The 72,089-nt window shown below is 34.5% G+C and overlaps 4 protein-coding genes and 1 long non-coding RNA gene across 8 annotated transcripts in view; 3 read left to right on the top strand and 2 right to left on the bottom strand.

Annotated features, from left to right (window-relative positions):
* LOC144571736 (uncharacterized) overlaps positions 1–1,108 on the bottom strand; it is a 2,182-nt gene extending 1,074 nt beyond the window's left edge. The window contains exons 1-3 of one of the 3 annotated variants that reach the window (XR_013517566.1): positions 785–1,108; positions 239–327; positions 1–11 (exon numbers count right to left, since the gene is read on the bottom strand). The exon at positions 1–11 is cut by the window's left edge and continues 77 nt beyond it. This is a non-coding gene — a long non-coding RNA (uncharacterized LOC144571736). The other 2 variants (XR_013517565.1, XR_013517564.1) reach the window with 2 other exon arrangements.
* Positions 1,109–14,954: 13,846 nt separating this feature from the next.
* Positions 14,955–20,096, bottom strand: LOC144571318 (bifunctional aspartate aminotransferase and glutamate/aspartate-prephenate aminotransferase-like). 2 transcript variants are annotated; one of them, XR_013517486.1, is made up of 10 exons: positions 19,812–20,091; positions 19,303–19,537; positions 18,977–19,070; positions 18,727–18,830; positions 17,788–18,036; positions 17,555–17,668; positions 17,250–17,333; positions 16,646–16,816; positions 15,745–15,877; positions 14,955–15,387 (listed from the first exon to the last, which is right to left on the bottom strand). XR_013517486.1 is itself a non-coding variant. In XM_078320569.1 (10 exons), exons 1-10 carry the CDS (start codon positions 19,916–19,918, stop codon positions 15,247–15,249), a joined length of 1,413 nt encoding a protein of 470 aa, XP_078176695.1. In that variant the 5' UTR covers positions 19,919–20,096; the 3' UTR covers positions 14,955–15,246. The 2 variants fall into 2 exon arrangements, 1 of the variants encoding a protein (XP_078176695.1); XM_078320569.1 differs by having other exon boundaries at positions 15,745–15,858; positions 19,812–20,096.
* Positions 20,097–26,417: 6,321 nt separating this feature from the next.
* On the top strand, positions 26,418–28,443 carry LOC144571560 (protein yippee-like). The gene is made up of 5 exons (XM_078320895.1): positions 26,418–26,783; positions 27,382–27,425; positions 27,778–27,886; positions 27,991–28,046; positions 28,162–28,443. Exons 1-5 carry the CDS (start codon positions 26,688–26,690, stop codon positions 28,244–28,246), a joined length of 390 nt encoding a protein of 129 aa, XP_078177021.1. The 5' UTR covers positions 26,418–26,687; the 3' UTR covers positions 28,247–28,443.
* A 29,219-nt stretch (positions 28,444–57,662) lies between these two features.
* Positions 57,663–58,265, top strand: LOC144571816 (E3 ubiquitin-protein ligase ATL41-like). Its single transcript, XM_078321194.1, has one exon. The coding sequence runs from the start codon at positions 57,663–57,665 to the stop codon at positions 58,152–58,154; it is 492 nt and encodes a 163-aa protein (XP_078177320.1). The 3' UTR covers positions 58,155–58,265.
* Positions 58,266–70,561: 12,296 nt separating this feature from the next.
* On the top strand, positions 70,562–71,050 carry LOC144571962 (E3 ubiquitin-protein ligase ATL41-like). Its single transcript, XM_078321358.1, has one exon. The coding sequence runs from the start codon at positions 70,562–70,564 to the stop codon at positions 71,048–71,050; it is 489 nt and encodes a 162-aa protein (XP_078177484.1).
* The last annotated feature ends 1,039 nt before the right edge of the window (positions 71,051–72,089 follow it).

Raw genomic sequence — 72,089 nt, 5'->3', positions numbered from 1 at the left:
GTGTGCATTATCTATGTAGTTGATTAAAAACATAGTCAAGTTGCAAGAGTTATGCATGCAAAAATAACAGAAGTTCTACCTACGAAAATTATAAAAGGATGTATTTGGCAAGGCAACTGCCCAACCAGGGAGTACTGGTACACCATACCAGGCACAAAGATGAAGCTGATGTAAACAATTAAAAAGGAGAGGTCTTTCTACACATTGCCAAGAGAATAGAAAGAGTGAAGGGAAATACCTGTAAAGAATTCCAAGGGCTACTGTAAATCGCTCATTCAATCGACAAGCACATACAAACCTGTTTTTGTGTCAGCTAATTGCAATTTCCTGCAACAAATTATTGGTGTGAACACATTAAGGTAGTGATTTTCTACCTAATTAAAAAAAACACTTCTTGTTGCTGAAACAAACACTTCTTGTTGTTCATCACAGTAACCAGAAGAGGAGTGACCACATGACATAACACCTTGTTTGGCTGATCAGAAGAGTCAGCATAACTGGTGAAAATTAATTACAAGTTCTAACTAAGTTTTACATTGTTTCAAATTAGCAACAACAAAAAATAAGTTGGGTTCACACAAGGATTCATTTGCCTGCTAGAGGTCAAGACATTTAAGTCTAGTATCTAAGGGTCCAGACTAAACCTGATCACATTTAAAATTTTGAAGCAAAGGCCAAAACAACCATACAAATACTTATTTTTCAAAATTATATGAAAAAAATGGAACTAAAATGAAGTATTGTAGAAGATAAAAGAAATAGAGTTAATTTGTTAAGGGATAACCAGATCGTCGAGTGTGTAGATCCACTTGGAGCGGTGCGTCGGTGTCTGAAAATCCCCCATGTACGAATACAATTTGGGGATTTGGGCGAGCGAGATTTGCTCGAGATCGAGAGAGAGCAGGAGGATCGATTGTCCATAGAGAGAGAGGGGAAACCCTAGATCGGGTTGTGAGTCAGTTTTACCGAAAATGGGAGGGCAAGATGGGGCACGGAAAAGCCAACACTGCGAAAATTTGTTGAAATTTCACCGTAAAAGAGGAGGGAAAGAGAGGCGGGGAAAAGCCAGGCGAAAAATTTGTGAGATTTTGGTGAAATTTTGGGAGGGAGACAGAGAGCTAAGGAGGGAAGTGAAAAAAAAAGCTCTCCAAAAAAGGAGAGATAGAAAGGACTATCATATACTCACACGTAATGTAATATGTGTGTTTATATCCAACCGTCTGATCATTATTATGCACAGGTATTAAAGGATCTTGTGCATCATATGGAACCAGATCTAAACAGAAATATTATGTTACCTTAGAGAACATGGACTCTCTACCCACAACCTCTTAAATGAAGACATCAGAACTGTTCGTTGCTTATCGGATGGTCAGCAGAGCTTGATATTTACTAATTACCTAATAATTATACAACAGTGCATACGAAAAAAATTCTAAAAAAATATATCTATTTTTTTACACCTTATATGGCCAAATAATACTTATACATCTTATATTTAGAAACTTTGATCATTATATGTCCCTTCAAATGTAGAAAACATTTTCGGACCGTTTATTTTCAAGTAAAAAATCAACGGTCGATCTGCAACGAAATAATTTTAAATCTGTTTTAAAATGATCAAGGGAGAACATAGAACGTAACCAACATAAAAGTTCGGACATTTTATTATGTATGAGCTTCGATCCGACACGAAATGTTTATGGCCATACGATGCTTCAATATTCGGTCAACTAGATGGATGAGTAAATAAAAACAAAATTTGATCAAATTTGGGTGCAAGACAATAAATACAGTTCTATTTAATTTAAACGGTTTCGATCGATCAACGGATGAAATATTCTCATGCATTTTCATTAACTCACGAAACAAGAGTTTATTTGTTCATATTCATGCATAGAAGATGTGAGTCATATATGCAACATGCATGTAATGCTATAATATTTAATGTGTCAAAATTATTTAATTAAGCAATAAACGTGTTATTATATTAATTATTACAGAAATTTAATTAATATAATTTACATAAATTTTTTCCATATTATTTGTTGTATATGATTTACTTAATTTGTACATATATAAATTAAAAATTATTTTGTTTCATTTTTTATTTCATTTTGAGTTTATAAAATAACACACAACTTAATTTATTTAACAATAAAATTTTATTATTTTGTCATTCTTCTTATTATTTTCAATATATAAATGAAAACAAATTAATTTACAAATTTAACGTTGAATATTTTTCTTTTTGTTTCTTTTATTTTGCCACACACGTAAGGTGTTTGATGATATGCTTGAGCAAACCTCTCAAAAAAATTTCTCCTTGTCGCATGCTCAGACCCTACCTGCTCTCTTTCTCTCGCTCAACCCTCCCCGGCCCTCCTCTCCGTCAGCTCAAAATGTTGTGCTCTCTCTCTCTCAAACTCTCCTCTCCACTATGACAGAGAGCTCCATCCGCTCTCACAAATGTCATCTCGCTATCTCAGTCGCTGCTCTCTACATCTCGCTCGACAGAGAACTCCACCCCAACTTAATTTGTCATTTCCCTCTCTCTATCCGCCTCTTGTGGTAAGATTTCAAACTGTTTTCATCTTCTATTTTCGTTTCTTTAGACATTTATTGTAGTTCGTAAGTCTGTTTATTTGATTTTATGCACAAAAGCTGTTTGATGTAATGCCTATGCCACAAAATAATCACTTGTTATATAGCCTGATGTTATATTTTTTTTAACTTGAGCCAATTTCTCTCACTGCATCTGTTGGTGAGGCGCTAGCGGCTTTAAAGGGGTGTCCGGAAAGTGACTTGTGTGTAGTCGCCGAAAAGAAGGCGGTTGTCAGAAAGATCGGGGTGGCTGATGTGATATGTTATCGATGCTCCAGTGAGGATAATTTATATGGCAGATTATGTTTTTAGTGTTATCCATGTTATCTAAAGTGCATAATTTTCTAAATCTATATAAAATTTATATGGCAGATTACAATTTCATGAAATTAGTCTGGTGCTAAAAGATGTAACTTGTCGTTTGTTATACCTGAATTTTTGCTTATTTAGGAATGAATGCCATCAAATACTTTTCTTTGCAAAGTTTGTTACTATAACAATGAGTGATGAGTTATGGTTGGTTAGAATAAAAGTAAACTTTGTTCATCAATTTGTATATTATTTTTTTATTTTACAAAGGACAGAGAAGCCCATTATATTACTAAAACTAAAGTTAACTTACATAGTTTTCTCCTAATGATATGTCACACCAACATATACCAATACCCTGACAATTGGATAACCAGCTCTACACATGAGCTGCAAATAGTTGTATCTTTTTTTTTTGGTCAAATGTTGATGTAATTGTACAATGTGACCTAAGGATTAAGTGAAACCCTATACCATTGTACTAGTCAAATTGCAGTTCTTGTTGTGATTCATACTCACGTTCACAAACATTTCATTTATATCTTTTTCATGAAAAAATAAATACTAAAACAGAAGAAACTTTGGACTGTTGATTTCAGATGTCAAAATTACCAAATTTAGAGAAACTTTGGAGGCCTCAACTGTTCAAGTTTCAATCATTCGGGTTTTAGTACATTCGAGCCTATTGCCTCCAGAGGTATGTTTTGAATACAATTTTATCAAAAGTACACATTATAACATTATTTCATAAAACACCCTTGATCTGTTTCATTTGCTAAAAATTACCCTTAACTTGAGGGTTCAGCACTTGTGTGGATAATTTAATGAAATATTGCCACTCATGAAATTTCAATATACCCAAATGCTATGTTTGGTAAGTACATTCAAATGTCAGATCCATATTCTAATTTGAGAGCTGAAACAGAATTATCTACTTTTTTTTTATGTTTTATTTGCAAATGTACTTTTGAGCACATAGTCTTAGAAAAAATGCTTGATATAGTTTTATTTCTGACCTTGATTCTATGCTAATTTTTCTCATTTATTAAAACACTCATTTGTTATAAAAAATATTATGCAGGCGGACAAACAACACATTTCAGTAACTTGACAACAAAAGTGTAGACAATATTTGTGATTTGTGGTATTTTAGAAGGATTGTAATATTTAATATATAGCCACTGTAATTGTTTCTTTTATTTCGGAACAAATTGTTCTATTTAAATGGGACTATGAAAATCATGTTCAATTTTTATGATAAATTAAATTGTCAAAAGGAGATATCAAATAAACATAAATGAATCTGTCTCCAGGAACTAAACAGTTGCAAGGGTAGTCCCATGCAATTGCATGAGAACAGCCAGTCCAGCCTTTTGCATGCGCATGGGGGTTAGGTAGTTGCATGAACCTTCAAGAAAATATAATATAATTAGGGGGGTTAACTAGTTGCAAGGGCATAGGGTTAAGTAGTTGCATGGACCTTTAATAAAATATAATATCTATCATGTGGTTAAGTAGTTGCAAGGCAATAATTTTGAGCTGTTGCATGGACCTCTAATAAATTAGAATATCTTACCTTCAAAACATAGTTGCAAGGGGAGGTATAAAACAGTTGCATGGTTACACATCATACATTTGCATGCGATACATGTTGCATGGGACTATCCTTGCAACAAGCTCGAGTCCTGGTCAAACGTCATTTCTGTTGCAAGGACCATCTCTACCTTGCAACAAACAGGTGCTTCCCTTGCTATAAGTTACGATTCTAGTAGTGTGAAGTTTGAAATCCAAATTAAAGGTCAACCATTTTTTTATGCTTGAAAGCCTTTAATCGAGCAGTCAACCGTTTTAAAACAATGTTAAAGTTATATTAAAATCAATGGTTCTTCCTAACGAACACACACATTAATTATTTATAAATACTAAGATAGCTCATAGCAAACGGGCAACAAACCAAAACAAGAAGATAACTCATAGCTAGTCCTTTTAGCAACAGCTAGCAAAGCCCCATTCCACCATGACAAGTGTTATGTATATGGGCCTGATTCTAGGAGTATGCGGGGGGTGGCAGGGGGCGGCAGCCCCCTGCGAGCGGTGTCTGAGGCTACGAAGCAGTCCAAAGAATTTTATTTTCAGAGAAGTCAATTGCATGAAAATCCTTTAACCGACGGTCCAGATTAGTCAAATTACCCATTAAGATGTGCGATTCAGATTAATCCGTTTTTCGCACCCTTTCAGTGGGTTTTTGTCACACCCCAAATCCACGGGTCTGACAGCCTGCCGCGTGTATTTATCAAGTGTCACATATACACGCAAGGCAGTGGATCTTTTATATGCATTACCAATATTCTCATTTGCTGCGTCCGTGTAATAAACCTGAAAATAATCGGGAGAGGGGGTGAGAATAAATTCTCAGTGCGAAATTTGCCACAGTTTAGATTATTGGACTTGCAATCAGACTCTATATTCAAAAATGAAACCCAAACAATAACAGTTCAAACAGATATATATAATCATAAATAACAGAATGTCAATGCTCGACAACAATTTAATCAACCTGAAACACAGTTTACGGAATTTCCAAGATGAATTTCAAACACAACATATATTTTGGCTTAACTCAATTCAATAGGGCTTGTAGCAATTACAGATGTTTTTTCGAGCTGAACCATTATCAAACCCACATCTGTAGGGTTACTGACACCTACAGATGGCCAACCGCTGGACCCTTTATCTGACACCCATCTGCAATCGCTTGGCTTAACAGTTTATTAAGGTCTGGTTTGAATCATATAAAGAAAATCCTCTCTGGAATCATTCCAATAGTCGTAATATTCAATTGACCTTTCAAATGCATTAACACGTAGGAGAATGCCACCGAGCCACAGACGTTACACAGGTCACCCACGACCTCAAATCACATATCATAACACATCTCATATCATCACATAATCACCCTCCCTCGTCTCAACCGGTACTGGGAATATCGAGGGCCGTTCACCTAAGGCCATTAGGATCCTGGGAATCCAAGTCAGCATACAGCCCGACTTGGCAAATTCATTGGATCCAAGTGCTTAACTTCGTAAATCCATTCACATACATATCAAATCAAATCAAATCAAATCAAATCAAATCGTGGTGACTTTCAATCAAATCAGATCATAATAGATCGACACAACCTACAACCATACCAGCATGCAAATCACTCAAGTCACATCAATTCGAGTTTAATTTGATTGGGCTATGCAAATGCTATACACAATTCAATGATGCAATCAATGATATTCAACATGACAAACGAAAACACAGTTTAATTCCTGAAAATAAAGTATCAAACAAGTCCAAGAATCCCGCACCTTAGTATGACGAGCGTACCGCTTAATTTAAAGATCAGGCGTCTCGAATTGCCTCGCGAAATCTTGCTCGACTGAGCCTACACCTATATTATACGTTTACTTGGTTTAGTTCGGTTACATTATCAAAACTTAAATTCCAAAAGCCGTCTTTTAATTCGTCAATTCTTTTATACCTTTCGGCTCATTTATAATCATTTAATTCAAGTCCAATTCCAAATTTACATATACACATCATGTCATATTCATTTCAATATTACAAGGCTTATGAAATTACAAGTCCAATTCACCTTATTTATCCAATTAAACATTCAAAGACCCAATTTACTCAATTACTTCACTTTGGCCCATTTACGTATCAATTATTTTATTCCAATTCAATTTAATTAAAGGCCCATAATTTAGCAAATGTTTACGCCTCTAATTAACAATTCACAATTATTCCAAGTCCATTTATAACATTTCTAATGCATAGGCCGGCCATAGCCTCAAACAATTTACATCTTACAAGTTGGCCCCTTATTTTTATACAAAAATTCCCAAGGCTTGTATTTTGCACAAAACAGCCCTCAATTTAATTTATTTACATTTTTGGTCCCTGTCAAGTCAAGGACTGGTACACACACAAAATCGGCACAATACCAGTGGTATCACTGGGCTAGTACCGACTGGTACCAGCAGCACATACACAACAACAACATGGAGGTACTAGTCGCAATTTACCAGTACAACATCAACACAGAACCAGCAAAACAGAACAGAAAGCAAGACAACAAAGCGAACCAGCAAAACAGAAACAAGTCACAGGTCAGATCAGAATAGACACACCAGAAATCAACAACACGGCTCAAGCCTCAAGTCAACACCATTTGTCGGGAAAATCAACAACCCGAGCAAAGGTGAAATTAACTACAATTCCCTTTAATTAATACAAATCACAATGGTCCTATCTTTTACAATTCCGACCATTAATAAAAATCATTTTACAATATAGTCCCTTATACTTAATTTATTCGAACAAATCGATCGAGTCGGGAAAATCAACAACCCGTACTCGAAAACTAGCAAATTCACATCCTACGACATTAATCGGTTCATCCAGACACCAATCAAGAAGTTTAGAATTTATTTTGGAAATTACCCGAAAGAGGGAATGTCGAAAGAAAGTGGCCGGTTCCGAGGGTTTCGCCGTGCCTTGTGGCCACCAAAATTGAATCAACCACCACCGATTTAGCATCTCCAAACACCACATTAGCACCAAGAGACACCCGATTAGCACCCGCAAGCAACAAGGACGGACCCCCAATTTCTAGGGTTTCGGGTCCTCACGAGTGTAGAGGCAATCGGTGCAAAAGAGAGATATTAATTGGACGAGGAGGTCCACGGGTTGGAGAGGGAAGAGAGGAAAGGTTTGGTGGTGATGGCGGGGGTCAGCGAGAGAGGAGGAGGGGTGGTGCGGAGGGGCAGTGGAGGCAGAAACCGAGAGAGAGAGGGGTTTCTGGCGGGTCGGGCCGAGAAGGAAAGAGAGAGAGATGGGGCGGCGGGCGGCAGGCTGGCCGTGGCAGCGGCGGAAGGGGAGGGGGCGGAGACCCCCTTGGTTTGGCGTAGAAGAGAAGACAGAGGGGGGGGGGGGGCTGGGTCTCACGGGTAGGGAGGGAGAGGAGAGAAAGAGAGAAGGAGAGGAGTGGGGGTGTTAAATGGGCTGCTTTAAGATCCGTGTTGCAGCAAAATCAAATGGTCTAAATAATTCATAATATAAACATTGTTTCTTTTAATTGGTTTTAATTCCGTTTCTTTCATAAATTCAAATCGAAAGTTCATAATTTTTTGTAACTATATTTGTACATATAATTTGTGTATTTATCTCTCAATTTAAGATTCGAATAATTCGTTCTCAATTTATATAATTTTTATATATTCCATTAACTCTCTAAAATTCCTAAATGAACTAGTTTTATAAATTCTAAAATTCAATTGTACGAATAATTTCGTATAATTATGCTCTTATTTGGAATTCAATTTATTTATTTATTTACACGAATCTAATTAAATAAATTTCTTCTTTCCTAAAACTTAAAAAGAATTGTAACGGATTTTCTAAGTTTCTAATTTTCCGAATAATAATAATTTTATTCCTAGTGCTATATTTTATTTTATTTCTAAATCTCTAATTTTTATTATACATAATTTCATACATTATTTATATTACGAAATTTTAGTTTCGTTTTAGTCGGTCAGAAAATTCCCGAACGATCGTTAAGTTAATTAAACTTTTTATTTAAGCCAAATGATCAATTTAGAAATTTAATCAAGTTTTAAAATTTCGGAATGTAACAGTCTTGTATTTTATATATGCATTAAATCTCTCTGTAATTTGTTGTAACTGACTTTGAGAAATAGTGGATTTTGTTTGGCGAGCGGCCGTGGGTTTTCTTCCCCTAGAGGGTTTCCCACGTAAAATCTGTGTGTTCTGATTGTGATTCTCTCTCAATTTTCTTTCTTTCTGTGTTGTGTGATTGCTCTCAGGTACTCGTATTCTCAACAACAAGGTCCATTTTTATAAGTCCCTCACCAAGCCTGGCTCCGTCCATTCCGGGCGATAACCAATTCGCCGGTAGTGACCTCAGTGCGGCTTCCGTGTTCATGATCAGCATGGTGTTCTTCATAGGTATAATCCTCAATTTTGTACCCCGGCAATACTTAGCAGCAAAATATAACCAGCGATTGCAGCGTCAGGCCATTGTTGCTGCTTCTGCCAAGCCAAAGCTCGGTCTTCGTCCAGAGGAAATATCTCTGCTTCCAAAATTTGTATATCACCCAAGCACAGATAGTGGTTTTGAAGATGAGCCAAATAGTTTGGCATTAGAATGTGCCGTATGCATAAATGAGCTTATAGACGGTGAGTTGATTCGAGTATTGCCGACTTGCAAGCACTTCTTCCATGTAGATTGCATCGACAGGTGGTTGTCTGCACATTCGTCATGCCCCATGTGTCGGGCTCGGGTCCATCCAAAGCTGGAGAAGGTGAACTCGGGCATGGTTTCAGCTTCGATGCTATTGCCTCAATTGACATCATGCACTGCAGCAGATGAGCAACAGGATCTTGGCTCGTTTCATTTGAAGTCTCCACCGGAGACATCAGCTGATCAGCTCGGCATGAAGTGCAATTTTTGTCAACTCCAAGAGATACAGAATTTCATGAGATAAGGATTGATGTACAACCTATGGATGGTGAACCAGTTTGTGAATGTACGGGCTATCCATAAAATGTATAGCTTTGTATGTAGATGATAGTTTAGTGGTGGTGAATTAAAACTAGATACTACAAAAATGTTGCAAGTACTGTCAATTGAGAATTTTTTGGTAGTATCGTTAGTTGCTATATTAAATTGATCTCTTGGAGTTATAGACTGCGTAGCTTTCTATGCTGTTGCATTAATAACAAAAGGCCAATGCAGCTGTTAGATTCACATCAAGATTCGTGTGCACTTGATCTTCACGAATGTTAAAGCTGTTAGCACAAATATTGATGTGGATCTACGATAGTAAATCTACTGTCGTGTGTGTAGTTAGGTGCTGAGGTAGATATGGTTTGTATGCTTTAAATTTGGTATTGTTCTCAAATGGTTGACTTTTGGGTCAAGTTTTTTTTTGTCTAGCGGGCATCTTTTAATTAAATTAAATCACGTTTTATATCCGGATTAACTATTGTTATAAACATTTTTTTTCTCAATATCAATTTTAACGTGCATTTAAGGTATTAACCTGAGTTTTTTTTTTTTTTGCCTTAAGGTATTAAGCTAAGTTTCAAATGCTGGGACAATAATATCATTGTCCGCAGCGAAAGAGGTCGACCACTAATATAAATAGGTCAAAGTTTGACTTTTAAGTTTTCTTATTAACACTTAACAGTTTATATTTCTTTGAGAAACTTGAGCTATATATCCTTCCAAAATATCTCCACCTAATGTCCAAACCAGCATTTTTGTTGATGAAATCGTCTGTTCTGCTTTGTCAGAAACCCTTCATACTTGAAGTAATTAATCGCTATAGTATATATATGATTGGCATTTATTCAAAATTTCAAACTTGGGTTTTGAATATTTGTAGATAAAATAATTTCCACCAATGAGATACATAATTATAGAAAAAAAAAATGGACAATTTTTGGTTGAGGTATACCCGAAATACATCCCCCCCCCCCCCCCCCCCCCCCCCCACACACACACACACACACACACACACACACGAGATACAAGAATTCAGTTCAACAGGTAATTAACTTGAAAAAGTATCCTGAATGCTAATGCAAGTGGTCTTATTAACGGCTGCCACAAATTAGAAAACCTTATTCAATTCAATAGGCAACCAAAGAAAGTCAATATATATACATTGCATTTAAATAATTAATATCCAGTACAATTCAAGTCAATAACTAATTAATTGTATCACTCTGTAAAATATATAAATAATAGATATTTTTTATGCAGAAACAAAGTCAATCAATCGAATATACGATCCTAATTAAGAGCATGTATATGCAAATAGATTTTAATTAAATAAAAACTTTTTTTTATTGCATAGAGCTTATTCATACTAAAGTTTAGAAATGAAAAAAATATATATATTTGCAGACTTCTAATTAATATTTGTAGATGCCAAGTCTCCTGCTTTGCTTCATTCCTTTGTACGTACGTAGTAGCCTAATAAGAGCGACTTTAATTTACTCGAGTGTGCGTTCAAAGAAGTTCTGAAGTAATAGTTTGTTTTAAAATTTTAATGTAAAAGTTAAATTAGTATTCCTTTATGCTGGTAGAAATCTTTTTTTTAATTTTAATTAAATAGAAGGGAATTTTCAGATATCTTAATAAAATGTTTTTATGAAAAGGATCTTGTTATTATTTAGTTTGAAAATGTAGGACTCCAGATTGTGTTAATGCTTGTATTTATTTAGTCTGAAAAAAAATTCAGATTCAGAATCATTGTACTTTTTTGTTTTTTCTAAAATTAATGAACAAATGACTGAACACAGACATAATTTAAGAGTTCAATTAATGAATATGTTGGATTAATACTAAATCCTTTTAATAAACTATATAACATTAATTAATTCTTCAGTACTACAAGATGCTGAGAGAACTACTTTCAAGTCCAGTTTGACATTGAGTGGGGGAAGACTCCGAATATGGGTCAAATTAAAAGGCTGTATGAAGTCTGATAGTATATCATTAAATTTTAAACGGGGGAATTAGGGTATATTTTATTTACAATAAATTATATTACACATTCCAATAATTTTCTGTTGAAAAAGGAATATTCCATGTTGAATTCACCTGACAAAGTCGGAAACTCAAAAGTCAACCATGTGAAGAACTAAAACCACTCAACATGTGTGTTCATGCCTCACCACACTTACAGGACACACACACAAACACACACTATAAATACCCCATACAATGAGATAATCAGCAAAAACAGAGAAAACCTAATTCTCAACCATGTCAACCAACACATATGATGAGAGCCTCTCATCAAGCCTGGCCACCCCAATACCAGAATCGCACAAAAATCAGTCTGCGCACAATGTTGGTGTGACCGCAGGAATCATCGGCATAGTGTTTATCATTGGCATAATACTCTATCTTGTGTTTCGCCTCTACTTAGCTAAATTATATAACCGGCGACAGCGACATCTAGGAAGTGTCGCTCCTCTAACAACCAAGCCGCAAAAACAAGGCCTCGACCCGGAGGCCATCTCTATGCTTTCGAAATTCGTTTATCAACCACAGACAAATTGTGGCCATGCAAATAGGTCTAATGGTTCATCACTAGAATGTGCTATCTGCATCAGCGAGCTTGTAGAGGGGGAAATAGTAAGAGTTCTACCCATTTGTAAGCACTTTTTTCATGTTGAATGCATTGACACATGGCTGGGCACAAATTCGTCATGCCCCATGTGTCGAGCTCATCCCGAGCCAGAAAAGATGAAATTGTATGGTACATCATCTGAGGGAGGGGAGTCGGGTCTCGGGCCATGCCTTGAATCGCCTTTTTCAAAGTCTCCAAGAGATCGGGTATCGGCAACGCTTGGATTGCCTTTTGTGCTGACTCCAAGAGGGGCCTCAGCATGCCTCAGATCACCATTTATGTCGACTCCAAGAGGTACACATTCGCAAGAGATGCGGATTGATGCGACGTCAGATCTGGATGAGATCAGGATCGACGAGCAATAATTTTGTTAGAAACAATAGTTCTTTGATGAGGAATTCATGAAATTTTGGTATGACTGTAACATTTTTGAGTTGTAGTAATTGTTACTGTTATTGTTATTATTATTATTATTATTGAATTTTTGAAAGCAGATATTTTTTAAACATGCCCTGACCGCCTCACTAGCCTTATGGGGCACCCCAGGGAATGGCGCCTCACAGGGTATTTTGGACCGCCCGAAGCCCAAGCGGTCAGGGCATGTTTAAAAAAAAATTGGGTGCAGAGACATATTTAAAATTTATATTTGTTTTAGGGATATTAATAAAAATGGCCGTCATATGATAGATTGTTCGTGCAATATAACTATTTTTTATTTTTATTTTAATTATGTCACATAATTATTTTTTTAATATTATTTCTTAATTATAATTTATTTTATAATTATTTTTTATTCAGACTTGCCATATTTAATAATGTGACTACACGTGATGTAATCATTTGCATAAAGTCAGAGTAAAGACATAAATGAATGGAAATTAAAAGTCAAAGTAACATATACTAAACAAAATTTGCTCGTGTAATTTTGAGAGATAGAGAGAGAGTTAGAGATAGAGAGATTGTAATTTGTTTCACACTCTCGTATGAGTTTTGATTTTTTTTATTAAAAAAGTTTTAAAATGCTAGAATTCTCTCTAATTATACACCAACTTCTTTTTTTGAACAAAAATAGAAGTCAACTATATAAAATTCTAAAAAAAACATGAAAGTTATTTTTTTGTAATCGTAGGATTTTACTATAATTATATAATAAAAATATATTTTATTATCGGTTTTAGAAAAAAGGAAAAAGGGAGAAGAATCTTAGTGACCCTCCATTCTATACATGTATCACTGCCTTTAAGTAAAGTAATTATCTTTCATTATTTTAAAAAATTTAGAAAAATACTGATTTTGAAAAATTCTAAAAAAATAGTAAAAAAATTTCAAAAAATGTAAAATTTGGTCTCCAAGCACATTTCAATACGAAGAACATGTTGAGAAGTTCGGATTAACTATTTAAACTTTGAAACTAGAGATATGAACGCAAATTAAAACGTCCACTTTAATTTGCAAAGCATGGTAGTCTTACTCTCTCTCTCCCTCTCTCTCTCTCTCTATATATATATATGAGAAGGAATTGATTACCACAAAGTTACCACAACCATTTTTTACATTTTCAAAGTCCAATTCGTCGATCCAATCCATTCAACATGATCTCTATATTAAAATGTGCTTTCAGATCAAATTTTTCATTTTTTGAATTTTTTTACTATTTATTAAGTTTTTTTTTTTACTATATATATATAATTTGGTCGGCCTTAGCAATAAAAATAGGATGGCAATGGTGGAAATAGGAAATTAGTAATGCCAGCTAATTAATAATTAATACATGGAGAGTAGCCCCAATGAAGTAAAGGTCATTTTTTTTTTCATTTTTCTTATTTGGTTATAGTTTTATTTCTTTCGAAGATGAAACAAAGTCAAGCGTGCATGTCGTCCGTTATTCTGATATCTCCAGTTGGCCTTTTTGTTTGTGCGAGCACCCCTCCATTTACTTATTGGAGACAAATTCTTTGCTTATCTTAGCTGGCAACAAAATTAACCACTCTCAAGTAGCAGAATAAAAAATATGTATATATTCTAAAACAGAACTTTTTTTTTTCCTTTAATTTGCATACAAATTTGATCGTTTTACGTAATTGACAAAAAACATGAAAACTTTTTCAAAGTAAACAGGATTATCATATTATTTTTGAAGAGTATGAATTTTGCATTGTATTAACAAGAAAAAGAGTTTATTACAAGATGGAAGAAAAAAGAAAAAAAATAAGTATATGCATATCAAGAAAATTACAAAAAATGAAAATAATTAGGCAATTAATTTTTCAATATTTATTATCTCCTAATTTGAGGAGTGATAAACATAATTTCTTTCTCCTTTTAATTATCTTTTGTCTTTTTTTTTTCTTTCCATTTCATTTTCTCTATAAATCGAGAGCAATAACTAGCATTTAATGCAGTAGCAAAAATACATGATCTCTTATATGAAAAGTCATGAGTTTGAAATCCATAACATTCTATGGTTTTTCAAAAACAAATAATTTTATTAGGTTTGCCAAACCTAATAAAGAAGACATGTAATTATATTTTTGGAGTGTTAATGATTTTTTTTTATTAATCATAAAAGACTTGGTATACCGCAAGAGGGTATAATCTGTCTTGAGTCCGGCCTTTTGTCTTAATAAATTGAGAACATTTTTCCCCTCCTTTTTTACGCTAAATAAAATAAGATATGGTGACAGTAAAACCAATTTTTGTTTAGATCATTTTTGGATCTGTGAACAAGGTTTTTTGACATAAACTTGCGACTTCGTGTGTCAGTCATCTGGTATCATTCGCGTGTTAGTATTAGATACAAAGAAATCAATAAATTGAATCGATATAACTCAGAACGTTTCTTTTAATAAAAAAGCAAAATTACAATAACATAGGATACATTTCAAATAAAAAAATATTCATGTTACATTTAAGTAAGACCAAGCTGCAACTTTTTTCATGAGCAAACAATTACAAAATCCTGCTTTATTCAAGAACCAATATATGCTGTATAAATAACTCCAAACTTTAAGTACAACATAACACCTGAACATATGCCTTGTTATTACAACAACAACTAAGAACAAAGCCGCACTGGGGCTAAAAATTTGGCAAAATTCTAATTAATAACCTATTAGACAGCAACAGGGGGCTTGAGAAACGACATGGCTTCTTTTATATTATTGACCGCTGCTTCAAGTGTTGTCAGAGATGCAGCATAAGAGATTCTAACACATTTATCATCACCAAATGCATCTCCCGGTACAAGCGCAACCTAATACGATTGAAATATAATTTTCCACAAAAAAAAATATCAAAATTTCACATATTTTGAGAAATAGCTGCATAGGCGTCTATGTTAGGTAGTTCTATTAAGCACTCAGCTTGATAGTTCAGATCTCTGCTTAAAAGAATGCCCAAATTACCCTTCTGCTTTAGGTATCTTATATATGAACAAATGGGGTGGAAGAGTGTAGACAATTTAATAAACAATGAAAAGGCACATTTCCTGGATTTGTTGGGGCATACTAACTACCAGGAAATGTTCCCAAAAATAAGAAAAAGATCATTACAAATTGCATATAAAGAATTTATTTAAAAATAATTAGAAGTGCAATGTATTGGACCGAACCTGAGCCTTGTCAAGGAAGAAACGGCAAAGAGACTCAGAGTCTTTAATGGTGCCGAAACCTTCAACTTCAGACCCATAATGAGCACTGAAATCGATAAATAGGTAGAATGCCCCCTGCATTTGTAACAAAATACTATAAACATATAAAAAAAAAATGTACTCATTATCTACATAACCTCTGAATTAGACTAGTTATAATTGTCAAGGAAATAAATCATTTGGTTCCATAGCCTAGTACCATGTACATGCTTTACTAACTTTGATCTGTACCATTTAATAGCTGATAATCTACAGCTAATAGCTAATTGTAAATAGACAGAGGTGTTGTACATTATTTTTAAATTTTAATACAATCGTTAACGGACACCTAATCCGTTATTCTTCTTCTTCTTCAAAGTCTTTATTCCCAAACAAGTTGGGGTAGGCTAGAAATGAAACCCAACCGGAATCAGCAACACAGGGCTTCCCAGGAGGTCACCCATCATAGTACTACTCATGCCCAATTCATGAGGGTTTCATTTCCATAAAGAGGCTGTATTTTACCGTTGGTAATCCGTTAACCTTAAAAAAAAAACTTTGATCTGTACCAACAGTAAAAATCACCCTTTTTTTTCCTGACCTTTTGGCTTTAAATTGTTTTATCTTTGCTATTTTTATAATGTGTTACTGATAAAATAATGGAAATTATTTTTCCAGTTTAACTGCTGACGTTCTCGAAAGCTCCTAATTTCGGTCCAGAAAATGGCAATTGCAGATACTGCTCTTAATTTCAGTCCACCCCCGCCACACCCACCACCCACCAAAAGATTTAAAAAAAGAAAGAAAAAGAAACAGAACCAAAAGGGGAATCATTAAATCAGACCCTTGGCAAAAAACAGAAAATAATTACTTATATTAGTACCTGGGGTTCTGAAATCTTAACACCTGGTAATTCTCTGAAGCTCTTGACCAAGAAATCCCGGCGTTCACGGAAAGCCTTAACCATAGTTGCAACGGCTTCACCCCCGGCATAACCTAAGTTCAGACCTGCTAACCCTGCTTTCTGTGAGATGCTACTTGCGCCGGAAGTGTTCTGACATTTAAGAAAAAATGATTATATAATTAAAGTGTGAACTTGAACTTTATTATGTGACCCAGAAAAATAAAAGGTGCTTCATGTACCCCTAAATGCAAAGAATTATCATCTAATCCTATAAAGAGATGCACAAAAACACCTAATTTCTCCAAGAACACCCAACTATTCCTCTATTATTACTTTCTTAGAAAGAAATAGTAACAGGACGGATATTGCATACATATAGGGTAGATAGGGTGCCTGTAGGAGTGTACCTGGTATACCCGTTAGTTTCTAAGACATGATTTTGTTTTGAACTCGATCTATGTAGATTAGATTAGTAGAGTTACAAAAGGCTTCAACAAACTTTTCAAATAGATCAGGTCCATACCACTCGTTGGACCCAATTTGACAGCAGTAACAGAGAGAGAGAGAGAGAGAGAGGAGGTACCTGACTTTGAATTTTTGCACATGCAGAAAGAAAATGTTTCGGGCATGCAAGATATCCGAGCCTCCAACCCGTCATTGCAAATGCCTACAAAATAAAACAAATATGTCGTAATACTACACGACAAATCTGCCCCCAGATACATATTGACGATATCATGATATAAGAGATTCCTATTGGGTTAATATAAAATTTCATGCATCCTTATTTGCCATCCTTTTCTGTTATATCAGGTTACAAAACCAAATAAGTGTGTAAGCAATGAACCCATAGTTTGACATGTTAACTATCAAAATTTAAATACTAACCTTTGAAAATCCGTTGACAGTCAAAGTTCTGTCGTACATCCCTGGCAAAGATGCAAAGCTGGTGTGTTTAGCTGGTGAATATATAATGTGCTCGTATATCTCATCAGACAATACCTATTAAGTTCAAGATGATGTAACACTTATATTTGATTGTTTTCATGACAAACATTAAATGCACCATTAACTATATATTAGAATTTACCAGAAGAATAAAGAACCATCAAGGAACTTACCAGAAGTCTGGGGTATTTCCTGACAATATCAGCAATTTGTTCTAGAAGCTCTTTTGGGTATACTGAACCAGTAGGATTTGAAGGTGAGCAGAGAATAAGAAGCCTTGATTTTTCATTTATTTTTGAGGCGAGTAATTCAGGATTGAGCAAAAAGTTGTCAGATATGTCAGTGGGGAGGATAACGGGTTCAGCATCTGCTAACCGGGCCATTTCTGGATAGCTCACCCAAAATGGGGCAGGGATCAAAACCTACAAAAAGTTAAGAAAGAACAATTTTCAGATCAAACCCTAGAAGATTCAGCATTTTCATCTTTTGATGATTAAAATATAGATACTTGGTATTTTTTGCAAAAGGCATTCAATACCTATATAAATTCCTAAAGAAAACCAGTGAGGATTAACAGAAAAAAAAAATCATTTTATTTCTGTTTTGGTTAAGACTACAACAGTATTTTAGATCATTTATTTTTAATATATATGCAAAGCATAGATTCTTTACAGTATTAATTCCAATTGGTTCCTTTGTGTGTTTGCAATAGTCTGAACTATGATAATGCTGCAGGAAGATATACAAAATATGAACTTTAAAAGAGTCGCTAATGGATGTGACATTATTAGCAAAGACGTACATAAATAAGGTGCACCATTAAAAAGGGTCATATAGAGTAAAGGTCTATTTTGATGGGAAATAGTTGTGAGATGGAAATATGGTGTTTTTTCTCAACTGAAAGCATTCCCCTCTCTAAAGCTTATAGGGCATTCATGAAACTATGACAAATGCTACAATTGATTGAATATTAAATGTAACAGAAAATATTGTAATATTTCTTGAATACTGTATCAGGGAGTGGTACCAGTGGGTTGGTATTTAGCTCCTTGAAACACTTCGTGATTTATATCTACTTTTATAAGAAAAAAAAATGTAACAGAAATATTTACCTCATCACCAGGTGAGCAAACAGCTAATACCGCTTGCATAATACACTGTTTGGCACCATTACTAACCATTATCTGATCTGGCGTGTAGTCCAACCCATTTTCCTCTGATATTTCACATAATACATAATATGTTAATGCTGGAGGAATTAAAAACAAAGGTCACTACAACTACACCGAATTGTTTTTACTTGGAGCAAAATTTTATTAGTATAGGACTACTTTTACCCTAAAATAAAGTATAGAAACTAACCTTTGAGTTTATGGCAAATAGCCTTTCTCAGCTCGATTGTACCGGTGTTTGGAGTGTACCTTGTGTGACCTTCCCTTATTGCATTGATACCAGCCTGAGAAAACACACAAAAAGAGTTCTTAATAACAAATAAAAAACACAGCAAAGAAAACTGTCTTCTCCAAAAATAGATAGGAGGAAAATATCAAAAAGAAATTAAAAATTAAGGTTAGTTTTTGGAACTATTTCTGTACATGTCATAATCTAAGCTATTGCAAGTCAAATTACTTTCCCCAATTAGATTGAATAAATTACCCAAAATTGGACAAACAATTTACAGTAATTACCTCACTGATGGCAGCAGGTGTGTCAAAATCAGGCTCACCAGCTGCAAGTCGGATTACAGGAACTCCAGCTTGTACAAGTGCAGTTGCATGATCTGTAATTGCCATAGTCTTTGATGGTTTCAGAGATTTCACCCTTGGGTTGATCGAATCATCAACTGGTACAATCGGTTCGGTACCATTTTGTGAACTTGCCATGACTCTCATTGATACAAGGTTTATCCTCTTCTCCCAAGATCTGCGCCAAGCACAATTTTAATTTTGCATAGAAATTCTAACTTTTAAAAAACATTTAATTTTTCACAGAAATTAAACTTTCCTGCACAAACCACATTATGTAATTTTCACAAAACTTAAAGAAAAGATAGAAACTTTCCTTACTACTCTGACTTGTATACTTAATTGAATAAGGAATATCTTTAAAAAAAAATGAAATTTTGATCAAATCCGTACTGAATTTGGAAACTAAAATGCAAATAAACCAAATTTCACAATTGGATTGGCTATCTTACAGGGAGAACGAGACAGATTTAGGCGAGATGCAGTGAGAGAGAATGCGGGACGAAGCGGGTTTAGAGAGAATAGCGCGCGAAGGAGAGGTGAGCGTAGAGGCCTCCATCAGTAGATTCTGGAATCCGATAGATTCGGATTTTTGAAATTGGAGATGCACCAACGCTGTCTCTGACACTGTAAGGTTTATAGCCTTTTTGTGTAGTAGGTATTCTTTTTCTCCTTTTACCAACCGCGCCACCCTCCACACCTACCACTAGGCGAAGAAGGATGGGGAGCAGAGGCGGCTTGAATGGGGTCAAATTGGTCCTCGTTCATTTTTAATTTTTTTAATTATACTTTATTTTGTTTGTAATTTAGAATAAAATGGTATGGTGGCGTAAAATTGACCTCGTATGTCATATGTAAATTTAATACGATTCACCTCTATATTTATATTTGACTTTCATAACTTAAAAATCTGAGAAGAACAAGGACCGAATTTTGCACCCGCTACCATGTAGGCACGTACCCCTCGATTTTACGACTTTCTACGCTGCGACAACGAGATGGATTTTCGACATGTCAGAAATTTATATATTTGCCAATCGTAAATTTTTTTAGGTATTTAGTTTCTAAAAAAATCATTTGATTCATTCTATATGGATTCTAGAAAAAAAAAAAAACATTTGATTGATTCATTCTATTTCTTTTCTAAAAAACATTTATTCATTGTATCTTGTTCCTAAAAATTATTTGATTCATTCTCTCTCGTTCTTTAAAGATCATCTGTTTTCTATCAAAATTTAAAAATTAATTATTTCCCAGTAATGTTTAATAATAATAAAAATATTAATTGATGATTTTATCATTAATTTAAATCAGAAACGGAGGCAAATCTAATGAGAATCAATATTATGTTACACATAACATTTTACTTTAAAGTCTAAACTATAGAATAAAATCATATCTAAATATTATATTTTTAAAATAAATAATCAGATCACTTCATTCACTCAAGATGGATTTGCCACCAATTCAAATCTCCTTGGATGTTATATTCAAATCTCAATTTTCTCCTCCGACGTGCTGGGCGAAGGCCTGACACCTTCTCCGAAATTTTTATTAATAAGATAATAAATAAAAGAGAAATGTTCTAGTATCCAAGCCATCAAATCCGAGTTTGTTCCTGAATTGGTTTAACTGTCTGCTAATAATGGTAATTTATTAATTTATCATTAATTAACGCATCGCTATTTTAACACATTGCTGTTTTAATTTGATTGTTTTAAACATTAGCTTTGCATGCTTTTGTACTGTGTTTTAATTTCGTGGACAGTTTGTTAGGAGCAGTTGTAATCATCAATCCCCGAGCTAGTCCCCCAGCTTGTTAATGGTCCTCTAATCATTTGCTAACTACTTAAGTACTTTAACTAGTTAAACTAGTAATAAGTACTTTAAAGTACAAGTTATAATGATTAGTTTGGGGACTAGCTCGGGTATTGGTTCTAATTTTAATGATAAGCATACATTTTAATGATGAAAATTAACTGTTTTTGATATTTAATAACTAAAAAAAGAGTTTTCATTTTGAAGTTCCATTTTGTTTCTGTTTTATTTCGTTTTTTCTCTCTCTATTTTCTTCCTCTTCGTGCTTTCCATCGTTGATCGATGTTTCAAATCTTACAGTATAGTAAGTTTGAGCATTTTTTACTGAATACTTTTATTCCTTACTTTTGTTTATTAATTGATGTTTAAATTATGAAGTGAATAGATTTATATGGTTTGTACGTTAGCTTTGAATGCTTCTAATTTGTTATAGTTAATGGTTTAAAAAGGGGGAGTATTAGTTAACTTTTAATGGTATTTACATTAGCTTTCAATGCTTCTAATTTGTTATAGTAAATGGTCTAAATACGGAAATTATGAGTTAGCTTTCAATGTTATGTAGTTTAGCTTTTAATGTTTCTAAATTGTTATAGTTAATTATTTACACATGGTGGATAATGAGCTAGATTTACATTGTTTATGTGATAATTTTTTTTAATATGTTCTCGAAGCATTCAAAGTAGCAGTTTCATTGTTATTTAATAGAGGTTTGCTTGGTTACAAATTGTCATTATTGTGAAAAGTTGTAATTTTGACAACTTAAAATAATTGATGAATCTGATAAGAATGATTGTTTCAAGGTAATAGCTTTATTGTTATTTAATAGAGGTTTGCATGTTTAGAAATTATCATTGTTGGGAAAAGTTGTAATTTTGACAACTTAAAATAATTTATGAGTTTGGTAAGAATGATTGTTTCGAAGTACTATTTTTATTGTTATTTAATAAATGTTTGCATGCTTAGAAATTCAGAGTTGTAATCATTTTAGAATGTATGGAAAAAATTTGTGCTGGAGGATGCGCTCGGGGATTGGTACAAATTTAGAGCTGTTAGTTTGTGCTCGGGGACGCGTTCGGGGATTGGTTGAAATTTAGAGCTGTCAACATTCTATAATGTTTAAGAAAAATTTGTGCTCGGGGACGAATTCGGGGATTCGTCTTTTTTTTTAAAAAATTAAAATTTAACTCATTTACAATGAAAGTTAAACACTAGAACGTAGTTGATTAAATGCTTTCGTTTACATGTTTAAATTATACGATTGTTTCGCTGCAATTGGCGTTACTTTTGTTAACTTTTTGAACATAGTATTTTTCGCTTCATACAGCGAAAGGCTATACAATAAAGAAAGATTCGTACTGTTATTGCACTGTATAAAGTAAAACATGCTCGGTTTGTCACCGACATTCTAGAAGGCTGGGGGACGCACGTGGGTATTTTATTTGGGGTACAATTATGAGCTTTCTAAATAAAAAAAAACATCGACAATTGAGAAGAATTTTGCTGAAATTCAATATATAAGAAAAACGTGATGATATATGACGTTCAGAGAATGTTATAAATCATAATGTCCAGATTAACAAATTGTAATTAACCAACTAATTATGTAATAGTTCTGAACGTTATGAAATATCACGGCTGATGCTAGCTTAAAAAAAAGTCAGGACGTTACAGAGAGTAACATCCAGCCCAGCAGTCTTGAAAAAAGAAAAAAAAAAAAAAAAAAACTATGTACCAATTATATGCAAATATATATATATATATATATATATATATATATATATATATATAAAGCGTGAACAACTTTAGACAACTTTGGACAAAAATAAATGTATAGCAGTGCTAAGACAATGAATATACATTCACCAAGTACTAAATCACCAAATTAATTTCTTATACTTGTTACCATACCACCCCAAACAAAATTAAAGGTTGCGTTTGGATCAACCAAGAATAGAGCTAAATCTTGGATTAGCTCTACTATTCTCAATTCTTGTTGATCCAAATATAAATTAGCAATTTGGGTTAGCTCAAGAATAGCTCTATTCTACGAACCCATGAAAATATTGGGTTAGCAAGAATAGAGCTTGTGGAGTTAGTGATATTAATAAAATATTTGATTCATCTCAATTAGAGTTAGTTTAAATATTAAATTAATATTAAATAAAACATCTGATTAGTATTAAATATAATATTATATTATATTAGATTAGTATTAAATAAACTATTAGTTTAAATATTAAATTAAATATAATATTATTTTAAAATGTAGATTAGTATTAAATAAATATAATATTAAATAAAATGTTAGATTAAATGTAATATAATATTAGTTTAAATGTGAAATGTAATATAATATTAATTTAAATATTAAATTAGTATTAAATAACTATAATATAAAATTAGATTAATATTAAATAAAATATTATATTAAATATAATATAATATTAATTTAAATATTTAATGTAATATAATATTAGTTTAAATATTAGATTAGTATTAAATAAATATAATATCTCATAAAATTAAATTATTATTAAAGAAAATATTATAAAATATAATATAATATTAGTTTAAATATTAAATTTAGTATAATATTACTTTAAATATTAGATTAGTATTAAATAAAATATAAAATATAATATTACTTTAAATATTAATATAAATAAAATATAAAATATCATATTACTTTAAATTTGAATTTAATATAATATTAATTTAAATATTAAATGTAATATAATATTACTTTAAATTTTAGTTTATTATTAAATAAAATATTAGATTAAATATAATATAATATTAATTTAAATGATAAATGTAATATAATATTAGTTCAAATATTAGATTAGTATTAAATAAAATATTAAATTAGCAATAAATAAATATAATATAATATTTAAATAGATTAGTATTAAATAAAATATTCGATTAGTATTAAAAATATTAGTTTAAATGTAATATAATATTAGTCTAAATATTAAATGAAATAAAATATTAGTTTAGATATTAAATGTAATATAATATTAGTTTAAATATTAGATTAGATTAATCACTATTTTATTTATTCTCTCGATCGCTATTCTAAACATACAATCCAAACGATATTTTTACTAACCCGAATAGTCCAAAGTTAGTGCTATTTTCTGACCATTCGGATTAGCACCATTCTCAACCACTAATTCAAAAATCTCTATTTTTACACTAATTCTTGCTCGATCCAAAAGCACTCACAAATCAAGAATAAAATATAAGAATTATAAACATAAAGAATGTTCTCTGTCGTATCACCGATATTTTTAAAAATACCATTTTATTAAAATTAATAAACCAAAACACCAGTTTTGGCTGGAATTATTAAATTTCGCGTGGCCGCTGCGAGGGGAAGCGGCTAGCTAGAACCGGGCCGCTGCAAGGGGAAGCGGGCACTTTTTTGGGTCGCTTTGGGGCCCAGCGGCCACCTTGATTTTGCATTTTTTTTTTTTTTTTTTTTTTTGGAAAACAGAATTTTTTTTTATTAAAATATTAGAAATGTTGAATATATTTATTTGAAAATAGATGAAATACAATATAATTTGATTTATTAGAAAGACTGCAACAAATAACCCGGATCAATATTTTTCAGGCCGGATTTTTCGCGGCTGTAAGAAAAATTAATATATTTCTTTATGTGTTATTGGAAAATAATAAAAATACTTAGATTCTGAGTTATTGATCCCGGTTCAAAAGTCACTTCTAGGTAATCCAGAAAATATTGTGATCCTTCCAGTACATTTAATTTATAAAAAGTTGTATCTATTTTTGAAAAAAATCAAAATCTTTATTTTATTTAATTATTGTTTTTCAAAATAGATACAACTTTTTATAAATTAAATATACTAGAAAGGTCACAATATTTTCTGGATTACCTAGAAGTGACTTTTGAACCGGGATCAATAACTCATAATCTAATTATTTTTATTTTTTTCCAATAACACATAAAGAAATATATTAATTTTTCTTATAGCCGCAAAAAATCCGATCTGAAAAATATTGATCCGGGTTATTTGTTGCAGTCTTTCTAATAAATCAAATTATATTGTATTTCATCTATTTTCAAAGAAATATATTCAACATTTCTAATATTTTAATACAAAAAAAAAATTCTGTTTTCCAAAAAAGAAAAAAAAAAAGGTGCAGTTCATTCTTAAGGTTCAAATTTCATCTTGAATTAAAAATGTATTTCTCGATATTTTATTAATAAAAAAGGATGGGAGATTAGTTGACAATACATCAAAATACACCCTTTAAAATGTGATCTATACTATATTTATATGATGCACATGAAAATGATAGAATTTGATGCAAGTTTTACTGTTCATCAAATGTCTTAAAACCTAGAAATGTCACAATATTTTCTGTATTACCTAGAAGTGACTTTTGAACCGGGATCAATAACTCAGAATCTAATTATTTTTATTTTTTCGAATAACACATAAAGAAATATATTAATTTTTCTTACAGTCGCAAAAAATCTGATCTGAAAAATATTGATCCGGGTTATTTGTTGCAGTCTTTCTAATAAATCAAATTATATTGTATTTCATCTATTTTCAAAGAAATATATTCAACATTTTTAATATTTTAATACAAAAAAATTCTGTTTTCCAAAAAAAAAAAAAAAAAAAAAATGCAAAATCAAGGTGGCCACTGGGCCCAGAAGCGGCCCAAAAAAGTGCCCACTTCCCCTTGCAGCGGCCCGGTTCTAGCTGGCCGCTTTCCCTCGCAGCGGCCATGCGAAATTTAATAATTCCAGCCAAAACTGATGTTTTGGTTTATTAATTTTAATAAAATGGTATTTTTAAAAATATCGGGTCGTATCAATCATACATTCATATGAGAAGTTTGGCCAAGAATCTAATAATGACATATGATTCATTGAATCTAATATCGATCCGATCTGCTACTGATAAAAAAAAAATACTAAATCATGATTTGATATTTTGACCCATTAAACTATAATTTTACTGTTAGATAAGTTGGGTTGAGACTTGGGGGAGTTATCCATTGCCACCCGAACTGGGATATGGGTATGGATCGGATTAATGGGATACGAGATATCCATTACCATCTCTTGATCAGAACAATAGACCAGGTCCATCTAAATTTAGAACTGCTATTTACTTGGTATTTGATTATCTAATCCTGGACGGAAAGGGGAGATATCGTGCTTGTATTTACTTGGTATTTGAGAACTTTTATTTACTTGGTATTTGAGGCGCTGGCAGTGGTGGCTCAGTTTGAAAGAAAGGTGAGAGAAAGCATCGTAAAGGGGCACTCCCGAAGAGAACAACCACTCAATCGGAGCACCAAACGATCGATCCATCAACTGATTGATCTTCATTGATACAATTGGAAAAGGGGGATCTATCTATCACAGTGAGAATTGGGTGGGAGATCGATCTGTCACTCAATTGATAGAGGGAAAGGGGAGAATTTTGGAAGGGGGATTGGGAATTAGAGTGACAAGTGAGAAGATGGGGAAATTGTTTCTGATAGAATTAGAAGGGAAGAAATACAGCTGCAAGCACTGTGGTACCCATTTTGCTCTTGTTAATGACGTCATCTCCAAGGTTTCTCCTTTTCTTATTCCTCTTCAATCGACACCCATTATTGGAAATTCGTCCATTTTGCACGTCCATTAAACCCTGAGAGTGTTTTGCAATCATAATTGTGACAACATTTTAATCTCTTGTGTTGCATCCTTAAAGAATCAACCAAAATAATTTTCTTGGAATTCACTTTGTTTGAGAATCGAAGCTGGGGTGTCAGACTTCTAACCAGAATGTAATCTTGATTTTCTTTTCTGTTGAAAATGGTGCTACTAGCTGAACACAAATTTATCCCAGTAAAACAAAGTGTGCCCTTTTAGGATTACTGTGATAAGCAAGGTTAAAGATCAAATCATACTCCCGGACTTCTCAAGTTAAATAGTATTTTCTTTTTTACTATTGAGTTTGGTAAAAATTCTTCTTAAATCTGCAATTTGGATCATTATTATGTACTGAGAGCCTCATTTAGAAATTTTAAGTTTGCATGTTAAGATTTGATTGAGATATTTTAAGTTTACTATTTCAACATATTTTGTTCTCTGATTACTCGGAGCATAGTGAGATGCTTGATGTGCAAAACACACTATAACCTTCCTATTTTGTTGTATTTTGGGATCAGAGCTTCCATTGCAGGCATGGAAAGGCTTATCTCTACAACAGGGTGTAAGTGCCTCCTTTCTTCATCAATCACCATGTTCTCTTAATCCTGCAATAATTGATTCATCTTTCTACCAATGATTGGTGTTGCTTCTTCTACTCCTATATATGTATACTACAGTCTATTAAACACCTTAATTTTATGAGGTTTTGTCTAGTGTCTCATGTGATATTTTCTATATGCAGAAAACCAATGGCATATTGTAGGTATTGTACTTGGTCTGGGTTACCTAGCCAGTATATTTAGAACTTCCATAGGATATGAAGTCTTGTTGATTGTTTAATTGGTGTTTGGTTGGAAGCAATTATTCCAACCATTAACTGTTATTTGTTTCCTCGATTCTTTTTGAGTCGGCAGTGTGAATGTCACTCCTGGGGTAAAAGAGGACAGGATGATGACGACTGGAATGCACACTGTTTGTGACATTTTCTGTGTTGGCTGTGGATCCCTTGTTGGATGGAAATATGTAAGACCATCAGCTATGTTTTTCTCTTAATTTTGTTTTACTAAAACTTAAATATTTCATGGGATTGACTGTAAAAAGGTAATAAGTATATTTTAAAATAACAGATAGCTGCTCATGAGAAGAGCCAGAAGTACAAAGAAGGGAAATTTATTCTTGAGAGGTAGGTTTTCTCAATATTTAATTAAATTCGAGCAAAGTAGTTTGGAAAAAGGATTCTGAGGATCATCTATTGTTCCATTGGATGATTATCTCTTATTAATGTAACTATGGAGTAGGTTTAAAGTGTACGGGCCAGATGGGAGCCAGTACTGGGCAACTCATGACTCTCAAGTCGGCGGTAGTGATCCTGATGATGCATGATTGCTTTTCTCTGCTTCTGAGAGAATTATTGTGCAATGAATCACACCATCAGCCTATCTTTTTACGAAGGATGTAAATAGCAGCTCCTGATGCATGTTAAAGCTTTTATTTTAGTTCATGTTACCTATGTTTATTATCCTAACAGTTTGCTTTCTGTACATCATTATTCAATAATATGTAGGCATTGGTCGTTTCTAATAACATTGTAGTTTTCATTGTGCAATCTCTTTCTGGAATTAATGTTGTTATTTGCATTTTCTGCTGTTATCTGTGATATATTACTAACAAGTATATTTTCTATGCCAGTAACATTCTTAGCTTGGCAGTTGAAACTATTGTCACCCACTAGCTAGTTACTATTAGTTATGAGATTACACTTTGCACCCTACAGTTTTCGGTTTTGGTTACTGGTAATTTGAACTTAACAATTAATTTTGAAAGAAACGAAATTTGGAATCTTGATTTTTCAAGAAAAGAGTGTGGAAGGATATCCTGACTTGAGCCCAAAACACACACACACATTTTGAGTTTGGATTCTGACCATTCAATCAGAAATTCAGAATCCGAGTCAATCTAGTGATATAATCGTTATCGAAACTGTATATTTGGAAACTCTAGATTATTTAAATTCTTTTTTTTCTAATAATATAATCGTTACGGGGCACTTAGGCCTCTAACCTTAAAACAAAGAAGTTTGTATCAAAACTGATCGGGCGGCCCGGCTCCAAACTCAAAATGGGAGTTGGGATCCGAACTCGTGGGAGAAGGAAAATATCAACAGGAACAAAAAAAAATGTCCTTCCTAATTTTTGAAATTCATTTGTTATTCGATTTTAATATTAATTGAATATTATTTTTGCCAGTCTATGGACATTTCCAGAGAAGAAATCAAAGAAGTTACCTGTTGCATGAACTGACAATTCGTTTAATCGGTCATATTTCATGGTTAATTGGTCTTTGTAATAGAAGTATCTAACCCTGTGATATTGCTTGATTCCCCATAGGGTGAAGACATCTAGACCAATGACACGTTGATTTGATCCACCTAATATTGTATTTCTGAAGTAATCTATAATACGTATAGAAGAACTAATGTCTTCCGCTTGCAATCTACGGCTACTTCCAGACCAAAGAAAATATAATAATATAAGTACAGTGGAAGAAATAAATATATATATTCTTCTTGACATGATATGAAAATACGTTGTCATTTAATAATATCAATAAGGAGAATTAAACCCAGTACAAGCAACATTTTGCACGGTACTGTTGGATATATATCCGTATTCCACATGCATCAAGCAAAAATGGTTAGGAATCCAAATTCACAATATGTCAAGTGGCAATGGCCCAAGTCCTGATGACACAGAAGGCTCTTCAAACGGCGTATCCAGTGTCCTTGCGTATGTCGGGATCGCTTCGTTTGTTGGATTAGCTCTTTTCTTCGCATTTTACTATATTAAGTCAGTGTTAACTAACCGGCATGAACGCCTGCCATCTCCTCTTGCTTCTCCTGTAACTGCTCCTGATGCGGACAACACACGTCAGTCGCAGAATCTAGGTTTGGACCTTGAAAATATTTCCTTGCTTCCTACCTTTCCCTATCAACCGATCAAGAGGAGGTGCCGCAAGGAAGGGCACGAACACAAAGAGAATGTTTCAGCCGTGGAATGTGCAGTATGTCTTGGTGAGCTAGAAGAGGGGGAGATGGTTAGAGTTTAATCAGTCTGTAAGCACTACTTCCATGTCACTTGCATTGACATGTGGTTGAGCACACGGTCATCGTGTCCCATGTGCCGGGCACACCCTCAGCCAGAGAAGGTGAAGTTGGGATTGGTGTCGATTTCACCGCCTTGGCGACATCTGTTGCAGTCCAGCTCATCAGAGCGAAGACAGTTTAGTTTTGGTTCATGTCTTGGCTCACCATTTGCTAAGACTCCGGATATGAGTCCGAGTCCAAGAGCCATCTCGCCATTACAAGGATCATGGCAGGGATCGCCTAGTACGTTGACTACACCACCAAGGGATTTGCAACGGATACCAGAAGAGGCACGCACACCCGAAAATTTGGAAATTAGAGAAATCTCTTAGCTTACTTCTGATTTTTTTTTTTTTTGGCTGTTATTGTATTTTTCTTAACAACACTTTAACTTTTTATTCATTGCTCTGTTTAGGAAAAAAAAGCATAGTTGATTGGAGGAGAATCGAGAATCTGAATTTTAATTCATTATCTAGGTTTCTATTTTCATATTGTAATGGATGCAGATTAATTTTGTACGTAATGCACATAGCGCTGATAAATTAAACGCCCCAAATCTAAAGCAGGGGTTCATCGTAAATATGAGAAATATTGAGACTGTTTTTGCAAATTGTTGAGATATTTCTTATGGCTCCCAAACATTAAGGTTCCAAACATTAAGGTCTTGGTTGTGGAGTAAAGTTAATTCGGATTAAATTTTTTACTTCAAGCTAAGATAGATTAAAATAATTGGTTAGATGTTGATTGGAGTTTGATAGAGTAAGCTCATGAAGAGAGAGAAAATTATAACATTGTGTTACTCTAATTGTGGGTTCCACAGGTGAAGTAACTTAATCAGAATTAACTCAAATGTTACTCCATTTTACTCATTTCAATTTACTTCTCGTTTGACTCCTTAAATGTGGAGTAGAGAATTTACTTCACTACTTACTCCACAACCAAATATGACCTAATTTAGTTGCTTTTGTTAGGCTTCTCACCGTGGTTGTCTGAGATCTAGATAAATAGTCTAAACGAATGAGAGAAAACTGTGGGGCACTTGGCAATACTAAAAGGTTTATTTGAAAGTCTGACGAATATTATAATACAACTAGGGAAGAAAGATCCTCGTACTTGGTCCCGACCATTAATATTTCATACCAAGATTATTTCAAGCAAAAACGACTTTATTACCTCAATTTCCTAATGAATAAGGGTAATTTTTAATTTGAATATTGAATGTCGTACATATATTGAATTTGATTGTTCTAAATTGGATGTGAGATTAGATTAAAATTTGTTATGAACATACTGAGATTAAAAAAGGAATCCGTATGCAAGTGATAAATCTAAATCGTTCTTTTAGCTTGGCACAAATCTTAAAGTAGACTTCTTATAGTTTAAATTGGCATTGGATTGAGTTTGGTCCAACTGAGATTAAATTGCATCTCAGTATATTGGGGGGACACGGAAACATTAGAATTCGTATCCTCTGCATTAACTCAAAATGATATCTTTTGAGTTAATGAATCTCAATCATCCAATCTATTTTAAAATTTGTAAAGACTAGATCCACACAAATATTGAAAGACCCTTATGTTATAGACAGGTGCCAGATTAGCTCCATTTAAAATTAGATATTCACCAAAGATTCCCATTTGAGTTAATGCAGAGGATACGCATTCGAAACATTAGGTGTCATTTAAATGAGGGATGGATAAACTGCCAAATGCATATTCTTTGCATTAACTCAAAAGAGAATCTTTTGAGTTGATGAATTTCAACCGTCTGATTTTAAACGGAGCCAATCCGACCTCTACTTATAACTTAGGAAGTCCTTCAATATTAGTGCGGATCTAGTCCGTATAAATCTTGAAACAGATCGAATAGTTAAAATTCATTAACTCAAAAGATTCTCCTTTGAGTTAATGCAGAGGATACAAATTCTAAACTGCCGAGGGCATGTAAGTTTTACCAAAGTAAAGCCCTCATTTTAATTCTTTTATCGAAAACGGAAACGTAAAGCCCGGTAGTTACAACGCATGACAGTTCGGCCCATAAAGGTACAGCCGGATTAAAGAAAGACCAAAGAGCTGATGCTTCATAATTCATATACAAAGCTGGAAACAGTGTTGTAAAAAACATTCGTTTAGGCTGATTAATCGGCTGATTAGTTGTTGATAGTAATTAAACTGTTATGGATTTTTTTCAATTAATCAGTCGATTACTTTTTATTATGACAGATTATTTCCGATTAATCTTTTGACGGTACCATATCCGTCCAATAACCCCATACCGTTATTTACAACACTGACTAAAAAGACCAGCTTATATCTTTAAGTATTTTTTTTGATGGCTGGCGGCGAAGTGCCGCCAACAGATATATTGATACTAAAAAAGTTTTTGAAAAAGTATATTTACAACCTTGAAACAAGCAAATAAACTAACTAGCTAACTAGCTCACTAACTAACAATTTAATATATTAGATTGCAAAAATTGCCGCTAACAGAGCTCAATATTCCCTCGCATGATTGACACCTGTACCCTGATTCCTTCTGTACCCACCTTGTGTTGCCTTATCTTTCTTGTGCCCAAAAACATATTTCCGATGCGGTATCATTAATTAAAATACTGACTAGCTTCCTCTTATCTGTGAATAGTCCCCTATTCCTTTCACGCCAAAGTGCCCAAGCGCCCGCCGACCAGATTCTGTTCAGATGATCTCTCAGATCTTTGGCAGACCCTTTTTGCACCATATCCCATTTATCTTTCAATGCTCCTCCGGTTTGTATCTGCATATTGTATTGCGCAAATAAACCTCTCCAAAAAGCCCCCATGTATGAGCAAGACCACATGATGTGTTCTGTTGACTCCGTTTCATTCGAATTGCACAAATAGCAACCCGTCGGAACCATGCATCCTCTTCTTATGAGCACTTGTTGGGTCAAAATTTTATTTTCCAACATTAGCCAAATGAACATTCTTACCTTCGTTGGGACTCGTAGTTTCCATATAAATTCCTGGTTATCAGCTATGACTCCACGATGATGGCTTTGTACGCAGATGCGCACGAGAAAGCTTTCGAGGCTGACCACTGCCATTGTATCCCATTATCCTGTTTGATGGAGCATGTGTAGAATGGCAAAAGTGCATCCAGAGACCCAAGAAATGGAGATATGTCCGAGTGGCACTCTGCTGCTTGTCGTATGCCATACAACCTCCGCAGTGTTGTTGCCCAAAGACCATCTGGTTTAGTGTCAATTTCCCACAGCCATTTGGTCAGTAATGCGTCATTTTGCCTTGCCAAATCTATAATCCCCAATCCCCCATTTTCTTTCAAAGAGCATATTGTTTCCCAATTAACTAAACAGTTGATCCCTTTACATGATTCATTTCCTTTCCAAAGGAAGTTTCTTCTCAATCTGTCTATGTGCTTTATGACCCCTGCCGGGATTTTCAAGGCTTGCATATAGTATAGCGGTAAGGCTGATAATACTGACTTAACGAGAATGATCCTCCCACTATAGGATAGCGAGCTGGAAGACCAGCTTTCCAACCTATTCTGAATGGATGAGAGCATATTCTGATAATGTATTTTGCTTATCCTTTTCACCGCCAGTGGCAGTCCCAAGTAGGTAATTGGCAATTGAGCTAATTCTGCTGATAGAATCTGGCCTATTGCCTGGATGCATGTAGCCGGAACCTCAATCGGGACGAAGGTCAATTTTCTCTGATTCAGCCGCAGACCTGAAAGTTCCGTATAAATTCTCAAGGTACTTGATATTACCTTTAAAGTGGTCGGGTGTGCCTCACTGATGATGAGAGTATCATCCGCGTATTGAATAACTTTCGGTGTTAGTCCCGCATGGTTTGCCATCAAAGCGTCCGCATTCTTCACAAATCTGGTTAGTGAGTCAGCGACCAGAATGAAAAGAAGCGGTGATAGAGGGTCCCTTTGACGGAGACCTCTCTTGTGCGGGAAGTATCTTGTGAGCTCCCCGTTGACCTTGATTGCCGAAGAGGAGGAGAGCAGAAGATTCAGCAGTGCAGCTAACCACCTTAGTGGGAAACCTCGTTCTACCAGGACATTTATCAGGAAACACCAATTAACCGTGCCAAACGCTTTTTCGAAATCCACCTTGTATAACACCGTCGGTAATTTGTTTTTGGAGCAGTAATTCAGTAATTCCCTTGCCGATAGAAAGGATTCCATAAGCGATATGCCCTTTACAAAAGCCGTATGGTTAGGTAAGAGTAAATTTTTTAAGTGCGGCTGAAGCCTGTCAGCCAGGACTTTCAGAACCAGTTTTGCAATTGTGTTTATCACACTAATTGGTTGATAGTCCGAAATTCTTTGCGGGTGTTGCTTCTTTGGCAGCAAGGTCACCGTGGCTCGATTTAGATGCTTTAATGTTGAAGCATTATTTTGGAAAAAGTGTTGTATCAAATCAATTATATCTCCTTTTACTATTTCCCAGAAAGTCTGATAAAATTCTATCGGAAGCTCGTCCGGGCCACTCGCCTTTCCTCGCGGCATAGCTTGCAAAGCTCGTCGAATCTCTTCCTCCGTAATTAGATTATCCATAATTTTCAGATCGTCTTGGAATGACTGGCCAATTTTTCCGGAAAGATCGAAGGGTCTGGGTTGAGGTGCCGGGGAGCCCATTATACCTTTAAAGTGATTGAAAATGTACTGTGTTAGCTATTGTGGTGTCGCACTGGTAGCAGTTGTTGGTGAATCCTCTGCTGATAGTGAAACAATATTATTGTTATTTTACAGCCATTGGCCACCGCATGGAAAAACTTGGTGTTTTTGTCCCCTAGTTTTAGCCATGTAACCCTTGATCTTTGCTTCCATTTGGCTTCCTTGTTCGCCGCTAACCTCCTAATGTGTACCCTTAACTTGATGCGTAGGCGGAATTCTATCGAGTTCAGATCGAATCCGACACTCCTCCACTCTATCCAATTGTTGCAACACCCATTTTGATATGGAGAGGTAAGATTCACTTTTTTTGGAACTTTTCCTAAGCCCAAATCTTTAAGTATTAATGCAGCGCTGTCAACTGTCACCCAAAGAAAATTGCATCTAATTAACTATTCCTTGGAAATATTAATTTGAAAACCTTGAAATTTTGGGGGAGAGGAGGTGTGGGGTGTGTATCCTCTTGGATATCTCATATTTTTAGCTACAAAATAATAGAAATTAGTATAGAACTATAGATAAATATCAGCAACTATGAAGTACTGTACCTACAACTAGTACATAAAATTTACTTGTGCATCCTTATAAATTTACTTGATCCTTGTAAAATTCAACTGTGAATAATCTTTTTTTCTATTTAAGTATCAAAGTATTGTATCTACAACTGATACATAACTTGTACTTAAAATTTACTTGCACATCTTTATAAAATTCAAGTAATAGTTATATATGCTAAATGGAGAATGCCCAAAAAGTGGAACATAAAATAAGGATACAATATAAAATGCTATTTTACTAAAACTGGTGGTTCATTATATAAATTTACATATTATATATAAACCGAAGAGAATTAGAGATGATCTATGTTGGCCTAACAATCTTAGTCAAATCGAAGAATATAACCTTCATTGCTACTTCATTGTGTGTGTAACTGTGCTTAAATCAAACCTGTTCTTTCCCCTTCTTTTTAACAAAATTGGTACAACATGCTCCATCAGTCCATCTACATGTCAACAATGGATGAGCAACACCACAAATCGATACCAAATTTTCACAACCAATAAAAAGTATACATCAACTAGCAACGAGCACAATTTTTCAACAATTTTATTTCATTCAACCCCGATCACTTCCCATTAACTTCAATTAGAAAAAGAAATCCAGTAGACAAGAGAGTACGCAATAATTTACTCGAAATTTGCTCCATTTCACAGTGTTTTGAGTGACAACATATCAGCAAAGCGGAGAGACGCGAGCGGATTTTGAGACTGGCGAAGCCCCTTCTTTTTTCCCACTAATTTCAACACTCCGACCAAGCGAAACCCTTTTTTTTAAGAAAGAGGAAGTGTACAAGAGGAGGGGAGGGAAAACCTAAGAAAGCAAAGTTGGTGCTTGGATGGGAGAGAGAAGAGCGATGGGACAAGTAGCGCATGAAAGAGAAAAGGTGAAAAAAGAGCAGGATTAAGGAAAAGAAGAGTGAGAATGGGTCTGGATCAAAATACAACAATATTGTCCCACAACAGTAGAGTAAATAAACCAGCACTACAATATATGAAGTTTTTCCATACCAAACTGAAATGAATCGGATCATGCGGGAGCATGTTTAGATTTCACTGATTTTATTCATATCCGGAACAATTATGCATACACAGGGATTATCTGTATTCAGATCCGAAATTATCCGAATCCATTTAATCCAGATACGAATCTTGCTCGGATTCAGAACGAATTATCCGGCTCCATTTTCAGTCCTATCCGACATCCATATGTACAATAAAAAACAAAATCAATGAAAAAGTTTTGTAGTTACTAGTTATATAAACAAATTGAATGATAAAAAGGCCGGATTGGCAACATCATTAATTATATAGGCCGAAGCCCAAAACGGGATGTTGCTCATGCATAGTGAAGTTGTGAAAAGAGGACAAAGTATTTGGAGTTCAGTCCGAAAATGAAGTTAACTGCATACATAAAGTTTGGTGTTTCTTATTTTAATTTCTGCAACGTAAAAGTTGGAAGTTAAACCACCAAACTATTTAATATTTATAAAAAATATTTTTTTCTGAATTTTAAACATAGACTTTTTACACGGAGAGGTGCAATTCTTTGGGATTTGCTTGATATCTAGCACATAGACATACTGCAAACATTATATCGGGTCTACTAGCGGTTAAATAGAGTATGCTACCTATCATAGCTTGGTATCGAGTGATGTTCACCGATGTGCCATTCAGATCCGAGTCAAGATTTGTATTTGTTGCCATAGGTGTCTTGCTTGTATTGCTCTCGGTCATCTCAAACTTCTTGATTAACTCCTTTGCATACTTGGTTTGGCTCACGAAGGTGTCATCCACTAGTTGCTTGATTTGGAGTCCCAAGAAGAAATTCAATTTACCCATCATGCTCATCTCGAATTCACTACTCATAAGAGAAGAAAATTCCTCGGCAAGTGCCGCATTAGGTGAACCAAAAATTATGTCATCTACATAGATTTGCACCACCAAAAGTGATCCATCTCTTTTCTTGGTGAAAAGAGTTGTATCATTTTTGCCTCTAATGAATTCATTTTCAATTAGAAAGAAACTTAGTCTACCATACCATGCCCTAAGAGCTTGTTTGAGTCCATAGAGTGCTTTGGTGAGTCTATACACATGGTTAGGAAATGTCGGATCAACAAAGCCTTGAGGTTGATTAACATATATTTCCTCATCTATGAATTTATTCAAGAATGCACTTTTAACATCCATTTGAAATAATTTGAAATTTTTGTTTGAGGCATATGCTAAAATTCTAATGGATTCTAGACGAGCCACGGGTGCAAAGGTTTTTCAAAGTCAATACCCTCTTGTTGTTTGTACCCTTGAGCTACCAACCTAGCTTTGTTACGAATGACATTTTCATCTTCATTCTTTTTATTTCTAAAGACCCATTTGGTTCCAATAATCATTCTATCATTTGGCTTAGGTACAAGTTCCCAAACTTTGTTCCTTTCAAATTGAGCAAGTTCTTCTTGCATGGCACAAATCCAATTAGGGTCTACATTTGCATCTTTGAAATTCTTGGGTTCAATATGAGATACAAATGCACAATGGCCAATCATTTGATTTAATTCGGACCTTGTTTTAACCATTTCCCGAGGATCTCCAATTACATTAGAAAGAGGATGAGAGGATACCTCCCTTAGGTCTTGGGGAATTTGGTACTCGATTCGTGGAGGTTGTATCTCTTCGGTTTGCATTCCATCAACTATTGGATCCGTCTCAACATGTGTTGCATCCACAACTATTTGATTTGTCTCAACATTTGTTGCATTCATGTCGGGTTGAGTTTGCTCGGGTTGATCTTCAATCATGTTGGTACTTGCCTCGACTTCATCCATGTCAAGTATTGGCACTTCAATACCTACAAATTCCAATACCTTTCTTGACCTTTTGATTAGCACCCTCATCAAATTTTACATGTACGGATTCAATCACAACCTTTTGAGATGCAATGTAAATTCTATAGGCTTTACAAGAGTATTCATTGAGCATGGTTCGAGCAAGCTCAACTAAGGTTCGGTTCTTCCTCTCAACTACCCCATTTTGTTGAGGTATGCGAGGAGCCAAATACTCATGCTTATATATCCTTTTAGAGCAAAGTTGATCAAATTTTGCATTTTCAAATTCCCCCCATGATCACTTCTAATCCTAATGATTTTTGATCCCTTTTCATTTTCAACACGTTTGCAAAATTCAATGAAGCTACTAATTGCTTCATCCTTGTGTTGTAGGAACAAAACCCAAGTAAAGCGACTATAATCATCTACAATCACATATGCATATTTATTTTTGGCCAAACTAGGTACACTAATTGGTCCAAATAAATCCATGTGTAGTAATTGCAATGGTTGATCAGTTGAGACCATATTTTTGGATTTAAAACTACTTTTGGTTTGTTTACCTTGAACACATGCATCGCAAAGTCCTTCAAGTTCTAGTTTGTGTGTTGGTAAACCACAAACAAGATCTAATTTAACTAATTTCCTTATGGTATCAATTGAAACATGACCTAATCTACAATACCATCGCCAAGATCCACTTGATATGGCACTTAGACATGTTTCACCGGAATCAAAATGGGTAAAATACAAGTAATAAACATTTTTCTTTCTTTTATCCGAGTAAATTAAAGCATCATCCGAAGACCTAACTATATGACAAGCATTAATATCAAATTTAGCATAATATCCCGAGTCACATAACTTACTAACACTAAGTAAGTTGTAGTCTAACCCATCAACAAGGTATACATTGGATATGGTCAAGTGTTGGTTATCAATTGAGCTTATTCCAATAATAGAGCTCTTTTTTTTATTATTGTCAAAGGTAACCGTACCTCCATCATATGGCTCCAAGAATTTAAAAATTGATTTATCACCGGTCATATGATGCGAGCATCCACTATCAATGATCTAAGCACTTTTCTTTTGACTTGTAATCAAACACACCTACAAAGTATATATTAGTTATTGTTGAGTTAGTAACTAACATATACCTTGTTTTAATCTCCCCCTCAATTTTTGGCAATTATAATAATTTAGGGGAGATTAAGTGTGAACCTAAGCTAGTTTAGCTTTAGGAAACCAAACAACATTTTGGTTGTTGTTTGCATTCCTAAATCTACATTCCAAAGAGGTGTAGCCAATTTTGCAACAATAATTACACAATGTAATTGATTGTTTTTTAGTAGTAGAACCTTGCTTGAAAGTGACTTGGTATTTTCTTCTTACCTCACGAATCCTATTATTCGTATCACAAAACCTAGGTGTGACACTAGATGAAATACTTTTAGGTTTGTTATGATGTTGGGGAACATCTCTTACCGAACTCCTTCTTTGAGTTTGGTTTTGTAAAGCGTTTTTATTTTTAAGTTCATAAAACCATCCATCCGGTCCTTTAAAATAAGTTTTGTTTGAAAATGTGCTTCTACTATTGTTTTGAAAATTGTTTTTGTAGTTTTTATTATTATACTTGTATCTAAATGCATAATTTGATGACTTTTGATCTTATTTCAATTTGAGTTATAAGAATGCTTTACTTCGGGTGTCTCCTTTCTTAAGGGAGTCTTGCCCTTTTTGGTAACAAATTGATAAGTTGAGTATTGTTCACAATTAAACTTAAGTTTAGAATTTTTAGTGCTTGAAATTTGAGTATGTCCCCTTTTTTCTTTTGGGCCATGTATGTGGTTGGATTCAAATGAGGATTTACCCTTTTCAAATCCAAGACCAATTCTATCCATTTTGCAATAAGATTGGTTGTTGATCAAGTTATCCACATAGTAAGGATCTAGAGTAGTGACATTTGAAAATTCATTAGGAGATCTCAATGCCCTATTTTCGGTCTCTAAGGTTTGAATTTTAACTTTTAAAATGCCTATTTCACCTAAGTGCGACGTTCTTAAATTCCTAACTTCACATTCTAACATGTCATTTTTAGCAATTAATTTTTGAATAATACCTTTCTTTTCAACCAAGGTTCTATTTGACTCATCAAGGAGAGATTGCAACCTAGATTCATCATTGGATTGCATTAGAATTTCATTGGTGAAAGTGCTTGTATCATTGGTTTTTAACCGATTGGTATACAAGTCATTGTTGACCTCATTGGTGATTATCCAATTTGTATCATCAATTGTTCCACTATACTCTTCACCACCCTCATTCTCATTTACAAATTCATGTTCGGTCTCATAACCATCAAGATTAAGAATTGAATGTACCTCATTAGCGGAGTTTGTTGAGGTTTTGACTCCATCCCTTCTTGGCATTCTTTGATTTAGCAAGCTCCATGAGGAAGTTGATGGTAGTCTCATCGGTGATGTTCTTGCTTGCAATAATCGAGTCCATGTCAATTTTTGAAGGACCTTCATCTAAACTTCCCATCAATGTAAGGTTGGTCTCTTCTTCATTCTCCGATTCCGTGTCGGATTACTCCGCCTCGTTATCCAAAAACAAGACTTGCATTGCTTTGGCTTTCTTCTTTTTATACCCATAATATTTTTTCCTTGGCTTTCGGTCTTGTTGCCCTTCACCATCCGCATTCTTCAATTGTGGAAATAGCTTGAAGCATGTTTGGATAGTATGCCCCTCTCTATGGCAAGCAAAACAAATTACCCTTTTGCTTTTCTCTTCTCGTTCCTTGTTGTATTTTCTTTTAAAATCAAGCATCCCTTGGAACATTTTGGATAAGAGGAGGACATCTTTGGATGATTCATGATCAATTTTGTTTATAAATTGATCATTTGAGAGACGGGTGTTTGAGGAGGTAGGAAAGTTACGGTTTTGTGCCTGAAAAGTTACGGTCTTTGACTTTGAGTTTTGTTTTAGCTCTCCGGATTGTCGTAGTTTCTCTTCAAAGCTCCGGAAGTGTGCGTAGAGGTCATCCGGTGTAAATGAGTCATGTGTGCCTTGGATTGCTTCAAGGGAACTCACCAATCCGGACCATCTATCCCTCATTTGCATCACCCTCAATAGCTTTCCTACAAGTTTATTGTTAGCAAACGGTTCTCCCAATTCAGTAAATTCATTTTGGATATGCATAAGTCTATTATACATATCCTCTATGCTTTCGCCATCTTCAACCTTAAAGGTTTCAAATTTGGCTTCTAAACCGGTTATCTTGTTTCGTTTAATTTGAGTGTTTCCCTCATACTGGTTTACAAGAGTATCCCACATTTCTTTTGCACTTGAGGCACTACCAAAGAGTGAGGCTACCGATTCACTAACCAAATTAAATATGACATTGGTTGCAAGATCATTTTCTTTCTTGGTTTGTTTGGAATCGGGAGTCTCAATTTTAATTTCGGTTGTACTATTGGTAGTAACGGTAGTAAATGTTGGTGTATAACCTTTTTCAACCACATTCCATACCTCAAGGATGTTCAAGTAATTAATCATGGTTTTCTTCCAATGCATAAAAATTTTGGTGGTATTACAAAAAATTAGGGGTTCCTTCACGGATCTATAGGGTGCCATTTGTCAAGTTGATCTAACTCCAATTAAGTGTGTCTTAATTCGAGTAACTTGCTCTGATACCACTTTGTTATACTAGTTTGCACCACTAATTGCTCTAAAAACAGAAAATAATTGCAATTAAGAGTAAAGAGACGAGTTTAGAGAAATTTGACACGCGGGATGTTAACGGAGTTCGGAAAAACAAAGGCCTACGTCTCCGGGGCTTTGCAACCTCTTGTGGGTGGGCCTTTCTATTACCCAATACGAAATGATTACAACTTGTGAACCGTTGAGCCCTTACACACCAAGCGGGAAATCAATCGGCCAACTCAAAGAGATGAGAACAAGGTCTCCTAGTTCAAGCTACTCAAGAGAAACACTAAATAGATCACTCTAATCTAATCTAACTCAAGATTAGTGAAGTGGGTTTGAGGTTGTTTGAGAGATTTTGAAGTTTTAAGCTTTTATAACAATGGAGTAAGCTACGCTCTCAGAAAATTGCTTTTTAGAAGTTTAGGGTCGGTTAAGATACTTTGGGAAGAAAGCCCAAAGCCCTATTTATAGAAACAGCTCAAAAATGAGCTAAATGAGCTAAAACATTACCAACATTTTAGTTCAAAATGTGATTTAGGGTTTCAATTTTCTGACAGCTCAGCTAATCGATCAAAACGTTATCAACAATTGTATAACGTTTCTATAACGTTTTGCACTGTAAAATCTTGATAAAAAACAGGAATTTCTGAAGTTCAGATTTAATTAAAACGTTACAACTTTTGTCAAACGTTACAATGCTGATAAATAAATCGTTGTAACTATTGACAAACGTTACAATGTTTGTATCTTGAATTTTGAATTTGATACAGCTGTACTTAACGTTCTGACATACCTGAAACGTTACAACGTTTGGTAAAACGTTATAACGTTTCAAGTTGATTCTGTACAGCTGTGCTTCAGCAGTTCTGACAATCCTAAAACGTTATAACGTTTATAAAAAATGTTATAACGTTTTAAGTTGTTTCTCAGTTTAATCAATCTGTTTCTTCAGCGTTTCTGACAGGCCTAAAATGTTACAACGTTTGATCCCTGTTTAAACAACCTCAAACTTACTTTACCAAGTTTCTGATTTTACAGTTTTTATTCTTGATAAATGTCTTCATGATTTCTTCACTCCAAGTATTCCATAACGCACTTCCATTTGTCTTGAACCTTCATATCATTCAAAAATAGAAGAAATCATAAAATTCAATAATTGCATGTTTTTGCAAATTAGTCAAATAGACGAAAAAGATTATTGCACGAACAACAACTACAAGAGTGCCCCCAAACATCTTCAATTGGAGTGTTGTATTAGGGTTGTAAATGCCCTATTTTCTTGCCATATAGGGACACTACTAGGGTTCTCCAAACACATTCAATTTGAGTGTTGTATTAGGATTTTAAATGCCTTATTATCTCGCCATATAAGGACACTACTAGAGTGCTCCAAACACCTAAAAAAGGAGTGTTGTATTAGGGTTGTTAATGGCCTATTATATTTCTATCTAGAGACAATACTAGAGTGCTCCATACACGTTCAATTGGAGTATTCAATTTGGGCTGTAAAAGTCCTATTATCTTGCCATATAGAGACATTACCAGAGTGCTCCAAACACCATCAATTGGAGTGTTGTATTAGGGTTGTAAATGCCCTATGATCTTGCCATATAAGGACACTACTATAGTGGTCCAAACACCTTCAATTGGATTGTTGTATTAGGGTTGTAAATGCCCAATTATCTTGCCATCTGGAGACACTACTAGAGTGCCCCAAACATCTTCAATTGGAGTGTTGTAGTAGGGTTGAAAATGCTCTATATTTCGCCATATAGAGACGTGAGAAGAGTGCTCCAAACACCTTCAATTGGAGTGTTGTATTAGGGTTGTAAATGCCCTATTATCTTGTATTCTGGAGATACTACTGGAATGCTCCAAACACCTTCAATTGAAGTGTTGTATAAGGGTTGTAAATGCCCCATTATCTTGCAATATAGAGGCATTACTAGAGCGCGCCAAACACCATCAATTGGAGTGTTGTATTAGGGTTGTAAATTCCGTATTATCTTGCCATATAACGACCCTACTAGAGTGCTCGAAACACCTTCAATTGGAGTGTTGTATTAGGGTTGTAAATGCCTTATTATCTTGCCATCTCGAGACACTACTAGAGTAACCCAAACACCTTATTGGAGTGTTGTATTAGGGTTGCAAATGTCCTATTATCTTGCCATATGGAGACACTACTAGAGTACTCCAAACGCCATCAATTGGAGTGTCGTATTAGTGTTGTAAATACTATATTATCTTGCCGTATAGAGACACTACAAGAGTGCCCCCAAACATCTTCAATTTGAGTGTTGTATTAGGGTTGTAAATGCCCTATTTTCTGGCCATATAGGGACACTACTAGAGTTCTCCAAACACCTTCCATTCGAATGTTGTATTAGGGTTGTAAATGCCCTATTATCTCGCCATATGGGGACATTACCAGAGTGCTCCAAACACAAAAGTAGTGTTGTATTAGGGTTGTAAATGCCATATTATCTTGCCATATAAGGACACTAAAGGAGTGCTCAAAACACCTTCAATTGGATTGCTGTATTAGAATTGTAAATGCCTTATTATCGCCAACTGGAGACATTACAAGAGAGCCCCAAACATCTTCAATTACAGTGCTGTAGTAGGGTTGTAAATGCCCCATTTTCTTTCCATATAGGGACACTACTAGTGTGCTCCAAACACCTTCAATTCGAGTGTTGTATTAGGGTTGTAAATGCCCTATTATCTCGCCATATGGGGACACAACTAGAGTGCTCCAAACACCTAAAAGAAGAGTGTTGTATTATGGTTGTAAATGGCCTATTATTTTGCCATATAAGGATACTACTACAATTCTCCAAACACATTCAATTCGAGTGTTGTATTAGGGTTTTAAATACCCTATTATCTTGCCATATAAGGACACTACTAGAGTGCTACAAACACATTCAATTCGAGTGTTGTATTAGGGTTGTAAATGCCCTATTATCTTGCAATATATAGACATTACTGGAGCGTCCAAACACCATCAATTGGAGTGCTGTATTAGGGTTGTAAAAGCCCTATTATCTTGCCATATAGGGACACTACTAGAGTGCTCCAAACACCTTCAATTTGAGTGTTGTATTAGGGTTGTAAATGCCCTATTATCTTGTCATCTGGAGACATTACTAGAGTGCTCCAACCACCTTCAATTGAAGTGTTGTATTAGAGTTGTAAATGCCCTATTATCTTGCCTTGTAGAGACGCTACTAGAGTGCTCCAAACACCTACAATTAGAGTGTTGTATTTCCATTGTAAATGCCCTATTATCTTGTCATCTATAGACACTACTAGAGTGCTCCAAACACCTTCGATTTGAGTGTTGTATTAGGGTTGTAAATGCCATATTATCTTTTCTTCTAAAGACACTACTAGAGTGCTCCTAACAACTTCAATTGGAGTGCTGTACTAGGGCTGTAAAAGCCCTATTATCTTGCCGTATAGGTGCTACAAGAGTGCCCGAATCAGCTTCAATTGGAGTGTTGTATTAGGATTGTAAATGTCTTATTTTCTTGCCATATATAGACACTATAAGAGTGCTCCAAACATCTTCAATTCGAATGTTGTATTGGGGTTGTAAATGCCCTATTTTCTTGCCATATAGGGACACTATTAGAGTGCTCAAAACACGTTCAATTGGATTGTTGTATTTGGATTGCAAATGCCCTACAATTTTGCCATATAGAGACACGACAGGAGCGCTCCAAACACACATCCATTGGAGTGCTGTATTAGGGTTATAAATTCTCTATTATATTGCCATATAATGACCCTACAAGAGTGCGCGAAACAACTTCAATTTGAGTGTTGTATTAGGATTGTAAATGCACTATTATCTTGCCATCTGGATACACTACTAGAGTGCCCGAAACACCTTCACCTAGTGTGTTTTATTAGGGTTGCAAATGTCCTATTATCTTGCCATATGGAGACACTACTAGAGTGCTCCCAACACCATCAATTGGAGTGTTGTATTAGTGTTGTAAATTCTCTATTATATTCCCAACTAAAGTGCTCCAAACACGTTCAATTGGAGTGTTGTAATAGGGTTGTAAATGCCCTATAATCTTGCCATAAAGTCACACCACAATAGTGCTCCAAACACCATCAATTGTAGTGTTGTATTACGGTTGTAAAAGTCCTATTATCTTGCCATCTGGAGACACTACTAGATTACTCCAAACACCTTCAATTCGAGTATTGTATTAGGGTTGTAAATGCCTTATTATCTTGCCATCTGGAGGCACTACTAGAGTGCTCGAAACACCTTCAATAGGAGTGTTGTATTAGGGTTGTAAATGCCTTATAATCTTGCCATGCCGAGACATAACAAGAGTATTCGAAACACCTTCAATTGGAGTGTTGTATTTGGGTTGTAAATGTCCTATTATCTCGCCTTCTGGGGACACTACTAGAGTGCTCCGAACACCATCAATTGGAGTGTTTTATTAGGGTTGTAAAAGCCCTATTATCTCGCCATCTGGGGACACTACAAGAGTGCTCCAAACACGTTCAATTGGAGTGTTGTATTAGGGTTGTAAATGCCCTATTATCTTGCCGTATAGAGACACTACAAGAGTGCTTCAAACATCTTCAATTGGAGTGTTGTATTAGGGTTGTAAATGCCCTATTATCTTGAAATCTGGAGAAACTACTAGAGTGCTCCAAACACCTTCAATTTGAGTGTTGTATTTGGGTTGTAAATGCCCTATTATCTTGCCTTCTGAAGACACTGCTAGAGTGCTCCAAACACCATCAATTGGAGTGCTGTATTAGGGTTGCAAACGCCCTATTATCATGCCTACTGGAGATACTATTAGAGTGCTCCAAATACCTTCAATTCGAATGTTGTATTTGGGTTGTAAATGTCGTATTATCTTGCCATATAAGGACACTACTAGAGTGCTCCAAACACCTTCAATTAGAGTGTTGTATTAGGTTTGTAAATACCCTATTATCTTGCCATCTGAAGACACTACAATAGTGCTCCAAACACCTTCTATTGGAGTGTTGTATTAGGGTTGTAAATACCCTATAATCTTGCCCTAAAGACACGCCACAATAGTGCTCCAAACACCATTAATTGGAGTGTTTTATTATGGTTGTAAATGCCCTATTATCTTGCCTTCTAAAGACAATACTAGAGTGCACCAATCACCTTCAATTTGACTGTTGTATAAGAGTTGCAAATGCCCTATTATCTTGAAATAAAGAGACATTACTAGAGTGCCCCAAACACCATCAATTGGAATGCTTTATTAGGGTTGTAAATGCCCTATTATCTTGCCTACATGAGATACTACTAGAGTGCTCCAACCACCTTCAATTCGACTATTGTATTAGGGTTGTAAATGCCCTATTATCTTGCAATATAGATACATTACTCGAGCGCTCCAAACACCATCAATTGGAGTGCTATATTAGGGTTGTAAATAACATATTATCTTGCCAACACGAGATACTAGTAGATTGCTCCAAATACCTCCAATTCAAATGTTGTATTTGGGTTGTAAATGCCCTATTATCTTGCCATATAAGGACACTACAAGAGTGCTCCAAACACCTTCAATTAGAGTGTTGTATTAGGTTTGTAAATACCCTATTATCTTGCCATCTGAAGACACTACAATAGTGCTCCAAACACCTTCTATTAGAGTGTTGTATTAGGGTTGTAAATACCCTATAATCTTGCCCTAAAGACACGCCACAATAGTGCTCCAAACACCATTAATTGGAGTGTTTTATTAGGGTTGTAAATGACCTATTATCTTGCCTTCTAAAGACAATACTAGAGCGCACCAATCACCTTCAATTGGAGTGTTGTATAAGGGTTGCAAATGCCCTATTATCTTGAAATAAAGAGACATTACTAGAGTGCTCCAAACACCATCAATTGGAGTGCTGTATTAGGGTTGTAAATGCCCAATTATCTTGCCTACATGAGATACTACTAGAGTGCTCCAACCACCTTCAATTCGACTATTGTATTAGGGTTGTAAATGCCCTATTATCTTGCAATATAGATACATTACTCGAGCGCTCCAAACACCATCAATTGGAGTGCTATATTAGGGTTGTAAATACCATATTATCTTGCCAACACGAGATACTAGTAGATTGCTCCAAATACCTCCAATTCAAATGTTGTATTTGGGTTGTAAATGCCCTATTATCTTGCCATATGAGGACACTACAAGAGTGCTCCAAACACCTTCAATTGGAGTGTTGCATTAGGTTTGTAAATACCATATTATCTTGCCATCTGGAGACACTACAATAGTGCTCCAAACACCTTCTATTGGAGTGTTGTATTTGGGTTGTCCATGCCCTATAATCTTGCCATAAAGACACGCCACAATAGTGCTCCAAACACCATTAATTGGAGTGTTGTATTAGGGTTGTTAATGACCTATTATCTTGCCTTTTAAAGACACTACTACAGTGCTCCAAACACCTTCAATTGGAGTGTTGTATAAGGATTGCAAATGCCCTATTATCTTGAAATAAAGAGATTACTAGAGTGCTCCAAACACCATCAATTGGAGTGCTGTATTAGGGTTGTAAATGCCCTATTATCTTGCCATATAAGGACACTACTAGAGTGCTCCAAACACCTTAAATTGGAGTGTTGTATTAGGATTTTAAATACCCTATTATCTTGCCATCTGGAGACACTTCAATAGTGCTCCAAACACCTTCTATTGGAGTGTTGTATTAGGGTTGTAAATGCCCTATAATCTTGCCATAAAGACACACCACAATAATGCTCCAAACACCATTAATTGCCGTGTTGTATTATCTTGCCTTCTAAAGACACTACTAGAGTGCTTCAAACACCTTCAATTGGAGGGTTGCATAAGGGTTGTAAATACCATATTATCTTGAAATAAAGACACATTACTAGAGCGCTCCAAACACCATCAATTGGAGTGCTGTATTAGGGTTGTAAATGCCCTATTATCTTGCCATCTGGAGACACTACAAGAGTGCTCCAAACACGTTCAATTAGAGCGTTGTTTCATTGTTGTAAATGCCATATTATTGTCCCGTATAGAGACACTACAAGAGTGCTCCAAACATCTTCAATTGGAGTGTTGTATTAGGGTTGTAAATGCCCTATTATCTTGAAATCTGGAAAAACTACTAGAGTGCTCCAAACACCTTCAATTTGAGTGTTGCATTAGGGTTGTAAATACCCTATTGTCTTGCCATATAGGGACACTAATAGAGTGCTCCAAACACCTTCAATTGGAGTGTTGTATTCGGGTTGTGAATACCCTATTATCTTGCCATCTGGAGACACTGCTAGAGTGCTAGGAACAGCATCAGATGGAATATTGTATTAGGGATGTAATTGCCATATTATCTTGCCATCAGGAGACACTATTAAAGTGCTCCTAACAACTTCAATTGGAGTGTTGTATTAGGGATGTAAATGCCCTATTATCTTGCCGTATATAGGCACTACAAGACTGCCCGAAACATCTTCAATTGGAGTGTTGTATTCGGGTAGTAAATGCCCTATTTTCTTGCCATATATAGACACTATAAGAGTCCTCCAAACATCTTCAATTCGAATGTTGTATTGGGGTTGTAAATTCCCTATTTTCTTGCCATAGAGGGACACAATTAGAGTGCTCGATGTTGTATTAGAGTTGTAAATGTCGTATTATCTTGCCTTCTAAAGACACTACTAGAGTGCTCCTAACAACTTCAATTGGAGTGCTGTACTAGGGCTGTAAAAGCCCTATTATCTTGCCGTATAGAGGCACTACAAGGGTGCCCGAATCAGCTTCAATTGGAGTGTTGTATTAGGGTTGTAAATGTCCTATATTCTTGCCATATATAGACACTATAAGAGTGCTCCAAACATCTTCAATTCGAATGTTGTATTGGGGTTCTAAATGCCCTATTTTCTTGCCATATAGGGACACTATTAGAGTGCTCGAAAAACCTTCAATTGGAGTGTTGTATTTGGGTTGTAAATAGCCTATTATCTTGCTATTTGGAGACACTACTAGAGTGCTCCAAACACGGTTAATTGGAATGTTGTATTATGGTTGTAATTGTCCTATTATCTTGCCATATACATACATTACTAGAGTGGTCCAAACACCATCAATTGGAGTTCTGTATCACGGTAGTAAATGCCCTATTTTCATGCCATATAGGGACACTACTACAGTGCTCCATACACCTTCAATTCGAGTGTTGTATGAGGGTTGTAAATACCCTATTATCTTGCCATCTGGAGACACGGCTACAGTGCTCCAAACACCTAAAAAAGGAGTGTTGTATTAGGGTTGTAAATAGCCTATTATATTGCAATCTGGAGACACTACTAGAGTGCCCCAAACACCATCAATTGGAGTGTTGTATTATTGTCAATGTCATATTATCTTGCCATATAAGGACACTACTAGAGTGCTCAAAACTCCTTCAATTGGAGTCTTGTATAAGGGATGTAAATGCCCTATTATATCGCAATACAGAGACATTACTCGAGTGCTCCATACACCATCATTTGGAGTGTTGTATTAGGGTTGTAAATGCCTTATTATCTTGCCAACTGGAGATACTACTAGAGTGCTCCAAACACCTTCAATTCGAATGTTGTATTTAGTTCGTAAATGCCTTATTATCTTGCCATATAAGGACACTACTAGATTGCTCCAAACACCTTCAATTGGAGTGTGGTATTAGGTTTGTAAATACCCTATTATCTTGCCATTTGGAGACACTACAATAGTGCTCCAGACACCTTCTATTGGAGTGTTGTATTAGGGTTGTAAATGCCCTATAATCTTGCCATGAAGACACACCACAATAGTGCTCCAAACACCATTAATTGGAGTGTTGTATTAGGGTAGTAAATGACCTATTATCTTGCCTTCTAAAGACACTACTAGAGTGCTCCAAACACCTTCAATTGGAGTGTTGTATAAGGGTTGCAAATACCATATTATCTTGAAATAAAGAGACATTACTAGAGCGCTCCAAACACCATCAATTGGAGTGCTGTATTAGGGTTGTACATGCCCTATTATCTTGTCATCTGGAGACACTACAAGAGTGCTCCAAACACCTTCAATTGGAGTGTTGTATTAGAGTTGTAAATACCCTATTATCTTGCTATTTGGAGACACTGCTAGAGTGCTTGGAACAGCATCAGATGGAGTGTTGTATTAGGGTTGTAAAAGCCCTATTATTTTGCCATCTGGAGACACTACAAGAGTGCACTAAACACGTTCAATTGCAGTGTTGTATTAGGGTTGTAAATCCCCTATTATCTTGCCGTATAGAGACACTACAAGAGTGCTCGAAACACCTTCAATTGGAGTGTTGTATTAGGGTTGTAAATGCCCTATTATTTTTCCATCTGGAGACACTACAAGAGTGCACAAAACACGTTCAATTGCAGTGTTGTATTAGGGTTGTAAATTTCCTATTATCTTGCCTTATAGAGACACCACAAGAGTGCTCCAAACACCTTTAATTTGAGTGTTGTATTAGGGTTGTAAATGCCCTACTATCTTGCCTTCTAAAGACACTACTAGAGTGATCCAACCACCTTCCATAGGAGAGATTTATAAGGATTGTAAATGCCGTATTATCTTGCAATATAGAGACATTACTATAGCGCTCGAAACACCATCAATTGGAGTGCTGTATTAGGGTTGTAAATGCCCTATAATCTTGCCATATATAGACACTACTAGAGTGCTCCAAGCGCCATCAATTGGAGTGTTGTACTAGGGTTGTAAGTGCTCTATTATCTTGCCATCTGGAGACACTACTAGAGTGCTTCAAACATCTTCAATTCGTGTGTTGTATTAGGCCTGTAAATGCCCCATTATCTTGCCGTATAGAGACACTACTAGAGTGCCCCCATCTTCAATTGGTGTGTTGTATTAGGGTTGTAAATGCCCTATTTTCTTGCCATATAGGGAAACTACTAGAGTGCTCGAAACACCTTCAGTTCGAGTGTTCTTTTAGGGTTGTAAATGACCTATTATGGCCAACTGGAGACACTATTAGAGTGCTCCAGACACGTTCAATTGGAGTGTTGTATTAGGGTGGTAAATATCCTATTATCTTCCCACATAGATACATTACCAGAGTTCTCCAAATACCATCAATTGGAGTGTTGTATTAGGATTGTAAATGCCATATTACCTTGCCATAGAATGGCACTATTAGAGTTCTCAAAACTCCTTTAATTAGAGTGTTGTATTAAAGTAGTAAATGCCCTATTATCTTGCAATCTTGATACACTACTGGAGTGCTCCAAACATCTTCAATTGGAGTGTTGTATTAGGGTTGTAAATGCCCGATTATCTTGCAATCTGGAGACACTACTAGAGTACTCTAAACACCTTCAATTTGAGTGTTGTATTAGGGTTGTAAATGTCCTATTATCTTGCCTTATAGGAACACTACAAGAGTGCTCCAAACACGTTCAATAGGAGTGTTGTATAAGAGTTGCAAATGCCCTATAATCTTGTCATATATAGACACAACAAGAGTGCTCCAAACACCGTCAATTTTGAGTGTTGTATTTGGGTTGTAAATGCCCTATTATCTTGCCTTCTGGAGACACTACTAGAGTGCTCCAAACACCATCAATTGGAGTGTTGTATTAGGGTTGTAAATGCCCTTTAATCTTGCCATATAGAGACACCACAAGAGTGCTCGAAAGACCTTTAATTGGAGTGTTGTATTAGGGTTGTAAATGCCCTATTATCTTGCCTTCTGAAGACACTACTAGAGTGCTCCAAACACCTTCAATAGGAGTGATGTATAAGGGTTGTAAATGACGTATTATCTTGCAATATAAAGACATTACTAGAGCGCTCGAAACACCATCAATTGGAGTCTTGCCATATATAGACACTACTAGAGTGCTCCAAGGACCATCAATTGGAGTGTTGTACTAGGGTTGTAAATGCTCTATTATCTTGCCATCTGGAGACACTACTAGAGTGCTCGAAATGTCTTCAATTGGTGTCTTCTATTAGGACTGTAAATGCCCTATTATCTTGCCGTATAGAGACACTACAAGAGTGCCCCCAAACATCTTTAATTGGTGTGTTGTATTAGGGTTGTAAATGCCCTATTTTCTTGCTATATAGGGAAACTACTAGAGTGCTCCAAACACCTTCAATTCGAGTGTTGTATTAGGGTTGTAAATGCCCTATTATCTCGCAATATGGGGACACTTCTAGAGTGCTCGAAACACCTAAAAAAGGAGTGTTGTTTTAAGGTGGTAAATGTCCTATTATATTGCTATCTGGAGACACTACTAGGGTGCTCCAAACACGTTCAATTGGACTATTGTATTAGTGTTGTAAATATCCTATCATCTTCCCACATATATACATTACCAGAGTGCTCCAAACACCATCAATTGGAGTGTTGTATTAGGGTTGCAAATGCCCTATTATCTTCACATATAAGGACGCTACTAGAGTGCTCAAAACACCTTCAATTGGATTGTTGTATTAGGGATGTAAATACCCTATTATCTTGCTATCTGTAGACACTACTGGAGTGCTCCAAACACCTAAAAATGGAGTGTTGTATGAGAGTTGTAAATGGCCTATTATATTGCTATCTGGAGGCACTACTAGAGTGCTCCAAACACGTTCATTTGGAGTGTTCTATTAGGGTTGTAAATGTCCTATTATCTTTCCTTCTGGAGACACTACTAGAGTGCTCCAAACACCTTCAATTGGAGTGTTGTATTGGGGTTTTAAAAGCCCTATTATTTTTCCATCCGGAGACACTACAAGAGTGCACAAAACACGTTCAATTGCAGTGTTGTATTAGGGTTGTAAATGCCCTATTATCTTGCCTTATAGAGACTCTACCAGAGTGCTCCAAACACCTTCAATTGGAGTGTTGTACTAGGGTTGTAAATGCCCTATAATCTTGCCATATATAGACACTACTAGAGTGCTCCAAAATCCGTCAATTGGAGTGTTGTACTAGGGTCGTAAATGCTCTATTATCTTCCTATCTGCAGACACTACTAGAGTGCTCCAAACACCATCAGTTGGAGTGCTGTATTAGGGTTCTAAAAGCACTATTATCTTGCCATCTGGAGACACTACTAGAGTGCTCCAAACATCTTCAATTGGTGTGTTGTATTAGGCCTGTAAATGCCCTATTATCTTGCCGTATAGAGATACTATAAGAATGCTCCAAACATCTTCAATTGGAGTGTTGTATTAGGGTTGTAAATGCCCGATTATCTTGCAATCTGGAGACACTACTAGAGTACTCTAAACACCTTCAATTTGAGTGTTGTATTAGGGTTGTAAATGTCCTATTATCTTGCCTTATAGGGACACTACAAGAGTGCTCCAAACACGTTCAATAGGAGTGTTGTATAAGAGTTGCAAATGCCCTATAATCTTGTCATATATAGACACAACAAGAGTGCTCCAAACACCGTCAATTTTGAGTGTTGTATTTGGGTTGTAAATGCCCTATTATCTTGCCTTCTGGAGACACTACTAGAGTGCTCCAAACACCATCAATTGGAGTGTTGTATTAGGGTTGTAAATGCCCTTTAATCTTGTCAACTGGAGATACTACTAGAGTACTCCAAACACCTTCAATTCGAGTATTGTATTAGGGTTGTAAATGCCTTATTATCTTGCCTTCTGGAGGCACTACTAGAGTGCTCGAAACAGCTTCAATAGGAGTGTTGTATTAGGGTTGTAAATGCCTTATAATCTTGCCATGCGGAGACACAACAAGAGTACTCGAAACACCTTCAATTGGAGTGTTGTATTTGGGTTGTAAATGTCCTATTATCTCGCCTTCTGGGGACACTACTAGAGTGCTCCGAACACCATCAATTGGAGTGTTTTATTAGGGTTGTAAAAGCCCTATTATCTTGCCATCTGGGGACACTACAAGAGTGCTCCAAACACGTTCAATTGGAGTGTTGTATTAGGGTTGTAAATGCCCTATTATCTTGCGGTATAGAGACACTACAAGAGTGCTTCAAACAGCTTCAATTGGAGTGTTGTATTAGGGTTGTAAATGCCCTATTATCTTGAAATCTGGAGAAACTACTAGAGTGCTCCAAACACCTTCGATTTGAGTGTTGTATTAGGGTTGTAAATGCCGTATTATCTTTTCTTCTAAAGACACTACTAGAGTGCTCCTAACAACTTCAATTGGAGTGCTGTACTAGGGCTGTAAAAGCCCTATTATCTTGCCGTATAGGTGCTACAAGAGTGCCCGAATCAGCTTCAATTGGAGTGTTGTATTAGGGTTGTAAATGTCCTATTTTCTTGCCATATATAGACACTATAAGAGTGCTCCAAACATCTTCAATTCGAATGTCGTATTAGGGTTGTAAATGCCCTATTTTCTTGCCATATAGGGACACTATTAGAGTGCTCGAAAAACCTTCAATTGGAGTGTTGTATTTGTGTTGTAAATAGCCTATTATCTTGCTATTTGGAGACACTACTAGAGTGCTCCAAACACGGTTAATTGGAGTGTTGTATTATGGTTGTAATTGTCCTATTATCTTGCCATATACATACATTACTAGAGTGGTCCAAACACTATCAATTGGAGTTCTGTATCACGGTAGTAAATGCCCTATTTTCATGCCATATATGGACACTACTAGAGTGCTCCATACACCTTCAATTCGAGTGTTGTATGTGGGTTGTAAATACCCTATTATCTTGCCATCTGGAGACACGGCTACAGTGCTCCAAACACCTAAAAAGGGAGTGTTGTATTAGGGTTGTAAATAGCCTATTATATTGCAATCTGGAGACACTACTAGAGTGCCCCAAACACGTTCATTTGGAGTGTTGTATTAGGGTTGTCAATGTCATATTATCTTGCCATATAAAGACAATATCAGAGTGCTCCAAACACCATCAATTGGAGTGTTGTATTAGGGTTGTAAATGCCCTATTATCTTGCCATATAAGGACACTACTAGAGTGCTCAAAACTCCTTCAATTGGAGTCTTGTATTATGGTAGTAAATATCCTTTTATCTTGCAATCTTGATACACTACTGGTGTGCTCGAAACACCTTCAATTGGAGTCTTGTATAAGGGTTGTAAATACCCTATTATATTGCAATATAGAGACATTATTCGAGCGCTCCAAACACCATCAGTTGGAGTGTTGTATTAGGGTTGTAAATGCCCTATTAGCTTTCCAACTGGAGATACTACTAGAGTGCTCGAAACACCTTCAATTCGAATGTTGTATTTGGTTTGTAAATGCCCTATCTTGCCATATAAGAACACTACTAGAGTGCTCAAAATACCTTAGATTGGAGTGTTGTATTAAGTATGTAAATACCCTATTATCTTTCCATCTGGAGACACTTCAATAGTGCTCCAAACACCTGCTATTGGAGTGTTGTATTAGGGTTGTAAATGCCCTATAATCTTGTCATATTGAGACACCACAAGAGTGCTCGAAATTAATTGGAGTGTTGTATTAGGGTTGTAAAGCCCTATTATCTTGTCTTCTGAAGACACTGCTAGAGTGCTCCAAACACCTTCTATTGGAGTGATGTATAAGGGTTGTAAATGCCGTGTTATCTTGCAATATAGAGACATTAGTAGAGCGCTCAAAACACCATCAATTGGAGTGTTGTACTAGTGTTGTAAATGCCTTATAATCTTGCCAAATATAGACACTGCTAGAGTGCTCCAAGCGCCATCAATTGGAGTGTTGTACTAGGGTTGTAAATGCTATATTATCTTGCCATCTGGAGACACTACTAGAGTGCTCCAAACATCTTCAATTGGTGTGTTGTATTAGGCCTGTAAATGCCCTATTATCTTGTCTTATAGAGACACTACAAGAGTGCCCCCAAACATCTTCAATTAGTGTTTTAAAATGAACTATTTTGATTTCTATGAGTTATTTTGAAATGAAAATTTGTATGGCTTATTCTCTAAGTTCAAGCATGCCGAATTGAAACCTTAATTCATTGTTTAGGGATTGGATCATCCAAAAAATTTATGTGTAACAACTATCGGCCGCTACATACTCGACTTCCGTTGTGGAAAGGGCAACCGAGGTTTGTTTGCGACTCGACCAAGATACAAGTGTACCACCAAGGAATTGGCATGTACCACTTGTACTTTTTCTATCCATACGGTCTCCGGCAAAATCGGCATCGGCATATCCTTTCAAGTTTAAATATGATTATTTGTCATACCATAATCCCAAATTTAAACTACCCCACACATATTTAAGAATTCTTTTAACGGCTTCTTGTCATTATATCAAAAAATGATTCTTAAACTTCTGCAACTTCTATTTCGGATTCTTTTCTAAGAAAATTTCAAGTGATTATAAAGATTAATTTTTTTTTTATTTAAGGTTTTTCCTTTGCAACTTCATACAACGTGTTCTGAAACTCAATTACTCTATATGGAATTCAGACTCCGTGACTGAGTAGAATGAGATCTGATTCGTCAATTTTAATCTGGCACGAATCTCAAAATTAAGGTAGATCGACAAGGCTGCTAGCACCATAGGGCGAGGCTTACTTCAGCTACCAAAATTGTCTTCCATTTTTGATGTCATACACGGTTTATTGCTTGGATAATAAGCTTACCCTTTAATATAATATTAATATTACGTAAGAAATCTCATAGATATCCTAATTATACATAAGCCAACCAAGACAACTTATCCTTGAACTGAAGAATATATAGGAAATTGTACAAGTTCAGTCTAGAGTAATTTGATGGATAATCAATACATGCAAATTTAAGGAGACTAATGGGAAGTGATCATATGCAAAAATAGAGAAAACTGATAGCCACTATCGGTTATTTCAAAAAAAAAAAAAGATCATATGCAAAATAGGAGCCACTACGACATGGGCAATTTCATAGTGGTTCTATTGGTCTTCTTCGCCACGGCTTTCTTAATCGTAATAATATTACGCTTGATAAAGGTATACTTCTTTCGCAACCGTGCTCGAAATTTTGAAGCTTCAAGATGGCATATACACGAGCTTCTATTCACTGGGAGTCATGATGATGGCCTCAGCCCATCAGCTATTTCTGCAATTCCTACATATACATATCAAAGGGATATCAAGCATGGCAGTGGTAGCGGCGGTGGCTGGGCACAGTGCGCAATTTGTCTTTGTATTTTGGAGGAAGGGGAGATGGTGCGGAAACTACCGGAGTGTAAGCATTTGTTTCATACGGAATGTATTGACAAGTGGCTGAACTCACACGCAACATGTCCTCTATGCCGCACTATGATCAAAGATCAGATTACCGGGTCTGTGAAGGATTTGGAGGGGCAAACATCTACTTCTGTTGTTGGTACCAGATAACCAGAAGCAAAGGCACATTAGGTAGATCTGTCCTACAAAGTGTAGGGCATGGCTACTTGTGCTAATTTTATTCAATTTGTTAATGTTTTGTTTGACTTTCTAGATTCATAATTTGATAATTATGGCTTATTGGTACAGCAACTAACGTTTTTCAATTTTTTAAGATGTCAAATGTCAATTGATTGCTGGGTCTATGTTTTATTGTTGTAACCACTTTTAATGTATTATCAATTAGTTATGACGTGAATTTGTTAACCGAATTTTTATTATTATTCTTGGATAAGAGTTTACCTAGTAAGGTATAAACTATAAACCAATCCTTTACGATACGTGTTTATAAATTAGACATTTGTAAAATATGAGAATGTATGTATGCAGTGACGCATGTGATGTACTGATGTTTGGAATGACATATATAACTTACGATGATCTGTTTTATCTTAGTCCTTATCATCTAGGGTACTTCAAATGGTGAAGTAGCCAGCATCGTTCGATTACTTTAATTTAAAAGAGTTATAACATTGAAATTTGCATAAAAGCCACTAACCATTAAAAAAAACATTGAAATTCATAATGAACATTTCGAACGCTGTTTTTTATTTTATAAAGTTTGGGAATCAAGATTCTCCACTTAAATATCTATTAGAAATTCATCTACTAGATTTCGAGTATGCGATATCTTACATTAACAGTATTATCTTTATCACTAGATTAAACACCGAGTTTATATTTTCAAATCCGAATGATGTTTCCTTCAGCAAGGTAGTTCATAAAGGAGAAGTCCTTGTAAGCACTGTTATCAAAACCGGACTGGACCGGCCGGTTCGACCGGAATAAACCGGAACCGGACAGGTTTACGATTTGGTTCGCTATTTGGACCGGATATGCAATAGACCCAGATATATTTAATTAAACCGGCCGGTTTTATATAAAAAAACCGGAGTAAAAGCAAAAAAAACCGGTTTTATATTGGTTTTTTGTCCATTGTTGTCATGTGATTATTTTCAATTTTGAATGGAAATGAACAACTTTTTAGGAGAAAAAGTGAAATCTAATGTGTATTATTCTGTGACTAACTTTGTGTAGTCATTTATATTTTGTAACATACTTTTGTAAACAATTATGTGTTTAAGAATAATCCAACATTTGTTGCAATATTATTTTTTTATAAACTAAATATTAATTCTAATATGGATCATTAGGGGTTCACTTGATCACAAAAACTAAAGAATTTCTATCTAGTTATTCAATTTATTTATGAAGTATAAAATATAAAATTTCTTCGATGAAAAAAATATTTCATAATATTTTATTTAATTATTTTACTAATTCTAACAATAAGTTCTACATTTGAGCTACAATAGATATATTATTTTCTAATAAAAAATAATTATTTCTAATATATAAATTTACTTTTATAGTACATCGTTAATATGTATATTGAAAATTTTATTACATAAAACATAATTATTTATAATAATAATTATATCTTATAAATAAATATGTAAGTATTTAAAAAATCAGCAGTCAAACCGGTTGAACCATCGGTCTGACCAGTGAACCGTTAAACCGGAGCTTTACCAGGTTGACGTCCGGTCTGGTTCTGATAACATTGCTTGTAAGTTGTAACCAGTGTCCGTCCTGATCTGAGTAAAAGACGAATTCACATCCTCTCAGGTTACCGGACTGAGTACAATTGAATTGGATGGTCTAAAATTGTTCTTTTTAACTTAGCACGAATCTTAATGCACAAATAATACTACCCTGCGCCATTCCGAGAAAGAACCGGCTGAGAGTAAATCTGGACTGTCTGTTTCAATTGTGTTGAATCAGGTACCTGGGAGGATACGTATCCGTAAAAGACTGCTGGACGAAACTATGTACTTTCGTTTATTTCATCTGTAAGGCATTAGAAATTATAGAAGTGCGGCCTTTACAGCCCAAATCCGTGAGCCCAGTAAAGACTCAAGCTCAGCCATAAGCCAGAGTTTTCTGTTGGTTCCAATTACTTTTGTCACTGCCTACGGATTTTCACTTTTCACCAAAAAAAAAAAAAAAAAAAAAACAAAGAGAAGAAAAGAAAAAAAGAAGTTACTTTTGTCACAGTTGATAAGACTGCAGAGGTAATCCTGATAAATTATAAGGACTATTTGATCATTTTTGCTCTCAAATTGTTATTTTAATATGTTTTTTTTTCCCTCTTAAAGATTATTTTCGTTTCATCTTTCTGAGTAAGGTATTTGAAGAAAGTTATGAGGCTTTTATTAGAGATGAGATCTGGTGCTCTTCAATTTGCTACTTTTTTTTTTCTGCTATTCTCTCTATCTCTCTTCTCTTCCTTTCTCTCCCATGTGATTTCTTTTCTCTCTCTACACTTCTTTAAAGAGAGAGACAGAGAATAAAGAATAGCAGCCAGCTGTTTTTCTACTAAGAAAAGCAGCGGATATGGATCCCTTTTATTAGCCTTAACCGAGAGCCCAGGACAAACATGGGCCTGGATTAAGCCTTTCTTTGGGGATCCATATACTTTCAGAACACCTGAAGGCACTTTACTTTGAACGCGTATCCTCTGCGTTAACTCAAAAGGAAATCTTTTGAGTTAATGGATCGTTAAACAGAGTTAATTCAGTTTCTGCCTATAACTTAGGAGATCCTTTAATATTAGAACGGATCTAGTCTGTACAAATTTTAGAATACATCAGATAATAAAGATGCATTAACTCAAAATATTCCCTTTTGAGTTAATACAGAGGATACAAATTCCTTTACTTTAGATTTAAATCGGAAGTGTGATAAATTAAAAGGAAAGACATATTAATTTTGTATGTAAGAGGGATGATACAAATTATTTATTTATTTTATTTTTCATTTTATTCAATTCTGAATCATAATTCCAAAATTACTTTTGGTCATTATAATTTTGCTAAAAACAATTCATAGGATGTACTTGACACCTTGAGAATTGTATTTCACTTGAAAAATATTATAGTTATCCCTGTAATAGTCTTCTTTCAAACGGCTCCGTACTTTTAGCCAACTTTTTGTTCAAAAGATAGAATAGGCAAGTGCTTATTTCAGTTAAACGAGTGTTCATTAGTTCAAACGTGCGTTCATTTTGGTTCAGATATATAGGTACTCATTTTAGAGTGTTTTCGAGCAATAAAATTGAAAGTTAAAGTAGATAGTGTTTATTTTGATTTATTCGAGTGTTCCATTTAATTCAGACAAATATGTATATTGAAGGGTTCGGTTATCGAGTATAATAGTCTAATATTTGCGATTGTTGTTGGTAGTTTACTGCATCCAGTTATAAACGTCCACTGCTGAATCGTTTATTAGAGCCGTCTCCGCCCTGGATGTCCGCGTGAAAATACGCCTGTTCCTTTCCCGCCAAATCACCCAAGAACCGGCCGCCCATGTTGTGTCCCACTGTCATCGCTTTGGTTCTTCCAAGATAGAGTGGGAAAAACGTGCCGTGTCATATCGTGATTTTGATCTCGTACTGTGTGCCTGTGCTGTGACTAAAATATTAAGGGGTCATCACAGCACGCGAATTGTCATGTCACGTGAGGCACGCCGCACCCAAACATGCCATGATCAAACGTGCCTCGCGTAACTCACATGATCATTAAATCATAATTTAAGTTAGTATATTCAAGATTCACCATTTATTAATCAATATCTAATGGTTCTAATTACACGTGACTCGCGTGACTACGTGCCGTGACTAGATTTTTCACTTGACATGCCGTGCCGTGCCAAAGTTTCAAAATATTATCACGACACACGAATGGTCATGGCACGGGACACGCGAGTCACGACACATAACTGACACACGTGCCGTGCCGTTCCGTGACGGAACCGGCTCCGCCGTGCCATTTTTCCCACTCTGCTCCAGGGTCTGTCTGTGATTCCACCAGACCTCCTTAATTGACTCCCCGTTAGGATGCCCCAGATTGAATTGTGCCGTTAATCCAGACCATACCCGCTTAGAGTAGGGGCATCCCCATATCATGTGATAGCTATCTTCCTCCACACTCTCAGCACAGAGCACACAACAGCTCTCCACCGTACAGCTAGAGGTGCTACTTTTATCCAATTATCTGGATCCGATTAATTTAGATAGGGTATGGTTTAAAAAATATAATCGGTTAAATTATGGGTATGGTTACAAAATTAATAATTTAATATCTGACTCGGATCCGAATCGGAACCGATACTGTAATGGGTAGAATATGGGTTTCATTTAATTATCTGACCCATAACCGAACCCGACCCGATACCCGTATAAATACCTGATAAAACATATATTAATAACTATTAATATATAAAAATACAACTTTGCATATTAATTTTTGCATAAGCCGTGGTGAGCCCAGTACTTTTTTGAATATTAGAAAATATAATGCAATGACATATTCGCTATGTTTATACACATAGATGAATACCAAATTTATTCCTTCTATAATAGCCGCATTAATTTTTAAATAAAATTTATTACTATGAATATATCTTTCAATATTTGCTTTGATATCCTCTGCATAATAATGGAAATTTATTGCTCTCATTGATATGTAATTTCTACAAATTATTAGTATTCCATTCATAAATTTTTTGAACCATAGAAAATGAAATCGTCATCTTTAATATTTTACTTTTTAAAAATTATATCACTTCTTCAATATTTTTTTTTTCAAAATTTATTTTCTCTTCACACTAGTGGAAAAACAGGAATCAGGATCGGTTATATATACATATCAGTATCGGAATCCAACCGATCCTGATGAAGGCGATACTGATACTATCAGGATCGGTTTTATATTTTTCAAGAACCGATCCAAATAGAAACTATTAGGATCGGTTTTTTAATAAAACCGATCTTAATAGTTGTTATCTAGATCGGTTTTTGACTAAGAACCGATCCCGATACGTACTATCAAGATCGGTTTTTATATAAGAACCGATCTTGATAGTATTTTCGAATTTTTTTTTAAATTACATAACAACCGATCCTGATACGTACTATCAAGATCGGTTTTATATTAAAACCGATCTTGATTGTATTTCAGATCATAATTCCAAAAAAAAAAAAAAAAAACTTTTAGGATCGGTTTTTATTTAAAAACCGATCCTAAAAGTTTTTTTTTTTTTTTTTAGAATTAGGATCGGTTATTTTAAACAACCGATCCTAATAGTAGTAATCTGGATCGGTTGTTTAAAATAACCGATCCTGATGTTTTATTAAAGCTAAAAAAAATATTTTTATTTATTTGACCAGCTTCCATATATATTTTGCTGGCCAGCATCCTAAATTTTTTTTTGTTGCACAGTAAGAAGCAATAATCAATTAAATATCATATACACATTCTAAATTAATTATCATACACATCTTAAACTATTACAAAAAATTCATGTACTTCATAAAAAATTTTGTGAAGCATTACATGTTATAACAAGAAATTTAAATCCAAAAAAAAATTAATTAACAAACATACAATTGACTAATTGGGCTATTTCTTCAATTAACACACATTTATACAATATACACATTTATGCAATTAATGTAAAGCACAACAATAAAAAAATCAATAATTACCTCTTTTGCAATCACATCACTTGAGATTAAAAAAGACCCTAAAAACAAAAACAAAGGTAACAATTAGATGGAAAAACATTTTCCAATAAAAAATACAAAAAAATGTGTTTTAAAAGTATAATAATGAGAAAATTAGATAAAGCTAATACCATGATAGTTGATCGGCCGGATGATTAAGTAACTTGAGAGAGATGTCCTCAAAACTGTAAAACAATATATAAACACCATTAATTAATTTTTGAAACAATAAAACAAATTAAAAACTGGCACAATTGAGTCGGAGGTGCGAGAGGCTCGGATTTGAGAGGAAGAGACGGAGAGAAAGAGAGAGAGAGACACGGAGGAGAGGGAGAGACGGAGACAGAGAGAGAGAGACAGAGTACTGAGGATTTGAGAGGAAGATACGGAGACAGAGACAGAGATGCTAAATTGAAAATGAGAGGCGCGAAATGAAAATAAGAAGAACCCTAGCTAAGCTGGTTATATAGGAATTATCATTAGGATCGGTTGTTTATAAAGAACCGATCCTAATAGTATCAGGATCGGTTTTATAATAAAATAACCGATCCTGATACTAATTTTTTTGTATAAAAATAGTATCAGGATCGGTTTTTTATTATAAAAAACCGATCTTGATACAAATTTTTTTTTTCAAAATTGATTCTGTAAAAAAAAAAAAAATAAAATAAAATAAAAAAAAAAAAAAAATCAGGGTCGGTTTTTTATAAAAAACCGATCCTAATAGTATCAGGATCGGTTTTTTATAAAAAACCGACCCTGATTTTTTTTTTTTTTTTTTTTTTTTTTTTTTTTACAGAATCAATTTTGAAAAAAAAAATTGTATCAGGATCGGTTTTATTGCTAAAAACCGATCCTGATAGTATCTGGATCGGTTTTTAGCAATAAAACCGATCCAGATAGTTTTTTTCTTTTATTTGGAAACTCTTTTTATATGGTTATGTTTAAATAAATATAAAAAATTACATATTAGAAATATAAGTTAATTATTTAATAGAAATTTTATTTAATTTTCAAATTCTACTTAAATAATATTAAACAGGAGATAGGTACTATTTGACATTGATATTTCATTAATGTAATTTTGATGAAAATTAATGTAATTTATATTATTAAAATTTATGTGATAATATAATTAATTATTTGACATTGATATTTCATTTTGAAGTCATTTTGACTATTGGATTTTTTTATACAATCATGCATGATGCATCAATGACTTGTGCCATATAATAATATACATAGGACTTGAACCCTTGTTGTGTGGAGTTGTGAAGGAACGAATACGAACATTAGCATTTGGTCGATCGGAACCGTTAAAATGAAAGAATGTCATATTAATTTCACCATTATAAAATTTGATACAATTCGGGATTCATTTACTAGTTCATGAAAGCAAAACAATATAGCAACATCGCACGGCCGTAAATAGTTTACGTTGAATTTTAATATTATTTAAGTAGAATTTGAAAATTAAATAAAATTTCTATTAAATAATTAACTTATATTTCTAATATGTAATTTTTTATATTTATTTAAACATAACCATATGAAAAGATTTTCCAAATAAAAGAAAAAAAACTATCTGGATCGGTTTTATTGCTAAAAACCGATCCAGATACTATCAGGATCGGTTTTTAGCAATAAAACCGATCCTGATACAATTTTTTTTTTTCAAAATTGATTCTGTAAAAAAAAAAAAAAAAAAAAAAAAAATCAGGATCGGTTTTTTATAAATAACCGATCCTTATAGTATCAGGATCGGTTTTTTATAAAAAACCGACCCTGATTTTTTTTTTTTTTTTACAGAATCAATTTTGAAAAAAAAAATTGTATCAGGATCGGTTTTATTGCTAAAAACCGATCCTGATAGTATCTGGATCGGTTTTTAGCAATAAAACCGATCCAGATAGTTTTTTTCTTTTATTTGGAAACTCTTTTCATATGGTTATGTTTAAATAAATATAAAAAATTACATATTAGAAATATAAGTTAATTATTTCATAGAAATTTTATTTAATTTTCAAATTATACTTAAATAATATTAAACAGGAGATAGGTACTATTTGACATTGATATTTCATTAATGTAATTTTGATGAAAATTAATGTAATTTATATTATTAAAATTTATGTGATAATATAATTAATTATTTGACATTGATATTTCATTTTGAAGTCATTTTGATTATTGAATTTTTTTATACAATCATGCATGATGCATCAATGACTTGTGCCATATAATAATATACATAGGACTTGAACCCTTGTTGTGTGGGGTTGTGAAGGAACGAATACGAACATTAGCATTTGGTCGATCGGAACCGTTAAAATGAAAGAATGTCATATTAATTTCACCATTATAAAATTTGATACAATTCGGGATTCATTTACTAGTTCATCAAAGCAAAACAATATAGCAACATCGCACGGCCGTAAATAGTTTACGTTGAATTTTAATATTATTTAAGTAGAATTTGAAAATTAAATAAAATTTCTATTAAATAATTAACTTATATTTCTAATATGTAATTTTTTATATTTATTTAAACATAACCATATGAAAAGATTTTCCAAATAAAAGAAAAAAAACTATCTGGATCGGTTTTATTGCTAAAAACCGATCCAGATACTATCAGGATCGGTTTTTAGCAATAAAACCGATCCTGATACAATTTTTTTTTTCAAAATTGATTCTGTAAAAAAAAAAAAAAAAAAAAAAAAAATCAGGATCGGTTTTTTATAAATAACCGATCCTTATAGTATCAGGATCGGTTTTTTATAAAAAACCGACCCTGATTTTTTTTTTTTTTTTACAGAATCAATTTTGAAAAAAAAAATTGTATCAGGATCGGTTTTATTGCTAAAAACCGATCCTGATAGTATCTGGATCGGTTTTTAGCAATAAAACCGATCCTGATAGTATCTGGATCGGTTTTTAGCAATAAAACCGATCCAGATAGTTTTTTTCTTTTATTTGGAAACTCTTTTCATATGGTTATGTTTTAATAAATATAAAAAATTACATATTAGAAATATAAGTTAATTATTTCATAGAAATTTTATTTAATTTTCAAATTATACTTAAATAATATTAAACAGGAGATAGGTACTATTTGACATTGATATTTCATTAATGTAATTTTGATGAAAATTAATGTAATTTATATTATTAAAATTTATGTGATAATATAATTAATTATTTGACATTGATATTTCATTTTGAAGTCATTTTGATTATTGAATTTTTTTATACAATCATGCATGATGCATCAATGACTTGTGCCATATAATAATATACATAGGACTTGAACCCTTGTTGTGTGGGGTTGTGAAGGAACGAATACGAACATTAGCATTTGGTCGATCGGAACCGTTAAAATGAAAGAATGTCATATTAATTTCACCATTATAAAATTTGATACAATTCGGGATTCATTTACTAGTTCATCAAAGCAAAACAATATAGCAACATCGCACGACCGTAAATAGTTTACGTTAGATCTTAATATTATTTAAGTAGAATTTGAAAATTAAATAAAATTTCTATTAAATAATTAACTTATATTTCTAATATGTAATTTTTTATATTTATTTAAACATAACCATATGAAAAGATTTTCCAAATAAAAGAAAAAAACTATCAGGATCGGTTTTATTGCTAAAAACCGATCCAGATACTATCAGGATCGGTTTTTAGCAATAAAACCGATCCTGATACAATTTTTTTTTTTCAAAATTGGTTCTGTAAAAAAAAAAAAATCAGGGTCGGTTTTTTATAAAAAACCGATCCTAATAGTATCAGGATCGGTTCTTTATAAAAAACTGACCCTGATTTTTTTTTTTTTTTTTTTTTTTTTTTTTTTTTGTTTGCAGAACCAATTTTGAAAAAAAAAAATTGTATCAGGATCAGTTGTTCTAAACAACCGATCCTAATAGTTTAACTATTAGGATCGGTTTTTTAGAACAACTGATCCTGATACTATCAGGATCGGTTTTTTAGAACAACCGATCCTAATAGTTTAACTATTAGGATCGGTTTTTTAGAACAACCGATCCTGATAGTATCAGGATCGGTTTTATAAAAAACCGATCCGGATAGTTCACAAATTAGGATCGATTGACTAAAAAACCCGATCTAACTAGTTTTTAGGATCGGTTTTATTCAGAAAACCGATCCAGATAGGTATTAGTATCGGTTGTTTCATATAACCGATCCAGATAGGCCGATCCTGATTCATGTTTTTCCACTAGTGTCATCCTCCTGATTTTTTTTGTGATATATACTCGCTCCGGATCCGGAACAGCCCCGTATCCGAACCGGACCCGATAATCTACAAACAAGTTATGGGTATATATCTACCCGGAACCGAAAGACTGGACCCGAAATATTTACGGATAAATAGATACCCGGATCTGGACCCGACCCGAATTGAAACAGATAAGTGTATGGATCGAAATTTAGACCCGAACACTTTTAGAGTACGGGTCCAAATATAATAGTATCCGGACCTAACCCGACCCGATAACATCTCTACGTACAGCCTCGGCTGAGTAGCACCTGTCTAGTCAGGATTTTGTTTTGGACTAGTAGCCAGAGGCAAAATACCAATTATTATATCATTTTTAAATTTGGATGAAAGTGGCCAGATAGCATTTAACTATATATATAAATTAATCCACCATAAAGTAATGAGCAAGTGGAATCATATATTAAGTCTACGGAATTAATTAACAAAACAATGAATCTACCGGATGAATCGTTAAGTCCACCTTCCTTCGTTACTTAGGGTGTGCTCCAGAAATTTAAGTAGAGGGGGAGGGGAGAGGAGGGGAGGGGTTGGGAGGGGAGGGAAAGTGAAATTTTTAGACGACTTACTTGCTCCAGAACTATACACTAAGGAGAAAGGTTGGATCCATTTTTCAATTCAACTTCTATGTTATCTAAAATGACTAATATACCCTCATATTTTATTTGGGAGAAGAAGGCAGGCAAAAGGATAAAATTAGTCAATTTCGCTGGTAGGTCCCTTTTTCCCTTGACTACCCTCCGAATTGGGGGTGACAATTTTGGGTTTCGTAGGGTGAACCATCCACCTGCTCAGCCTTCCCTTCCCTTCTGAAATGTACTTGTGGAGTAGGTGAAGTTTAAATATCTCCTCACCCTATCCTTGGCTCCCATCCGCTAATCCTTATTGGAGCACACCCTTAGAGAAACCGCTTTTGCTTTTATGTAATGTAAGTATTGAATGAGGAGAGTTCAAATGTCTTCATTTTTTGTGTTTTTATCATGCCTTCATTTTTAAAAACTTAAATAACTTAAAATTTAAAATTTTAATGTCAAAATAAAACCATCAGATGTAATCTATGTCATTTTCTCTGTGTCTATAAAAAAAATATCACATTTTGACTTTGTTATCCACATCAGTATACATTTTTACAAGCTCAAGATAACAATCAAAATAAAGTTGAAATGCTATAATTTTTTACACGTGCATAGATAAAATGATGTAGTTCATATCCAACGTTTTATTTTGAATTTTAAGATTTAAATTTTGAGTTATTAAAGTTTTTAAAAATAGAGGCATGATGGAGGCACAAAAAATGAAGGTATGAACCCTCCTCGTGTTGAATCAATATTTAATATTGTGAAGTTGAATAATAAATTAATATCTTTTTTATTTTATGAATTTGACGATAACGTTAATAACGCAACTTGAATTGAATATGCTCTCTGCGTTAGATTACAAAACTTGAATTGAATATTTTGACTACCTTTTGTTCTTTACAAACTTATGGTTCAAATTCAGGCATGAAAAATCAATATAGTTACTAATGATGAGAACATCACAAAAATAAATTACAAAAACAATACCGACCGTAGCAATTCTCGAAACTATAAAAGGTTAACTATTTTAGTGATTTCATTTTTAAGAAGGATCTACTAACAACATTTGCAAATTACAACATCTTGTAAAAATTCGGTTTTATAATTTTAAAAGTTCAAACTGTTCAATATGATATATATATTAAAATGTACTTGGAGATCAAATTTTTTATTTTTTTTACTATTTATTAAGTATTTTACAAAACTACTTTTTTCATAATGGTCTAAAAACAATACTTTTATAAAATACTTAATAAATAAGAAAAAAAATTCACAAAAATAATATAATATTTGATCTCCAAGCACATTTTAATATAAAAATCATGTCAAATAGTTTGGATCGACTGTTTAAACTTTTAAAATTACAAAACCGAATTGTTGTAAGATATTATAACTTACAAATGTTGTAAGTGATATTCCTCTTTATTTTCTTAACAAATGATACAAAATCTGGCTAATTACATTTAATTGTTGTAACTTTGCTTTCTTAATTTACCGCTCGTATCTAGCCGAGATGGCAAACATTTTTTGATCTGATAACAAATTAAACCTCCAAGTAAGAAACGATCCATTTGTTATCTTTAAAACTCACAGTTACAGCTCTCTTAATTGGGTAAATAATATGTAGCAACAGAAAGTTCATATATTCCAATTAACTTATTAAACATAAAATTCCCAGTCCAACAAATAGGAAAAAGCTAAGAAACCATGGGCGACTTCTTTTGTTGAACTAGTCTTACAAAACAAGTGCAAAATTATTTAAGGATTTCAAGCAAAGAAATACGCTAATGACGTACAAGGGCTTATCATTTCTTGTATTTTACCAAACAAATCGCCACAACTGCAATATTGAAATTTGAAAATCAAAAGTGAGACTCATACGAGAAGAAACAATAAACTCCATCTAATGTCTACTAACTCAAGCTTTTCACAGGATACAAACAATTACACATCACTACACTTGTTAATCCTCACAGGGGCAGCTCTTGGCTCCATCATGGTTCTAATCGCGGCAGCATTCTTGTGCGAGTGCTTGTGCAGGCGTCGGTACCAGTACCAAAATATTACTGTCATAACCGCAACCCCCAATCTGCATAGCCTATTGAACGGTCTCGGTCGTTCTACCATTGCAAACCTCCCCACTTTCGGGTACACAAGACACCGAAATGATGGCGGTGGTTGGTTGCAGTGTGCTGTTTGTTTGAGCATAGTTCAAGAAGGAGAGGAGGTGAGGCAGTTGCCGACATGCAAGCATTTGTTTCACCGAGATTGCATTGACTTGTGGCTTTACTCGCACTCGACATGCCCTCTTTGTCGGTCCAAGGTGGAAGCTATGAAAGAAGTGAAGGTTAGGGGCAGTGGAAATACTGCATCATCCCCAGCACCGCCAGTGTAAATATTGGAGTCGAAGTGTAATTGGTTTGAAGATTTGTTTGCTTGATTTGTGTATTTCATATAAAGAAAATGTTTTATGTTGGTTTTCATAAGTAAATCAATATTACACAAATTGGGCCGGGTTAACGAATGAGCGAGTCATGTGAGCCATCTTATATTCATGAGTCTGAGGCTCTTAGCTCCAAAGATGAAATGGCCATGGTGCACTACTTATACAAGTAAAAGAAGAGGAAAGTAATTTTTTTTAACTCTTGACTGAATTGGGAATTATGGGAGTTATAAGTACCTTGAATTTACAAGTTAAATTTAGTGCATATGCGTATTAATTTGGTAGACATCTGGCATTTACTTTCCCAGGCTACCCTGGAAATTTAGAATTCATATCACCTAAGGTAACAGAATATTTCTGTTTTAGATCTGGACCATCTGATCACAATTTGCACGAATATTAGAGGCGACATACATTTTAACTTTGATCGAATTGGTTCGAATTCTGATTAGACGGTCCGGATCTAAAGAGAATTATTGTGTTACCTCGGTGATATGGACTCAGAAATCTGCTACAGATCGAATAATATTGTTGAATGGGCCTCCTGTCATATGACTTGTGTAAATAAATTGTAAATTTATACAACATCATAGAATGTTAAACACAAGTTAGAGAGTATTCTTGTAAAAATGTGAACATGACGAACATTAGATTCCACTTACCTTAAAAAAGATTGATGCGTATTTGACAAAGTATGGGCTAGAATCTGAGAGATTATTTTTTGAAGAAAAATAAGGGTCATGCCCATATTTCATTCATTGATTTGTGTTACAGAGATTGTATCCATAATAGGTTAAAAACAGAATTTAAAATGCAAATTGTGAAATGCTCAAAACATTTGAGCTGTAAAAAAAGAAAGCTTAAATTAATTTAAAAGCAAACTGTTAAAAACCTAATGAAAACCTAAGAAAAAGAAAAGGATTATAAAAAAAATCTGAAATGTTGAATGTTCTGACTTCCCTCTTCCAGCACCAGTAGTGAACTGATTACC

The sequence above is a fragment of the Carex rostrata genome, chromosome 19, assembly GCF_964058835.1.
Source record: "Carex rostrata chromosome 19, lpCarRost1.2, whole genome shotgun sequence".
In the NCBI taxonomy this organism is placed as follows: Eukaryota; Viridiplantae; Streptophyta; class Magnoliopsida; order Poales; family Cyperaceae; genus Carex; species Carex rostrata.
This window is presented reverse-complemented; position numbering and strand designations above follow the sequence as displayed.

Bases quoted from the DNA above. Each gene is read 5' to 3' on its own strand.
- LOC144571318 (XM_078320569.1), bottom strand. From the start codon at position 19,918: ATGGAGGCCTCTACGCTCACCTCTCCTTCGCGCGCTATTCTCTCTAAA. The intron at 19,538-19,811 runs GTAAGATAGCCA...TGCTTGGCGCAG, and splicing joins AAATCTGTCTCGTTCTCCCT to ATCTTGGGAGAAGAGGATAA. The intron at 18,037-18,726 runs GTAAATATTTCT...AACTTTTTGTAG, and splicing joins TTTGCTCACCTGGTGATGAG to GTTTTGATCCCTGCCCCATT.
- LOC144571560 (XM_078320895.1), top strand. From the start codon at position 26,688: ATGGGGAAATTGTTTCTGATAGAATTAGAAGGGAAGAAATACAGCTGC. The intron at 26,784-27,381 runs GTTTCTCCTTTT...TTTTGGGATCAG, and splicing joins TTAATGACGTCATCTCCAAG to AGCTTCCATTGCAGGCATGG. The intron at 27,426-27,777 runs GTAAGTGCCTCC...TTGAGTCGGCAG, and splicing joins GCTTATCTCTACAACAGGGT to TGTGAATGTCACTCCTGGGG.
- LOC144571816 (XM_078321194.1), top strand. From the start codon at position 57,663: ATGCAAAATAGGAGCCACTACGACATGGGCAATTTCATAGTGGTTCTA.
- LOC144571962 (XM_078321358.1), top strand. From the start codon at position 70,562: ATGTCTACTAACTCAAGCTTTTCACAGGATACAAACAATTACACATCA.